The sequence below is a fragment of the Mus musculus genome, chromosome Y (genome assembly GCF_000001635.26).
Source record: "Mus musculus strain C57BL/6J chromosome Y, GRCm38.p6 C57BL/6J".
NCBI lineage: Eukaryota > Metazoa > Chordata > Mammalia > Rodentia > Muridae > Mus > Mus musculus.
Window position 1 is genome coordinate 22,812,169 of NC_000087.7, and position 72,089 is coordinate 22,884,257.

The 72,089-nt window shown below is 37.6% G+C and overlaps 1 protein-coding gene across 2 annotated transcripts; it reads right to left on the reverse strand.

The window, feature by feature from the left end:
* Positions 1–23,113: 23,113 nt before the first annotated feature.
* Positions 23,114–47,666, reverse strand: Gm21366 (predicted gene, 21366). 2 transcript variants are annotated; one of them, XM_030251599.1, is made up of 9 exons: positions 47,549–47,666; positions 42,152–42,218; positions 41,474–41,508; positions 34,386–34,452; positions 33,772–33,806; positions 26,506–26,623; positions 25,636–25,735; positions 23,503–23,601; positions 23,114–23,143 (listed from the first exon to the last, which is right to left on the reverse strand). In XM_030251599.1, the coding sequence occupies exons 1-9, from the start codon at positions 47,664–47,666 to the stop codon at positions 23,114–23,116; spliced, it is 669 nt and encodes a 222-aa protein (XP_030107459.1). The 2 variants fall into 2 exon arrangements, with proteins under 2 accessions (XP_030107459.1, XP_030107460.1); XM_030251600.1 differs by lacking the exons at positions 33,772–33,806; positions 34,386–34,452.
* Between the last annotated feature and the right edge of the window lie 24,423 nt (positions 47,667–72,089).

A 72,089-nucleotide genomic window follows, 5' to 3' on the forward strand; every position in this document is an offset into this window, starting at 1 on the left:
GATTCTACCATGTTGACTAGTTCCCTCGCTTCTGTTGGAAAGATGCTGAATGTTCTAGAAACCCCGGGAATCGTCAGCAAAAAATCCAAAGTTTCCTGGACAGGTATAGAATATTCTGGAACTGCTTGTTTACATCTCACAGTTGTTGGAGTACCTGATGTAATTAGTGGAAATTTCTGAGCACATGGTACAGAAGACAAAGGTTTCACAGTCACTTGGGAAGATAACAATGTTTTTTTTGTTGTTGTTTGTTTGTTTTGTTTTGTTTTTGTTTTTTGTTTGTTTGTTTTTCTTTCTTTTTTTTTTTTTTTTTTTAGTTTTCCTGGTGGATGAAGAATTTTTTTCAGATGGAGATGTTTCTGACTTCCTAGGTTCAGATTTGGGAGGTCACATAACCTCTGTAGAAGGCAGAGGATTTGTAGTCCCATGGAAAGATGGCAAGGTATCTAGAGATTCTACCATGTGTGACAAGTACCATAGCTTCTTTTGGAAAGGTGCTGAATGCTCTTAGAATTCCTGAGATAGAAGTAAAAATCCCTCCTTCACCGGGACAGGAACAGAATCTTCTAGAGGCCCTTAGTTACATCTGACATTTGTTAAAGTTCCCGTCATTGTGCATGGAGGTTTCTGAGCATGTCTTGCATTTGATGAAGGTTTCACATTCCCTTTGGAAGATAACAATGTTTTCTTAGTCCCCTGGTTAGATGGAGAAGATGTAAGAACCTCTGTATCAAATGGTAGATGTCACACGGTATCTTACAAAAATAGAGAACGTGTAGAAGACTTCCCAAAAAAAAAAAAAAAACTGAAAATTTTCTCAGGTCCTGGTTCAGATGGTGAATTTTTTAGGGCCTAGTTTCAGATTTGGGTAGTCCCATAGCCCCTCTAAGAGACAAAGAATGTTTCTCAGTTCCTTGAGTAGATGGAAATATTTGAGCCTTCCCATGAGCATGTTGAGTAGATCCTAAAGCCCTTGTATTACTTTGTGATGGTTCTACAGTCCCCCGTGGTGATATAGACTGTCACAGAATGTCTTATTCTGATTTGTATTTTGTACCTTTCCTTGTGGGATGATATAAAGACTCTAGTGTTCCTTGTGCCAGTGATGACATTTCAAAATTTCTTTGCAAATGGAAATACCCTAGTGTAGATATTAAAGAATGCAGAGTCTGTTTATAAGGTATGTAAGTGGGCAACATGCTCTTGGGTAGACAAGAAAGTTTCCACAGTCCCTTGGTCATTTGTTGAACATTTCAAGGTATTTTGGATAGAGATGTTGTGGGACTCACCTGAGGAATAGTTGTAGCTTTTGATGTTTTTTTTTGTTTGTTTGTTTTTTTTTTTCAGCAGGACATGATGCAAGTATTACCTTTTAACAGAATTTCTGAAGTGTCCTATTTCAGAAGGATCAACAACCTGGTTTTTTTGTTTGTTTGTTTGTTTGTTTTTGTTTTTGTTTTTTTGTTTTTTGTTTTTTTTTTAATTCGTAGAAACTGGATGCCTGTGGATCACTTTGGTAGAGGGCAAATGTCTACTGCTTTCAACCAGACAAGACAAGGAAAATAAACACTCTAGGGTAGATGGAAATAATTGTAAAGCACCCTGTTCAGATATGATAGACATATGACCTTTTGCACAGATGGTGAAGGTCTAAATTTCCTTGTGTATATGTACAAGTCTTGACAATAGCTTCAGAATTAGGAGAAGGCCCTAGAGATACCTGCGTAGATGTGGCCTCTCTTAGAGCTTCATGGACATGTGTAAAAGGTCTAAGAGCCTCATGGGCATTTAGTGAAATTTTTAGACCTCCTTGTGTAACAGTGGAAGTTCCAAGAAAATTTTCTTCAGCTAGAGAATTGGATAACAACTTCTGTGTAGATATTTCAGGTGTCATAGACTACTTGATGGGCAAACAGGTTCCAAGGGCCCTTTGGAAGATGAAGTAAAATCCAGAGCTTTTTTAGGCATTTGGAATATATTATGGAGACTTATGCAGGCATGGAGAAGGACCAACAGCCCTTGTGCAGGTGGATAAGAATGTGTATTTGGAGAAGAGGGCTGATCCTCTTGAGAGATAGAGAAGTTCTCATAGTCTCCTGTGAAGTTTGGGGAGATCATATGAATTCTTGTGCACAGGTAGAATACATGGAATTCCCTTCTTTGGGCTGTACAGGATGCTACAGACTCTTGTGCGTGCAAATCACATCCGATAGCACCATGTTCACATAGGATTGGATCCAGACCCTTCTTTACAGATGGAATCTGTCCTAGAACATCTTTTGAAGATGTATCATATCCATGAGCCATTTCTAAAGATGGGACTGTGGCTAGAACTCTCTTCTGTAGATTTATCCTGTCCTACAGTCCCTTTATGTGATAGAGTAGTATGCAGAGAGTCCTGTACAGGTTTTGGAAATCCTAGAAACTTGGACATATATGGGGAATTCTTCACAGCCTCTAGTGTGCCCAGTGGCAGCTGAGAGGGTGATATCCTCTTAGTTGTGTATTCTACGACAAATATTGAAATTGTTTAGCTCACTGGAAGTGTTTTGGAATAATCTCTCAGGTGTTTGGGGCCTGCTGACAAATCAAGAGGGCTCTTTTGGCTGATAAGAGATATCTGAATAATTCTTGATCAGATCAGGACTTTCTGAAGACCCATTGTTTGGACAGAGCATCTTTCAGTCTTCTACTAGAATGACAATGTTTGTGTCACATTTCATAGCAGGAGAATGATATAATCTTCCTTTCTGTGGTAGAGAAAACTTAAGAACTGTCTTTGAATCCGTTCCATAGAGGGGGATAATCTTCTTGGCCTCCTGACAGAATGAGAATTTATCATAACCCCTGGGGAAGTTGCCTATGGTTCTAGTTCACTTTGTGCAGAAGTAAAGTAGAGTCCCTTTGGAGGACTTAAGTGATTCTACCACATCTTGAGTATGTGTGGAACACTCAAGTGCAATTCCATGAATGGCAAAGTACTTGAGCTCCTTGTGGAATTTTTTTCTCTCTGCTTGGGCAGGTATGAGCTGTGTGAGGCTCACTTAGGAAGTTGTGCATTTAATTCCCTTTTACTGTAAGAAATGACATGAGCCCATTTTATAATGATAAATGACTTTGAAATCCCTCTTAGTTTAATGGGGAAGTTTTGAAACCCCCTTGTTCAGCAGGGTCCGCTCTCAAACTCATTTTACTAAAAGCAGATTGCATATGGCACTTTGGGGGAGAAAGGGAACATCTTTGGCTGTCATTTTGAGAGGACTTAGCTCTCTGCCCCGCCTTGGCATCTGTCAAACATGTTGAATTCTCCTGGGAAGAGGAGGTGGGACTTGATGCATTAGGGACTAATAAGACATCACTGACATTACCGTTAGGCGAAGAAGGTTTGGAGCCCTCTTTGTCTGATGGGGCCTGTTGCTTGACAAGAGAGTTCTTCTCCAAAATGCTTTGGAGGAGAATTGGAAAGAATACAGTTATGTAGGGTCGGGAACAAACTTTTGAACTCCTTCTGGAAGAGGAGGCATTTATGAATTTCTTTTAAGCACACGTGGGAAGTCTATGGGATGCCTGGGCAGATGTGCAATGTCCCATAGAGTCTTGGAAACTTTGCGTTAGTTCTCAAAACTTTTTGGTGCATAAGGACCTGCCCTGAGAATTTGAAGATCCCAGATCTCCTTGGTTAGATTGGGAAGGGTGTAGGGAACCTTGAATGTGTGGGTAAATTACCTGTCCATGTTGTCCAGCAGACGATGGCCCAGGCAGTGTGCTATCTTCTTTGAATTTGTGACTGGTATCTCCAGCCCTGTGTTTGGAAGATGCTGCAGGAACTCTGGCACCCGACTGGTCAAAATCCCTAGGTTCTTCAAACCCAGTGGACATAGGCTGGCTTCTTTTCACCTATCTATGCATGGACACAGCAGATGAGGCCACTCATTTTCTGGTGGAAGGTGGTAAAACAGATTGTCTGGTACCCTGCTCAGTGGGTTACTCATGAACTCAGGAAACATCAGAGAAAGTGTAACTGATCTTTTTTTTTTGTTGTTGTTCTCTTTTAGCTCCTTCAGAGGGCCCAGGGTCGTGTAAATGGCTAAACGCTTTATAAGAGCTTTGGGTTTCTGTAGCTCGTCTGCAACATGAGCATCAGATTTTTTTGAATGTGTGGTCTTCATAGGGCTTTAGGCATCTGAACTTGTGCCGTTTCTGTATAAGGAGCCCTGGAGGCACAAAGTCCTTCGGGTCTCTGCTGGTCAAATGCTTCCCCTGTTGGCTTAAGATGTTAAATACAGCTGGGGGTCAGTGAAGTGGGCCCCAGGCTATTCCCCGATTGGGGTAGGGTATCACCTTTCTTTGGGCGACACTGAAGGCAGTACCAGGCTCTAGAAGCAGGGAAACCTGTGGTCTGTGGTCATAGGGTCAAGTCTGTGCTGAGGCTCGCTGCCATCTCTCCACATGTCTTGCCATTTAATCATTAAGAAAATTGTTCAAGAAACATGAAATGGGCGACTGACCCTTAAAGGGGCAAGGAATGGACTTGCCAATGGTGACTTGCAGAAAGAAACAATGAAGCAGCATCCTTTAAGAGTGATGCTCTCTCCTGAAAATTTTGGACATATCGTAAGGCAAATCGCACAGAATATAAGTAACAGTGGCCTCAGGAATCAAGCAAATTTTGAGAACGGCTGTCCTCATGCCTTCTCGGGCCTGTCCCGAGCCTAGATAATGGCTACCCTCTTGCCTGCACAGGCCAATCTGGAACCTGTAGATTGGTTGTCCTTGTTCTTGCACTGGCCAATCCTAGGCTGCCTCACTTTGCAGTTCTGCTTCAGGTAGCACGGCAATCGTCCAAAGTTTCTGAATGAGGAAGGACCCCGAGGACTCTCTTCTTTAGGGTTCAGAGTGCTACCTGGTCTGGTGCCCACTCTAAGGGGTCATGACAAGGAATTGTTGAAGTCAGAGCATGATATGAAATAATGGACATGTTCTTAGGAGGCTGTGATCTCAAGTCCATTTTAAACCAGGATAGATCCCTATAACCTGTGGTAGTCAGTGAGATTTTCAGTGACGTCAGTTTCCATCTCATAAATGAATGGGTAAGTTTTATACATACAATTCCTCCTCAGAGGCTATGGGGATAGACAAACACTGGCATACTTGCTAGGGAAAGAACTGGTGATAGTATTTGAATAGAGCAAAGAATGCATGGAATTGATATCACAGATATTATTCTGTATTTTAAAAACGAACTCTCCTAGATAAATTTGTGACAACTGTGAGTCTAACTGGATGCTGAAAGACATCTCTGAATGACTAATACTTACTGAAATATTACTGTGCAATTAACATGTTATTGTTCAGAGAATAAGGGCAAAACAGTAATCTATTTATAGTACAGATGCAAGTTTTATTTCCAATATTTTAACTGTTTTTGACTAGATTCAGAACACAGACAAAGTTGGACTCCTGAATGTAGCACTAGTGGCCTTAAAGAATTGTTTTGTCTGTCACAGTTAGCAAGTTGGGTTCTTATTCATTTTCATATTTGGATTGCTTGTTGAAGGTCATATAAATCTCCTGAAGCACAACAGGATAATGGCTCACATCAGTGGCAACACATGGAAAATTCAGTTTATGTCCAATGATGCAGCTGGAATATAGTTGCACAGGATTGTTTATTAAACACTTAGTCAAGCTGATTCTTTGAAAGGTCATGTTTTATAGAAATTGGTACACTGAGAAAGTGTAAAATTGAGGCTATAAGTGAAGATCCTACTTTACTGACACAGAAACTTGTTTTGCGTGTTTTGTACACTTTGCCAGTTTTCTAAGAGCAGTTTTTGATCTTGCTGGATGAAAGGTGTTTATTTGGCTCCTCTCTTTGATTTTTGTGAAGGATTTCTGTTTCCCTTTGGCTATGCAGCAATAAAGGCTTGCATCATTCAGAAACTCAGGGACACTTTCTATCAACCAGTTATTTCCTTGTGCCATTGCCTCAGTGCTATGCCATAAGTTCTTTCTTCTTGGAATTCTTGAATGCTTTACCACCCCCTCTCTTTTTTTTTAACTCCAACTTATCTCAGGAGTTTATATTTAAAAGCTATTTGCTGTCAGAATATCCACTCTTCTCCTACAATCTGGGGTAACTTGTATTCCTGGCTAATTCTGTATTAACTATTCTTATCTGAATTTCTAGTTGGTCTTTTGCTATCTCTGAAAACATTGAATTTAAGTAACAGAACAATCCTGCTAGGCATGAAGAACTTGCTGCATGGTAAAATGGGTAGGAAATTATATGTATCGATTCAGATAATATACACCTTTTGAGAATTAGCTGTGCAATCTTAATGTCAGAACAAAATAGCTTTCTGGATTTAAGTTACTGTTACTATGTTTCTTTCAGATAATCTATAAAGGCAAAATGAGTAGTGGTTTATAAATGGAGAAATGCTTGTTTTAAGCATGGTGATATTGAAAAGAAAGTTCAATTTTTCACTTTGAAATTAAATCTATGAAGGTGATTACTTGACTTATGTTTTGAAAAGTTTTCTGTGAATTTTTCTAAATATTGGATATGTTTTTAAACATATCATTATTAATAACAGCATTATAATGTTGTTCAAATAAAATGACTTTTATTCATTGTAAATGTAATAATGAAAATAACTGAATAGGTTTGTAGCATTTAACACAGTAATTAATATTCTTTAATAAAGCTTTTAAAATCTATTCCTTTTCTTAAATTTATTCTCTTACATGAACAAACAACTGAATGACCAGGAAAGACATAAGACCAAGTCTTTTTGTAAACTAAATTAATATCTTTTGACATTTGGCATGTTAAAAGCTTGACACTGGAAGTCAGTCAAACAAAATGTTGGTTTGGATATTTAATAGGGCCTTGGTGTACTTTCTTTTTCATGACTGGAGCTGTATTGATGACACCATTGTGCTTTTATGCTATTTCTCCTAGCAGAGTTTTGTGGGAACAGTAAGACACTCTTGTTTGTCCTGTCTTAATGTTTTCTTACAATTTATCTTCTTATGACTCCTCCTCATCCCTTCTCTCTTTCTCTCAGTCTCTGTCTTTCTGTTTTTCTGTGTCTCTGTCTATCTTTCTCTGTCTCTCTGTCTCTGTCTCTGTCTCTGTCTCTGTCTCTCTCTCTCTCTCTTTCTCTCTCTCTCTCTCTCTCTCTGTGTGTGTGTGTGTGTGTGTGTGTGTGTGTGTGTGAGTGTTTGTGTGTGTGTAGAGTGGATGAGGGAGAATGGAGGTGGATCTTAATGGCATGTATATATAATGTTTTTTCATGTATGAAGCTGTACATATATGTAAGTGTATATGTTCATGTGTGTGCATGTGCATGTACAGACCACATGTTAAAGCTGTGTAATTTGATGACTTTCACTCTGTTTACTGAGCAGGGTTTGGGTTGTATAGCAAGGCAGCTTGACCCAGGATTTCCAGTCTTCCTCTGCTCAGAGTATAGGTGAGCAGACACACTCACTCACCACTGGGTACTGGGTTATCTGAACTCTTTTCCTCACATTTGTGTGGCAAGCACAATATCCCCTTAACTATTTCCCAGCTCCTATTATTTTTAAAAAAATGTTATTAGGAATTGGCTTTTACTTCCTTTATTTCTTTCTCAGCAAGTTCATTGATGGCATATATAAATATGTTGATTTTTTAATGTGACTTTGTATCACTCCAATTTGCTGAAACTGTTTGTATATAAGTTTTCTGTTGAAACTATTAAGGACAGGATTGCATTTTCTACAAATGGGGATCAATTGACTACTTCCTCTCCCATATGTATCCATGGTGGTATGTAAACATGGGCAGCACTGTGTAAATTAGTACACTGGTTTTCAAAACTAGACTTATGAGATAGTCTAGCTGTCGCACACCAAGACAAATACTTAAAGATCCCACGTCCTACATCTGATATATGTTCAATGCATGTTTATTGCAATATTCACAATAGCTAGGAAATGGAACCGTTTCTTTTCCATTATGAACTTAATAGATGAAATGTGGTATATAGGGCCGGTGAGATGGCTCAGTGGTTGAGCGCTCTGACTGCTTTTCTGAAGGTCCAGATTTCAAATCCCAGTAACTACTAGGTGGCTCACAACCATCCATAATGAGATCTAATGCCTTCTCCTGGGGTACCTGAATAGAGCTGGAGTGTATATATATATATATATATATATATATATATATATATATATATATGATATAATTTTAGTCAACTGAAAGGTAGCTTGCCACAGACAAACCTCACTTGGGTCCTTGCTCCATGGGCATATCTTGGATTCTGAGTAAAGGTGGGCAAGGATTTAACAAGAAGAGAGGCTGAGAAACAGACAAGACACAAAGGAGTGTGGATCTGAATGTAATTTGTCTCAAAGGGAGCAATAGTCTTATAAGTGACTTTTACACAAAATAGAGGAATGCCTACAAAGGACTGGCAGGGACCAATTGGGATAAAATTCAATGTTAAAAACTGGGATCAAAAGTAGCCTTCCCTAAGGTTTGCTTAATCTTAGAAGTCATAGGCAATGGTTTTGTGCCCTTGCAATAGTTCCTCTTCTAGTCTATCATATAATACCTCGGGCCCCTAGGTCATTGCAAATTCCTGTGTATGTTTGAAGCTCAAATATCTATAGTTCTAATTATCTATTCTGGTTTCTTCTTATAACACAACCTTTCTTATTCCTAGATAATAGTAAATTCTTGCATATGGTAGTAGTTTGCCCTGAGAATTCTAACTCTGTGGAACAGATAGTAATGCCTGATTTCTTTCATTATCTCTCTTACAGTACTATAGGTAAATCTGAATGTCACTGAATAGGCAGCATCCTTGGTGAATTCAAAGACCATAGTTTGCTCAAGGAATGCCTAGGACAGGAATTCCTAGGTGAGGTATCTAACTTAGCAATATGTCAAAAGCAATCCTTAGAGGCACTTACAAAAAAGCTATATTAAGGGAAAGCACACAGATCCATTTACCGACTAAAGCAAGGACATTGGAACATTCATTATACAGGTTACCATGAATACAGGAGACTAAGTTTCCGTGAAGTTTTCGCCTCGGGACCATGTCTAGGCTTTTCGGCCTGTCAGGTGGGTCACTACTGGTGTGTTTGTAGCAGTAGCTGAAATCAAGGCATTTGGAGGAAAATGGATGGAAGGAGAGTCTTTTGTTAGGTGAGTTAACACAGATTTGGAATAAGGTAATTAACATAGTTTTGCTCTCATACGGGTTTGAGGCCATTTTTATATAATTTCGTGCATGTGTGAGGTTGAGTGATAGTATTCTCTTGCAGAAAGAGAGAAAACCTAATATATTACTTATCATAATGAACATAAAGGGGAGTTAGCAATTGCTGTATTATTGCTGTGATCAACCACTATTACCAAGGCAACTAGTAGAAGGAAAGCTTTTTTTGTCTTATCATTCCAGAGGGATAAGACTTTATCATGATGCCACAACTCTTCCCTGCAGCAAAGCTGGTGCTCCAGAACTCCTCCCACATACAGAGATATCTTGACTACTAGGAGGTCTGTCATAGCCAAGCTCACAGATGAGATACCGCTTGCCACAATACTGTGCCTACCTGGGACCTCAAGGGGCCCAGTGAAAGCAAACCATATCTGTCTTGCCCTGGTAGAGATACATTTTCCTTCTGGCCGAAAACTCGGCCTGGGCCAGAGCCACTGCTCCAGATCCAGTCCCACAACCATCGACAACTTTGATTCCTGGAAGCTCCACCACAACCAGTTCACAATCAGCTCGTTGGAGGAACAGGATCCAGTCAGAAACAATAAGGCCAGTAAAAATCTGAGATAAACAAATGGTGAGAGGCAAATATAAAAATTGCAAAAGACCCAAAAAACACTGAAAGTTTAAAAAAATCAAGAAAACCAAAAAAAGAAAAAAAATATATATATATACATATATACATATATATATATATATATATATATATGTATATGTATATGTATATGTATATGTATATGTATATGTATATATATATATATATGACACTAAAGCCCTAACAAAATATACCAAATTTCTAAAAAATAAAATAAAATAAACAATGACAAACAAACAAACAAAACAAAAGCCTTAAAAAATAGAAATTAAAAAAAAAATCCTAAAATCCTTTAAAAGCCCTAAAAGACCCTAATACCCTAAAATACTTTAAAATTCAAAAGAAATCAAGAAACATCCATCCCTCTCCAAATATAGACCTCAAGAAAACCCTAAAATCCCAAAAAATCCAGAAATATTTTTAAATCATAAAAAACTAAAACCCTACATAAAATCCCTGTCATTCAAGCCCCCCATCCTAAAAACTCTAAAATACTTAAAACTCCCTAAAAGACTCCTAAAATCTTAAAAAAGAAAACCCTAAAACACTTTAGAATCTTTAACCAAACACTAAAAGAGACCTAAAAAGCTTTTAAAATAACCTAAAATACTTTATATTTATCTATCTACCTATCTACCTTTCTACCTATCATCTACCTACCTACCTACCTAACTACCTACCTACCTACCTATCTTATCTATGTATCTTATCTTATCTTATCTATCTATATCTATCTATCTATCTATCTGTCTGTCTATCTATCTATCTATCTATCTATCTATCTATCTATCTATCTATCTATCTATCTATCTACCTATCTACCTACCTACCTATCTATCTATCTATATACTTTTTACGGTTTTTCAAGACAGTGTTTCTCTGTGTAATTCTGCCTGTCCTGGAAATCACTTTTTAGACAAGGCTGGCCTTGAAATCAGAAATCTGCTTGCCTCTGCCTGCCATATGCTGGGATTAAAGCCATTGGACATCACAGAAAGGAGACCTGAAAATACTTAAACAAACAAACAAAACAAAAAATAAAACAAAAATACAAAACAAAACAAAACAAAACAAAACAAACAAACAAACAAAAAAACAGGAACTCTAAAAAGACCATTAAAAATTCTAAAAACACTTTAAAAATGCCCTAAAATTCCCCAAAATCTCAAGAACCCTAAAAAGACCTTAAAAATTGTAAAAGCAAAAAAAAAAAAACAAAAAAAAAAACAAAAAAACAAAACAAACAACAACAACAACAACAACAAAAACAACAACAACAACAACAACATGTCTTTAAAAAGTTGCCTGAAACACTGAGGAAACCCTAAAATTATTTTTTATATGAAAGAACCTTAAAAAAAAATCCTAAAAGACATAATTAAAACTTTACAAACCCTAAAGAAAAATCTAAAATTCTAAAGAGAACTCAAGAAGTCTTACTAAAAAAACAAATGAAACAAAGAAACAAAATATAAAACAAACTAATGAAAAAAAAAAAACCTAAAACTCTAAAATAACCTTAAAAAAAATAGAACCCCAAAAAAGACACTAAAAACCGCAATGCCCAAAAACCCTGTGTACTGTGGCATGAGAATAGGCACACACGAATATATTAAATGAACAAATGAATTTGAATAAATAAATACAAATATTTTGACTTTAGGCCATGTTTCTGCTATAAGCATTAAAGTTGGCAAAATCAGAGCTGGCAAGAAGGCTCAGCAAGTCAAATTTCTTTTTTTGCTCCCTGGCATCTGGATTTCAAGGACTGAATCCATATGGGAGAAAGGGAGAATTTCACTGAGTTATTCTTATACACAATAAACAAGCAAAAATAATCAATCTGTAATAATTAAGGCCAAATGTTGGCTATTGCATTAACTGTGGTGGAATTAGAACTGGTTATGCTATAAATGTTGCTGAATTCCAAATTGGTTGATGAATGAGTTTTACTGGGATTCCTTACAGGAATAAGTGTGAGGGGTTACTTACAGGAGCAGAAATGACTCAGGGACAGCTGCACCACCAAACCCACCCCACTATGGTCCACAAAAACGGGAACCTGGAGAATAGAGCAGACAGCTCAACAGGTTGGAGAGAATCCTTTCAATGTAGCTCAGTGGATCTAAACCTCTTCCAGGCAAGGTAGCTCCAGCTCCCTCTTGTTTCTGCTTCTTTCAGACAACTAGTCTCAACTTCACCAAGACTCTGTAAGACCCCCAAAGCTGGGCCTCCACTCAAGTCCCAGGATGAGCTGCCCAGCACCCCAAAGACTCAAGAGAAAACCACACCTAATGCAAACTGCAAGAGGTTTTATTATCAGGTAGCTGAGGAGGAACTCCTTCTGCCATGCAGGGCAGGGGAGTTTGACCCTGAGCAGTAACATTACAGGACTTTAACAGCTAGCTGAGGAATTGGAAGAAGTTGGAAGGAGAGTTGGCTATAGGTGGAGGTATAGTGGGGGAGTAGTCTGCACCTCCTCTCTATATCCATATCTTTGTAGGTCTTCCTACAATTATCGCATCTCTGGCTGTAAGGCACAGAAACAAAAAGCCTTTTGCTGGCAATAGAATACAAAGAGCTTCTTTCTGATGTTTATTTAGAGATCAAGGGAAAAAAAAAAGGTTGGGAAATGTCCAGGGGCTCTTCCTTCCAGGGATAAATGCTATAAGACAGGGTCTCACATACCCTACTCCTTCTAGTAAATAGTTCTAATATTAGAACTAGGAAAATTAAACCTCTGGCCCAGCTGTCAAATAAAGCCAACATGAGGTCACATCTTCAGAATTTGTTACATTGAGAGCCCCAGAAGCGCTTTAATGAGACTAAAGAGTTTCTCACCAGAGGTGGGATGGAGGGAGGAGGTTCAGTTCCTGAGCCAAGGCCAGTTAGTGCAAGCAGGGCTGGGTCAGTGGGCCTCGGTGGGGCCAATAGGAGGAGCCAGACACAGGCTGGAGGAGCAGCAGCAGAGCTTGTCACAAGCACCAGTTAGGGTCCTTTTCGTCTGGGTTTATGGTTGTTAGAAAGGTGGTGTCAGGCCAGGATAGGATGCTCTATTTGAAATTGATGTGGTCCCATTGTGGTTCCTGGTACCTATGTATTGTTTGTTTGTTTGTTTGTGTGTGTGTGTCTGTGTGTGTGTCTGTGTGTCTGTGTGTCTTTGTTTGATTTTTTTCAGCAATTCCCAGGAATCATTTTTGATCAGTTATAGGGCCTTCAAGTGAGCTGGCAGGGGTTGGGAAAAAGGAACACCAGGTCAAACATTCTCCCTGCTTCATTAGGTCTCCCATGGAGGAGTTCAAAGGGTGTAAGTATAAATTTCCCTGGGAACAAGGCGAAGGTTAGGAGTGTTGTCCAAACTTTTCTGCTGGTCTCTAAAGCCAATCTAGTTAAGGTTTACTTTAATGTTCTCTTTATCTGCTCTACCTGTCCTGAAATCTGGGGTCTATAAGCAATTGTCTTATCTGAGCAACGAAGGAGGGGATGTTGTCTGATGAAATTACCTTAGGGATGTCAAATATTGGGAAAATTTCCTCTAATATCTTCTTTACCATGACATTGGTGGTCTCCTTCTTAGTGTGGAAGGCTTCCATTCACCCTGAAAAAGTGTCTAAAAAAAACTAATAAATATTTATTACTGTACTTGGCTGGATTAACGTTAGTAAAATTTATTGCCCAGTATGCCCCTAGCAGGTCACCTCTTAGCTGCTTTCCCGGGGCGAAGCCTGAATTTTAACTGTTAGCAGCAGAGTATTCTCGGAAGACTGACAAGGGAATAAAACACCCAGTTCTAAGAGCCTTTTGAGGTGAGGTCTGATGCCCTTGAAGGCCTCTTTGTTCATGGGGTATTATCATATCCCAATAGGAGTCGCACCAGCTTTGAGCATCACAACGATGGGGGCACCCTTTTTGTCATTTTTATACCTGCAGTCTCTGGCCAGGCTTGAGGATATCTCTCTAACCAGTTCCCTTCTAGAACTTTTCTCTAACAGGTTTGAGGCTCACTTTATCTATATTAGTTTTCTGATTTTCAAGCTAAAATTATAGAGATGGTGGAATCCAAGAGACTGAAGTTCCTTCTGAAAAGAAACTTATGTGGGCTTTTATTTTGATAGTAAGTCTCTCCCCAACAATGGGGTGGAGCATTCAGGAATGATGAGAAAGTAATGAGTTACTTGGCTTCTTCTTAAATCAACTTTATTATCAGTGGTCCAAGAGTATGGATTCTGACAAGTAGCCACTATTACTACAGTTTTCTTGTTCTTCAATTTCCCCAGTGGCTCTTTCAGGACTAAAAATTCTGCTCTGGTATCAACAAGGAAATATGTGGTGGTCGCCTCCACAGTTAGGATTACCCTAGGCTCGGGGAGGGGGGCCTGAGGCCCATCTGCCCTAGGCATTGTCATCTGGGTTAAGGACCTTGGGAGGACTGATATCTATTTTTTTTGGGGGGGGGCAGTCTTTTGCCCAGTGTCCATTTTTTTTTTATTGGTCCTTATCTAGAGGTGGTTGCGAAGGTCCTCTGGAGTTTTGACATCTTCTTGGTGCTGTGTTACCCAGGTACACTGTCTGCCTACATCCTCCTCCCTTTCTATAATATTCCTTATCACCTGGAATTATGTCTAAAATCCTAGTTAAATTTCTTACAGCCTTCTATCTCGTATAATTTATCTTTTTTCAGACTCTCTCTTTACTCTTTCTCTTTTTTCTTCTCCAGTCTCTCTCTTATAGTACACTTTCTCTGTCTCCTTAACCAGATCTTTCAAAGATAATATTTGCAGACTCTATAGACACTGTAACCTTTTAATGTCAGAAGCAGACTGGCCAATGAAAGCCATGTCCATCTCTGCCTGCTGGCCCTCTGATGTAGGGTCAAAGTGAGTGTAAGGCCTGTATGGTTCTAAGAGGTGCTCAAAAAAAACACTGCTGGGTGCTACTTTTCCTCTTGTAGGATCCCTCTTACCTTGGCCAAATTAGTGGGGCACCTGCCAGCTCCTTTCAGCCCTGTTACTAGAGCCCAGAGGAAAACTGTCAACTGCCCCCTACTGTGAGGACTTTCAGGGTCCCAGTCAGGACTTGTCAGAGGCAAGCCTGCATCTATTTCATTCAGAAGATGTGACAGCCATTCATTGACCCCTAGCATGTTCTTTCTGGCCTCCAGCAGTATCTTTTTTTTCTCCTCTGTGGTGAAAAGAATGCTCAAATTCTGTTGACAGTTATCCCTAGTGGGCTGATGAGAGAACATGAGAGATTACATTAGATGAGTATGGCTAGAGGGATTTCCAGAAAAGGGGGCATGATATGCCTTCAAATTATAGGATCAGTAGAGGAAAATGGCCAGTACTAAAGGGACTGCAGTTGTCTGGGTTCTGATGGAGGAGGGCCGTAAGTATATAAAGGCAGCACTGTGCAGTCTGTTTCCTCTAGGTTCCGAGCTCAACAGCCTCAGGTTCCAGCTGCTGGTCCCACCCCCACATCTCCAGCGGCACCTCAGACATGTTGAGAGGTCTGGGAGGGGACGAGTTGGGGATATGGTGGTAGGGTGTTATGCCATTGTGGAGGTTCTTCTAACTCTGGATATATCTTTGTGGGAGCCAGGGTTGCAGTTCAGACTCCACTATTTTTATCTCAGTTTTTTTTTTCTCTGAGTGGCAGAGAGTTAGGTCTCAGGAGTCTGGCTTTTTCCACTGAACTCAAGGTTTCAACAAGGATGGGGGGGATCCTTGGCTAAATTTTTTTAGATGAGATTCTATGGCACTTGATTTGGTTGAGACCCTGGTCCCCTCTGCCTAAACAACATTTTTAAAGGCAGAAATCACAATCAAATCAAGAGTGTCCTCTGGTGTTAAACCAACACCAAAAGCGTGCCATTCCCTAGAGCAGAAAGTTCTTCAAAATCTCTTTCTGACATCTACAGACAGGTTGTGAATCCTAGTCTTAATTTCAGTCCAAATCACAAGACTGATACGAGGGGAGTGCTAAGAGTCTGTCTCATTGTCAGAGTCACATTCAGGGAGACAAACAAGATATACACACAATAAATTACGATAACTGCAACCAGTACCCAATCAGACAGCCGAGTAAGCACACTCTTAACTTTGCACCCAGTAACAGAAACAGATGACTGAGTGAGCACACTCTCACTTGGCACCCAGTAACAGAAATGGATTGCTGAGTGAGCACCTTTCAATTGGCACACAGTAACAGAAACAGATGGTTGAGTGAGCACCACTCAATTAGCACCTAGTAACAGAAACAGACGGGTGAGTGAGCACAGTCTCAATTGGCTCCCCGATGGGAAATACCCAGGCATCCCTGGAGCTCCCTCAGACCTTCTGGGATGTCTCCCAGGTTGGCAGGCAGTTACTCCTGACACGTCTGTCAGTAACACTCCCCTCCATCCCAGACAGGGAATTTGTTGCTCTCATGTGCACAGGCTACTGTAAACTAAGAATACAAAATTCAAAAAAAGCCTGCAGACAAAGACATAGACAAAGACATAGACAAAGGCAGGATCTTACCTCTCAGCGGGGATTTCTGAGAACTGGGGTAGGCCACAAATCTCAGCAAATGAGCACCCACATGTAAGACCACCAAAAGCTGGGCCTCCACTCAAGTCCTAGGATGAGCTGGCCAGCACCCCAAAGACTCAAGAGAAACCCCCCCCTGATGCCAAATTCAAGAGTTTTTACTAAATCTAGCTGAGGACAAACTCCTTCTGCCTTGCAGGGCAGAGGAGTTTGACCCTGAGCAGTAAGAACAGGGGGTTTTAACAGCTAGATGAAGAATTGGGAGGAGTTGGGAGGAGAGTTCGGAGGAGATGGGGAGAGTTGGGAGGAGTTGGGAGTAAACTTGGCTATGGGTGGGGAGTAGTCTGCATATCCTCTCTATCTCCATATCCCTATAGGTCTTCCTACAATTATCACATCTCTGGCTGTAAGGCACAGAAACAAAAAGGCTTTTTGCTGGCTATAGAGAACAAAGAGCTTCTTTCTGAATGTATTTTAGAGATTAGGGAAAACAAGGTTGGGGATTGTCCAGGGTTTTACCTTCCAGGGAGAAATGCTCTAAGCCTTGGCCTCATATTTCTCTTTTGTACCTCATCTTTCTGCATATGAGAGGGACTCTCAGCTTTTATTCCTTTCTCTGGCAGGGAGAAGCCTACTGACTTTTGTCAGTTTGAGGGACTCCTTGAAGCTCTTTGAAGGTGTTTGCCTTCCTGCTTAAAGAGCTTCCTGGATTTCTTTTGAGTTGTTTATCTCTCTGCTTAAGGAGCTTCCTGTAGGGTGGAAGGTTTCAATCCTCTGAGGATACTATTATACAAATGTATATTAAGGGCTTTTGGAGTTATAGTAGTAATAAATTCAATGTTTCTTGTATTGTACAGTTAATAATTTTATGTCACAAAATAATATTATACTAATAATTATTTAAACTGTGTCTTATACTGCTAATATGGTTTCACATATACATGGGAGTTTGGTAGCCTCAGGACTCTGTCCAGGTAGCTGGATCATGTTAATGAATTTTACACTCAGATTGCCATTCATTTTATTTTTAGTTGCCAATTTCAAGGGCACACCATTTACTTTGCGACTACCAGTACTTTAGATTTTTTTTTTTTATTTTCATGACAGGGTTTCTGTGTATACCCCCAGCTGTCCTGAAACACACTTTGAACAGCAGCCTGGCCTCGAACTCAAAAATCTGCCTGCCTCTGCCTCCAAAGTGCTGGGATTAAAGTCGAGTGCCACCACCACCTGGCTAGTACTTTAGATTTCTAAATGGTCCCCTCTGGTAAGTTGGAACAGGAAGAAAATTGTACAGCTAGTCCCCAAAACACACAATCCTGATTAGGTGAGAAAAAGTATAATCGAGGCTGTGTACCCAACATATCCAGTATAGCCCACAAAGGGCATGGTACCTGATACCTGCATTGACATTTTTTTTCGGTCCTGTCAGAGATTAGAGAAACTAGACAAGGAATAGATGTTTTGTTCAAAGTGGTTTGGGAATCCACACCATTGAATTTCCCAAGTGACTGCATTAAAGAATGTTTGGCCCAGGCATGTGGGGCTTCCAGCTGAAGTTTAAATCACCCTTCCATTAGGTAGGTCAGTTTTCCCCAACAACTTAAGTATTAGTTCAATTTTGGTTTTGGTTTTGTCCAGGATCTCATTATGTAGGTCAGAGTAATCTGGAACACACTGTGTAAACCAGGCTAGCCTCAAAATCACAGAGGATTCTGACTCTGGAGTGCTTAGGTTTAAACACATGTGCTATTACCACTCCTAGTCCCAATAATTGAAGTTTTAGTGAGTCAAGATTTGTAGCAGGACCGGGGAACCTTGTCTCATACAAAGGATTACAGGAATCCAGTTCTTTTTTTTTTTTTTTTATCTATCCAGGCCATAGTTCTTCCATGTTAGTTTTTTCACATGCATGGCCAAAATACACCCTTAGCTACTGGACTCTAGTGTCTACCAGGATGCCGCACATGCACACTGTAGTGAAGTCTGCTTGGCAGTCCAAGAGCCCTGGAAGCACTCATGAGTCAAAGAGTTTCAAAATGAACTCAACTCCTGGAGCTTTGGCATTCTCATAACCCACATATTCATACCCTATCCCCTTGTTAGTCTGGTGTACAGATCCATGTGCTCTCTTTTAGTAATATCTTATTATAAGTGCCTTTTAAGATTGATTTCTGACATAGCTAAGCCTTTGCCAGTGTTCCAATGTCCTAGAAAGTCCTTGAGCTGACCATGGGTTTGGAATTCAATGTTGCCTATTCAGTGACATTCAGAATTGCCTTTGGTATTACACTATCACTTAGAATAAAAGCCAAATCACTCCCACATACAGGAATTTACAATGGTTTAGGCAGTAGATCTGGCTGTGGTTTTAGGGTAATGAGATGGTTAGCTAGAGCCAAACTCCCTAATTAGAAATATGACTTGGGTGTGAAAGCCATTGCCCTAGGAGTGTAAGACCTCACACCTGGCTTCTAAGACTTTAGGTGACCTTAGATAGGGCTGACTTTGTCTCAGTTGTTTTATTGACCAGTTCCTGCCTGTCTTTGTGTTTACATTCCTCTGTTTTGTGTAAGAGCCATTAAGCACCCAGTAACCTCATTTGTACTTTGCCAATGTGTCACCTAACTTCCCTATTTTCTTGTGTATAAAAAGTTTGATGCTCAATTTGACAAATGACATTCAGATAGTACACAATCTCACGTGTTCATCTTTCTGTCATTCGCAGACTCTTTGCCCATCTCGGACTAGTGACTCTTTCCATGCAGAAAGAGGGACCCAGAGGGTCTGTGGCAACAGGACCAAAAACAGATTTCTTGCTATGGGAGCAATGAGAAATGGGCTAATTTTTATTTCCTCATGAAAAGAATGGAAGATCTGGATGTCACTTAATGCATGATAGAAACTCTCTTGACATTTAACACAGACCCTGTGATCGTGCCCTTTCCAATCTGCCAGCCAGTATTCTGTCAGGGGTTTCTTAAGTTAGTGATATTGAAATTAGAATGTTTCCAGGTCCCTAGTTGACAGTCTGATGCAGAAGGCTCCATTTGAAGGAGCACCATTTTTGCACTTGTAGTGCCAGGTTGTTCATAAGATGTGCTTCCAGTAGGAAATGTAAAAATGGGCTTTAGGGGTACATCTGGCCAGAGTTGAAGGATGTTCACATATATAGTTATCATTTAGCCTGTATGCCCACTCTGAGTGCTACCACTGACTCAATGAAGTTGATCAGCCATAATCTAGGTTTGCAGAGACATATAAAATTATTGACACTGGTTGTCCTAGGTTAGAGAATAGTAACTTTTGGATCATTTGTCCCTGTCCTAAGGGATGGCTCTGGTCGTCTTGTCATTCCACTGTTGGGGAAAACTGCATATCAAAAAATAATGTCTCCCATGTTGGTAGATGGAGTATGTGATTTTTTTTTATACTTGAAAAGTGGATGTGACAAATGAAGCTGGGTCCAAGTAAATCCTTATCCCAAATGAGTCAGACAAATACAGTAGATAACAGAATTAGCAGGCTGGGCCCACAAAGCAGGGGAAGATCAGTCCAAGCAAGTAGTTAAAAAAAAAAAATCTGTTCATGCTGTAGGCAGCCAGCACCTAAAAGATGGTGCTGGTCTCCGGTACACCATCGCAGTAAACAACACCACTGAGCAGGTGCTAGACCAAATCTGGCACCAACCCCTCCTGAGTGGGTGCATGCAAATTAACATGTCTGCAGACTGACCAACCCTAGCAGGACGCATAGCCCTCCCCAGTGCTGGGGTGTATTTAAGCAGTCCTCCCTGGGTTCCTGGGGTTCCTGTAGCATTGAGGCATTCCTGCTCTTAAGCTGTTGAAAAGAATTCAACTGTGTTGAATTCTCTTTACCAGGAAGAGGTAGGCGAAACATCACCCCAGCAATTGTGTTCCTCTTTTCTTGCCTTTGGGAGGGCCTCAGCAAACCTAGCCCTTTCTGAGCTTCCTAAAACTTGGAAGTTTTATTTGCTTCTGAGTTGTAGGATCCTCCATCCTCCTTATAGGAAAAAATGTATGAGAATTTTGCTTCCTATAAAAACTCAGCAATGTTATATGTGTAGTTTTTTTTTATTTTGTTTTGTTTTAATCTCATGTCTGTCCCCAGCTGCAGATAGTTTTTGTTTGAAATTCTAGTGATTCTTGAGAGTGAATAAATGAAAGAGCACCTGAGAGGACCTAGGGCAGATGCTGCTCCTGCTGCACCTGCTTTTGTTATCACAGGATTAAATGAGCAATGCTCTTGTCAATGGAGCAAGTTTGTGGATTTATTTGTGTCAAAGGGCACTGATGGACATACATTGTTGCAAGGAGAAAAACAAGTGCATAATTTAGCATTCTTAGTGATTAGGTAAGGTTAGGTTATCTGAATTTATCTGAAGGCCAAGCCAAATGAAATGTTGTTTTGATTCCTTTTTGGGAATACAAAAATCCATGTCTCAAACTAATATTTATAGATTTTGTCAGTTGATTTTAATGTGTTAGTGTTATGAAATATTACATGGCAAGGGAATACATTTGCTGGACCCATGCATGTTGTGACCTTCAGAAATTACACCACGGAACAGACCTGGTATAAAGGGAATGATTGGGAGAGGGTAGAGGAATGAGGAAATGGGGGAGGTATAGAGGCATAGAGGCAGAAACAAAACCATTAGGTCAGAAAAATGTGGGGCAAAGAACAGATAGAGGGCTAGCTGAAAACAAAGAGAGAGACAGAGCTATAGAAACAAGAACAATGGGAACAGAGAGGTTGGGCCTAGAACAGAGAGAGGGGGCTAATCAGTCCTTTTATCCTGCCTTGAAGTTAGCAGTTTAGTTTCTTTCAAGAAAGAAATATACTTTCTATGAATTTTGTAAGTTAACAGGAAATATTTTCATCTCTGAGAGCAATGTTAATTTTAAAGTGTTTATAGGAAATTTTTGTGGGACTACTTTCTTAAGAACAATATAAGCCAGGTATGTTGTCACATACCTGTAATAATACCTACATGGAATGCTGAGATCACCTGGAACCTAAACATTCTAGAACTTCTTGGACAATACACAACATACTATGTGCCTATTTCAAAAATGAAATGAAGTGAAATAAAATCAACCCAATGTACCTTCTTTATTTGTATCTCTTACCTTTGGAAACTAATAAGATAATGAATCAAAAAATAAATAAATTTCAATTATCTGTATGAATGAAAACAATTTTAAATGTTAAGAAGGTTAAAAAAATCACTACAGTGATGGGGAGGAAAGAGCCTGGGTGGGAAATGGGACAAGAAGGTGAACATGATCAGGTATTATGTGTGTGGGGAACATAACTGAAGTGCTGAGGAAAAGCAAAAAGAATGGAAACAGGCAACTTTTTGAGGTAGGAGGTGAGAAAACCCTCGGTTATATCAGAGACCTGGGAGGTGAGAGACCCTAAGGACTCAAAGGGAGGGACCTTAGAAGAAATGCCCTACAGTGGGGAGAGGGAACTTGTAGAGTCCTCCTCCAGTGGAGGGACAGGACATCAAGTGGAAAGATTGAGTTACCATCCCACAGTAAAAAGCTCTAACCCAGAATTGTTCCTGTCTGAAAGAACTGCAAGGAAAAAACATGGAGAAAAGCCTAAAGAAAAGGAGATCCAGTGACAAGACCAAATTGTGATAAAGCTCAAGGAGAGGCATCAAGGCCTGACACTATTACTGATGCTATTCTGTGCTCACAAAAAATGGGCTTATCATGACTGCTCTCTGAAAGACCAAACCAGCAGGTGAAAGAGTCAGATGCTCAAATTTATATGCAACAAATAGACAGAAGCTGGGAACCCCTGTGGATGAATTGGGGAAAAGCTGGAAGAAGCTGAGGAAGAGGTCTACCCGGTAGGAGGACCAACAATCTCAAATAACCTGGACCTCCCAGGATGTCTCAGACACTGAGCCAGCAACCAGGCTTCATACACCAGATGATATAAAGCCACCAACACATATACAGAAAAGGACTGCCAGGTCTGGACTCAGTCAGATGAGGTCCATCTAATCCTCAAGGGACTTCAGGCCCCAGGGAGCAGGGAGGTCTGGTGGAGAGGGGACAGGATGGTGGGGACATACTCTTGGAGATGGGGATTGTGGGCTTGGGGCCCTGGGAGCATGGGGGCATATAGGCAGGAGATATGGGGTGTGGAACAGTAAGAGGGGGAACTAGGAGAAGAATAAAATCTCGACTTTAAAAAAAGTATAAGAATAAATTTTAAATAATTCAACTATATTAGTGTGTGGAATTTCAGTCCACGGGACTATATACCATTCACATATTCATTTAGATTTCCTTTGGAAGTTAATATAAAGATGCACTTACACTTAAACAAGAAAATGATTAAAGATATTTAAAAATAAAGAAGTTCTATTTTAACTCTAAAGGTATAACTGCTAGTTAACTTTGTAATCACATCACTGGGATTAACTTCCTTCTCAGAATCATCAGAATAACAAGGATTAAAGAAACTTTAAAACTCTGTTTCATAGGAAACAAAAAAGTTAGAGATTTTTTTATTTGTTTTATATATATACCAGCAAGTGAAAATTTTTCATGCTTCATTTTTCTGAAGATGGGAAAGTAGAAGAGTACTTCAGATTATTCTCCATGATGGCTCTTTCAAACATAGACATTTTTTTTTCTCAGTTCACCATCTACACCAAAAAGCATATCTTAGTTCTTGGTCCCCAAGTTCATCAAAACCTAAAACAGAAAAGTACCTCTTATTAAATAAATTCCCAAGGATACAAATATGAAAGATTCTGTGCAGATGATGTATAGGGTAAAGGTTAAGGTCAGGATTAGGATTAGGGTTAGTGTTAGGGTTATGTTTAATAAAGCAGGATAATTATAGTGTTATTAAAGTATGAGGTACATCTGAGGTCAAATTCCCATTTTATCATTTCATATCTTTAATAATTCATACAAAGCCATTAGGATTTTATGGATAATAGCAGTCATTTCAGTAAGAAATAATTCAAAATAATAAGTAGTTAAAACTTTATGATTATTAAAACATATTTAGATTCCTAAGGTCATTTTATGGACCATGTGCAACATACCTCCATGGACTTCTCATGCATTTCTTTAACTGCTTCCAGGGTCTGGTTCTGACTACATTTGGACAGTTTCAATGCTTGTTGTTCTTTTTGACAACTATTCTACAAATGTAAAAGGAAAACATTAGTATAACAATTCTGTTTATTTTTGTTGTTACTGCCATGCAACATGCATGGTAGTCTAACAATAAAACACTAAATGTATATCTAATACTAAAACATTTATGTGAGCAAAAATAATTCTATATGAAAGTTAAAAGGAATAGTTTTCCAACTGATTTAAAATTTTAACAACTATTTTGACTAAATATATATATATATTTACAATAATATGAAATAACATTATGCTACCAATTGTGGGGTAGGAATTTTTTTTAATGTGAAAGAGTTTTTCATAATGCACAGACTGGCCTTAGCCTCCCAAGTTCTTATGTTTATAGGCATGCACCATGTATACATGAACTCGGTAAAATCCTAGTCTTGGAAGCTTAGATTGGTTTTCTCTAGATTCCAATCTCAAGCAACACATAGAAGTAGTAACATAAAGTTCTCATTGTATTCTTTAGGGTTGCGCACAACCATGATAATTTGCATTTAAAAAAAAATTAAGACAAGCCCTTTACACCTTTTCACCTTGGGCTACTACAATCCTGTTTTGCCCTTTATTCACTGTGATCAATTTTTTACCTCACATTTGCACTCAAATCATCATAATTAAGTAAAATTACCTCTAATTTGCAATGCTTATCTTTAAAAAAAGTGCACCTGCATACATTTGGAGACAAAGGGTTAATATTGGGTGTCATCTTTGATTTCACAGTACTGTTTCAGAGACAGAATCTCACTAAACCTAGAGCTCACCATTTATGCTACACCTGGTGGCTACAAAGATCTGGAGATCTTCTTTTCTCTGAACTAAATCTGAGATTGGTTGTTTTAAAATGCTCACAACCACACCAACTTTTTTTTGTTGTTGTGGTGGTGGTTTGTTTTTAGTGTTGCTAGTTTGTTGTTGTTTATTTTGTTGTTGTTGGTGGTGGTGTGGGCATTCATCCCAATGCAGGGAATATAAGCTAGGGTCTCCATGCCTACACGGGAGAAAGATTACCAATTAAACCATCTTCCAGCCCTGTAAATCAATCTTATTGGGCCCACATGCAGCATATGACACATTTAGGGATCTTTTCTTCTTTAAAACTTTCCTTCACTCATGGTAGTTTTCTTTCTACCAGTGGTTCTCTTCCTTTACTGGCTCCCTCTCACCAGCTGCCATATGCAGAATTACAAATTTTGAAGTACCCTGCTGTTCTGTCTTTAGACTCCTTATTTACAGGGATGATCACTTTCCCTTGAAATGTCATCCAGAGTCCAATGTTTAAAAACTGTCTTCAATTGGAGTATTTATTATTTATCTTTAGTTCCTATCTCTTTCCAGAACTGACTCATAATGGCAGGTTCCTCAATGCCTTCTGAGGCAAGAATGAATTTGCTGTTCCTTTCAAATTGAATACTTTCCAAACTATTAACCAGTAAATAAAATAAAATAGTTAATATGATTATCGTTGTCTCAGATCTTACTTGGAAACCAGGTGATGACTCTACAGGTAGAGTAATGGAGACGTGATCTAAAATTGTTTGCTGATATTCTTCCACAGGAAAATTCTTCCAGGGCTGTTGAGATTGTTTGTTTCCATCCTCTGTTGTTACTAAATCTTTACTAAATTTAGGACTGTAAGAACTGATTTACCAAATTGAGTTGGTTTTTTAATATAAACAACAGAGTCCAGGTGAAACCAATAAATAAGCTTTCTCTCTTCTTTGAACTCTGATATATTGTGGTTTTTTTGTTTTTTTTTTTGTTTTTTTTTTTTTTGTAGTCACTGGTAATCATCTCTTGATCTTTCTGCAAATGTCTGCCTCTTGAAAATTTATGATCTGGTATACCATAAAATGCCTAGTCGTTTTCATTGATATAGTATGCAATCAATAGTTTATATCTCAGTAAGACTAGAACAGAAGCAAGGATAGATAGATAATGGAACTTAATTTAGTTTCATATGCTCAACTCAAGGCTAGTTGTTCCATTCCTACTTAGTAATACTAGGTTAAATATTAAGTTTTTTTTATGGTACCAACCACTGATTTTTCTTTTTCTTCATTGAATTTCTGTACATCCATATCAGACTTCTGAAATGTAGTTATATACTGCTCACAAAATTTGTTGTTGATGTTCTTCCTGTAAAGCACAGTAACAAAAGCAGGCACATTTCATACCAATATGAAAATGAACACTCAGAACAAATTCAATTGAACATTTCATACTATAAAAAGAAAAATAGCAGTATAAAATATCTAATGGGAAATCATTATAGATTTTTCTGCTAACATATTATCAGAGAGGTTTTCATTTACGTTTTAGCTTTTCAAAATTAAAGAAATATAAACACACACAACACACACGTAACACACACACACACACACACACACACACACACACATATATATATATATATATATATATATACATGTACAAAATTTAATTATATTTCAATGTGGTTTTTTTTCATTATTTTCTACCAAATATAAGTTCTAATTTATTTTTCATACATTGCCTTAGTAAAGACAGTGCAAAACATGTCAACTAAAATATACAAATTGTCTGCATATGTAATTGTAGTTGTTCCTTTTGAATATTGTTAAACATAATAATCCATAAATTACATTCCTAAGACCATGTGCAAGACTTCTGTATTTCCACAATGAATGTAAATTAAAATTTAAATCTCATTAACATTGACTTAAAGCAGAAAATAAAATTTTCATAGATTTCTATGAATTAGATTTAGTTTGCTTGAAGGCATGATGTTATAGGGTTAACTGTTTAGACAAAATCAAAGCCACACATTTTTACTAAAGAATCAGACATGATATAATTTTTTTTAAACTTCAGCCACATATAATTTTTAAAATGATACACATTTGACCCTACAAATATAACAACTCTACCTCTCTCGTTCGTTCGTTTTGCAAAATCTTTCTAATTTCTGGTTGCTGCCTTTGAAAGATTCTTTGACATAAGTTTCCATCCATTTTCTCTTTATGTGAAGCGTCTTATAAATGTCATCTATATTAAAAATAAAGAGTCATTTTGAAGAAAAATTAGATGATTCCATGTATTCAAGTAAAAATAGATATAGATAAATTTCATTCAATAATGCTATGGAAACTTAAAATTAAATGATAGATATCACAAACATGCTTCATACTTTAGAATACTTAGGGTTTGGTATGTTCAGATGAAGGATGTTCAACCTGTAAAGTCTACAGAAATGTTCCACAACATAGAAAAAAACAGTCCATGTATTTTGGATAAGAAATATCTAATCTTATCTGAATTTTAATTTCTGTAAGGAAAATAATTTTGAGCTTCAAGAACAGTTTTCAAAAGAACAAATGCACAAAACAAAGGATCAAAAGTATACTTAATTCTTCATAAGGAAACACTTTTAATAAAGGCTAATTCTTTTCCAAATCTAAAAAAGATGATGCAACTGAAAGAACAAACTTGACTGTGGAACTGTTAGACCCATTGTTTAAAATATTCAATTAAAATAAGAGGGCAACCGGTCATATTGGTTCCCATGTTAATCCTAGTATTCTGGAGGAAAAGGCAGAGAGATATTTGTGTGTTCCAGGTTAACCTGGTCAACATACTGAGTTCCAGGACAGACAGAGCTACAAATGAGACCCTGTCAGAATCAAACCTGCGTTTGATTCCTAGCACCTACATAATGTGCACAAATATCTCCAACTCCAGTTCCAGGGGATGTGATGCCCTGTTCTAAATTCTGCATGCCCCAGGTACATATGTATATGACTCACAGACATACTTATAGGCAAAATACCTATATAAATAAAAATAGATAAAAATGTTAAAATCTATGTTTAAAACAATGATCTCCAAGTTTTTTTTTAATCAAAATAAAATTATTTCTAAAGTGAATTGGTAATTATATTTCAGAACATATCCTTTAAAAAAACACTTGAAGAAAATTATGGTAGGAACTTTTGATCAGTAACTGCTGCAGTTCATGAAAATTGTAATGCTTCAGAAAATGTTTAGTACCTTTCTAGCATGCACAGTTAGCTTTCAGTAACTAGGATGAAGCTATATTTCGGTGTACATGTTTAATATTCTCACCATACATAGTACTAGACAAAATCAGATTATTAAATGATTATTCTGCCTCCTCTAAATAGAGCAAATCCTTCAGTTGAAAAAAAATAATTTGGTAAAATGGGTAACTTGAAAGAAGCAAAATATTATTTTTTAAAAATATAATATTGTTTCATGGGGGTAGAGATATGGCTCAGCAGTTAAGAGTACTTCCTGTTCTTTGCAAAGGACATAGGTTTGGTGTCTAGTACTCATATGGTGGCTCACAACTATCTGACTCCAGTTCCAGGTATCTGAAATAATCAACTGATATCTGAACAACAGGTACACATATGGTGCACATATATAACTGTAAGCAAAACACTAATACACATAAATAAGTCCAAAAATAGGTATTAGGAGCATTGTTTAGTAAGCCATGTAAAGATGTTTTTATTTGTGTGTATGATCCTAGTATTGGAAGCTTAAGCAGGAGATTTCCAGTGTAAAGACTGCATAGGTTAAATAGGAAAATGCAGGCCAGCCTGAACTACATAATGACACCATATCTCAAAGACAAGTTACTGTCTTCTGAGAAAGCTCACTTAGCATTCAGTTACATATAATTTAAAACAGATACTTTAGAATCTGAGTATCATTCTCTCATTTTTTAGTAAGTTGTCTTCCACTTACAGTTACATAATTCATTTCATAAAAAGAAAAAGAAAAACAATGAAGGGATTGGAGAGATGATTCAGCAGTTAAGAGCACTGGTTCCCTTCCAGCTTTCTGAGATTGGAGTACCAAAACCCACAAGGTGGCTCACTACCTATAACTTCAGTTTCAGGGGATTCAAGGCCTTCATCTGGCTTCCTCAGGTACAAGACACACTAGTTGTGCACATACACACGTGAAAGAAAGAAAAAAAAACAATAACCATAACATAAAATTTAAAAATAAGTTATAAGGGTTACATTAAAGAATTCAGTTTTGCACTGTGCCATATAAAGAAGGAAGCACAGAAGACTCCTAGAAAAGAAACTGACTTAATATAAAATTAGCACTGGATCAATGAAAATATGTTTCATGTACAGAATTTTGTATACATATCACTTAGCTATGAGTACATGGAACTGTGAAATTGTTTACATCTATTTTTTTTCATTTTAAAATTCCTTCAAAGCTGTTACAAAAAAGCCTCAGTAGTCAAGAGGGCCTACTGTGAAAAGAGGAGGTTCACAAAGTACTTTTTTTTTGTTTTTTAAGGTAAGTAATGTTACTTCATGCTTATCAAAGGATAATTCATCAAAGATGAACTCACAATTCTGAATATCTATGCTCCAAATACAAGGGCAACCAAATTCATAAAGAAATTTTACTAGAACTCAAAGTACATATTGTACCCCATATAATAATAGTGAGAAACTTCAACACCCCACTCTGAGCAACGCAGAGGTCCTGGAAAAAAGAAATGAAAAAGAGACACTGTGAAACTAATGAGAAGTTATGAAACAATCGGATTCATCAGATACATATATATGTATCTGTCACACACACACAGACACACACATCCAAACATGCACACATATATTGAAGCAAATTCACACACAGTTCTCACTAGATGAAGAGAAATTATTTGAAAAAAAATCAACAAACCTTCATGATAATAGTCTTGGATAGATTAAGAATTTTAAGCACATACCTAAATATAGAAGCAAACCAGAAGCCAACATCAAATTAAATGGAAAGAAACTTGATGCAATCCCACTAAAATAAGACAAGACAGGACTAGACAAGGCTTCTTACTCTTTCCCTACCAATTCACTATAGTACTACAAGTTCTAGACAGAGCAACTAGAAAACAAAAATTGGTCAAAGGAATAAAAATTGGAAAGGAATAAATCAAAATATCACTATTAGCAGATAATAAAATAGTATACTTAAGTGACCACAAAAATTCCATCAGAGAACCCATAAACCTGAAAAACAACTTCAGCAAAGTGGCTAGATATACAATTAACTCAAACAAAACAGTACCTTTCTTCTACTCAAAAGATAAACAGGATGAAAGGCAATTATGGAAACAACACCTTTCAAAAGTCACAAATTATAGTTCCTTGATGTGACTCAAACCAAGCAGGTGAAAGATTTCTATGACAAGAACTTCAAGTCTCTGAAGAAAGAAACTGAAAAATCTCAGAAGATGGAAAGGTCTCCCATGGTCATAGATTAAGTTAGTAAAAATGGCTGTCTTCCCAAAAGCAATCTACAGATTCCATGCACTCTCCATCAAAATTTAAACTCAATTCTTCGTAGAGACAGAAAGAGCAATATGCAAAACCATTCGGAATATCAAAACTCCAGAATATCCCAAAACTATTCTCAACAATAAAAGAACTTCAGGGGGAATCATCCCTGACCTTAAGCTGTATTATGCAGAAATAGTGATAAAAAATGTATGGTAATGGTACAGAGACAATGCCTTCATGAAATGGAGAGATCTAAAATATATCATCCTGTGTGATCTCAAAGGAAAAAAAACATGGTATGCACTCACTGATAAGTGGATATTATCCTAAAAGCTCAGAATACCCAAAATGTAATTCACAGACCACATGAAGCTGAAGAAGAAGGAAGACAAAAGTGTAGGTGTTTCAGTCCTTCTTAGAATGGGGAACATAATATTCCTGATAGGAAATGTGGAGATCAGGGCAGAGACTTAAGGAATGACCATCCAGATTCTGTCCAACCTTTGGATCCATCCCATATACAGAAACCAGGCACAGTCACTATTGTGGATACCAACAAGTGCTTGCTGATAGGAGCATAATATGCCTGTCTCCTGAGAGGCTCTGCCAGGGCTTGGCAAGAACAGAGGCTGATGCTCACAGCCAACAATCAGACTGATCATGGGGTCCCCAGGGGAGCAGTTAGAGGAAGAACTGAAGGAGCTGAAGGGGTTTGCAACCTTACAGGAAGAACAACAATATGAACCGAGCAGACAGACCAGAGCACTCAGGGACTAAGCCACCAAACAAAGAGGGGCACCCATGACTCTAGCAGCATATAGAGCAGAGGATGGTATTGTCAGACATCAGTGGGAGGAGAGGTCCTTGGTCCTGTGAAAGCTCCATGCCCCAGTGTAGGCAAATGCCAGGGTAGGGAGGTGGAGTATGTGGGTGAGGGAACAGGCTCATAGAAACAAAGCAAGTGTCAAATGGAATAGGGATTTCCTGGGATTAAACCAGGAAATGGCTGATATTTGAAATGTAAATAAATACACACACACTCACACACACACACACACACACACACACACACACAGATGGCTTTAACTGTGTCTTCAGGTGGGTTTACATCTAATCACAGGATGATCTAAATTTTTCCCATTCCTGCTAGTTTTTTGATAAATTAGAGTAAATGTGTCTGCATCTCAATCTCCAAATAAAATCATAGTTGCTCTTATCACAACCAAGCTCCTCAACCTTTTTCATCACAATACAAATCTAAGACAAATCTTAAATATAAAATTCTTCCTGGCTGGACAAATATTTTACTGCTACAGCAAGAAGCTCTGGTTTCAATCTTCAGGAATGAAAAATAAAAACCCCCAAAATTTAGATATAAAAAATAAAGAAGGCATGATTCCTCGGGCCCCATTACATTTCTGAGGCTGAGGACTTCAGGTACAAGGCCAGTCCAGGCTGCAATTGAGGTTTCAGACAATCCTGAGATATAGAGCTAGAGGTTACTTTCCTAAACCAAAACAACAAATAAATAAAGACAGCCTGGTCTGAATTATGTCTGAATTCCCAGCACTTCTGAGGCTGAGAGAAGCCTCTAGTATTTGAGGCAGTTTGGAACCTATTATTTCGGCAATGTGGCATTTTCACAACACGTTAAAATGTAGACTGGTCTTCAGTTTCTTTTTAATAAATTCCTGGTGGGAAGCAGTTGCACAGAAGAGGGTTTTGTCTGTTTCATCCACTAAGTGAAGTCCAGTTTACTCACACCTCACATCCCCAGTCCCCAAGAATACTTTCAGGGTCTCCATTTCCTTGGCCTTCCTGATTTCTGCTAGGAGCTAGTCTGTTCAAACTCTTGCACTTACAGTGAAGTTCTCAGTTTTTCTCAGCAGAGGCCTAAGTGGGAAAGGTCGATTGTGAACCTGGAAGTAGCAACTTCCTGAGTCCAGTGAGGGTCACCTAATCTCATTACTCCTGAAGAAACACCTCCAAATCTCCACATTCATCCCCACCCAGACCCCTAGCTGAACCAGGATTAACCAACAGACAATTGACTACCTCCACTGAGACTTCATCCTACCATGATTCCTCAAGAATTTTGCTTCCTCAAGAACTCTTTGTAGCCACCATACTGGGTAACAGGGTTTGAACAGCAGGAAAATAATCTCAGCCAAGCCCATTGCTGATTGGCTGTGTTTGCACATGAGTACTAAGGGTAAGAGAGGCTCTTTCAGTCATCTGTGATTAAAGCTTCAAAAAGCGGGTAGTATTTTAACTTCCACTACTACCCAGAGGCTTTCCATTTTCTAAGTTTGCAATACTAACTTGAAAGTTAAAATAAAATGAACTCCAAAGACGACTCTCCTACTTTGTTTCAGATGAAGGGACTGTTCTGTGTAACTCTAAATTGTTTTTTTTTTTGTTTGTTTGTTTGTTTTGTTTTTTTGTTTCTTTTTTTTTTTTGGTTTTTTTTTAAACTAAAGTGTTTTTGCATGTTTGTATTTATATAACATGTATGACTAGTTCCCCTAGAAACTAGAATAGGATGCCAAAATCCCTGGATCTAGAATTAAAAATGATTTTGAGAATTATGTGGGTTCTAGGAACTAAACCTTGGTTCTGTACAAAAGCAACAAGTGTTCTTAATTTCTAAGCCATCTTTCCATTCCTATCCTGTGTGTGTTTTAAGGTGTGCTGGACCATTTCTCACGATAGATGTTTAATTTTACTATATAATGGAGAGTATAAAAAATGACTTTGTTAATGTTGTCTATTTCCAGAAACAGAAAAACAAACAAACAAACAAACAAAACAGCAACAAAAAAACCATAATTTTAATGGATTGTGTAAATCATAAATAGTTTCAGGATAAAAATGGAGTGTATACATTTCAGTATATGGGTGCATAAGGAGGCCAGATATAGACATCTGTTTTATTCTCAATTATATTCCAAATTTCTTTTTCATTTTCAGTTTTTTTTTTCAAGTCAGGGTTTATCTGTATAGCTCTGGTTAACCAGGAACTCACCCTGTATACCAGGGTGGCATCAAAATCAAAAATCTCCCTGCCTCTGCCTCCCAACGTCTGGGATTAAGGCATGTGCCACCACTGACTGACCCAACTTAAAACTTGAGATAGGTTCTCTCTGAATATGCAGCTAACCAATGCCACTACCTCGGCTAGCCAGCAAGCTGTCTCCACCTACTCAGCACTGGTTGGCAGCCTGCATTTTAGAAGTGGATTCTAGGCCCCCACTTTTATTTTCAAGAAAAACATTTTACTAAAACAGCCATCTCTCTAGCCACTCTTCAAGGTTTGTTCTGTTGCTATAGACACTGCAATTTTTTGTTTGTTTGTTTTTTGTTTGTTTGGTTTCTTTTTCTATTTCTCTAATCATGCCTAAGTTTAGGCTCCTAAAATGCTTAGTGGTGGTTTTGCTTGTTTCCTTACAACAGCAAATTGGTTTTCTTGCTCACTTTACAATTTGCAGCTAATTTGGCACACTGGACGAACTGACATTTCATTTACTAGTCTTATTGCTGTGTTTTGTTTCTTTGGTGCTTTTTTTTTTTTTTTTTTTTAATTTGCTGGGTTTGTTTTTTTTTTTTTGCTGGTTTTTTGTTTTTGTTTTTGTTTTCACCACTGAAGATGAAATTTATAACTTTTAATGGTGCTTTACCACTGAGCTACATCTTTAGTTAATCTTTAGTTTTGAATGTTGGATGAGAAGTTATCTGTGTGTATTTTTTAACGAAAACTATAATTTCTGTGAAGCCTACAATTATCCCCCTATGCTATAGGTTCTATAGAGATCTGTTTCCCTCGTTTGGCCTCTTCAAGAAACAGGGAAATATTTCTAAAACACATACCTCCAGATTTATCCAACATACTGCCTACTTCATGTCTGTGAAGACAGAACAATAAAAAATTAAAGCAAGAAATATAGTAGACTGGTAGGCCATTTTTTTTTACCACACACAAAACTTTACACAGAACCTTCTTTAATTTTTTATAATAAATATATAATGTTTGGTTTGGAACAAATGTCATATGCATATAAAATATATGGTGGACTACCAACTTGAACTTGGATTATTTACTTTTAACAATTCATACGTTTACACCCCACAAGGAGTTTATTCATAACTCTCCCACAATTGCCAAGACCCTTTTTTCCCCCAGATAGTCCCCTACTTATTTTTATGATGTTTCTCCTTTTCTTTGAGTGTGTCAAAGATCACATGCAGGTGGTCCTATTGTATGAGTTCCTATGTGTTTGTGATCACAAAGTCTAAAGGATCCCAAGCTGGGCTTGAACTTAACATATATCAGCATCTGACATTGAAATGCTGATCTTCCTGAATCTAGTTTTCCAGTGAAGGTAACACAAACACTACTTTTGAAGTACTCTATTGAACTGGCAAAAAAAAAAAAAAGAAAGAAAAAAAAAAGAGAAAAAAAGAAAAAGAATTGAAAATATTACCCCATGTCTTCATCTCCTTTTACTTGAGGCGATATATTTTCATCTTTACCAATTGCTGGATTATTTACTGTATTGACAATAGAAAATGTAAACATTTGAAAGTATGCAATATTAGTAATAGTTAATAAAGTACTATCAATTTGAATTTCTTTGGAAAAACTGCCCATTTTGAGTTTTTGAAACAGATTTTAAAAATTAAGTAAAATTAAGTACATCCAGGAAATCTAGGACACAAGGAGAAGAAAAAACATAAGGATAACAGGTATAGATGAGAAGTAAGATTTCCAAATTATAGGGCCAGTGAATATCTTCAACAAAACTATAAAAGAAACCTTTCCTAACCTAATGAAAGAGATGTCCATGAACATACAAGAAGCATGCAGAACTCCAAATAGTTTGGACCAGAAAAACAACAACAAAAACAAAAATCCCTGCCATCATATATTAATCAAAGCACCAAATGAACAAAACAAAGAAAGAATATTAAAAGCAGTAAGGTAAAATGGTCAAGTAACATATACAGGAATTCCTATCAGAATTACACCTAACTTCTCCCCAGAGACTATGAAAGCCATAAGATACACGGTAGATATCATACAGACACTAAGAGAGCAGAAATAAGAGCCAAAGCTATAATATGCAGCAAAACTATTTTACCATAGATTGAGAAAACAAGGTATTCCGTGAAAAAACAATATTTACACAATATCTTTGAACAAACCAAACCCTTCAAGGGATAATAAAGGGAAAACTCCAATATAAGGAGGGAAATCATGCTAGCAAAAGCAAGATATTAATCTTGAAGTAAACCTAAAAGAAGATAGCTACATGAACAAAATTCCAACAAAAATAACAGGAAGAAACAAAGACTTTGCCTTAGTATCTCTTAATATCACCATATTCTATTCACCAATTAGAAAGAAATAGACAAACAGACTGGATGTGTAAGCAAGACCCAGCATACCAGAAACAAACCTCAGGGACAAAGACAGACATTTCCTCACAGTAAAAGGCTGGAAAACAATTTTCTAAGCAAATGTTCCAAAGAAACAAATTTGGAGTAGCCATTCTAATATCAAATAAATTTGACTTTCAACCCAATGTTATCAAAAAAGACAAGGAGTGACACTTCATATTCATCAAAGTTAAAATTTACCAAGATGAATTTTCAATTCTAAACATTTATAGTCCAAATGCAATGGCATCCATATTCATATAAGAAACTTTAGTACAGCTCAAAATGCACATTGCACCACACACAATAATAGCAGAAGACTTCAACAACCCTCCTCATCAATGGAAAGATCCTGGAAAGAAAAATTAAAAAAAGACACAGTTAAACTAACAGAAGTTATGAAACAAATACATTAGTTGATATCTATAGAACATTTTATTCTAGAACAAAAATTGTCCATTCTGCTAAGCACCTCATGACGCCTTCTCCAAAATTAACAATATAATCAGTCACAAAACATGCCTCAACAGATATAAAAATATCCAAATAATCTCATACATCCTATCTAATCACCAAGGACTAAGGCTGATCTGAAATAATAATATAAATAATTGAAAACCCATGTACACGTAGAAGGTGAACAAAAATCCAGTCAGTGATAAATCAGGTAGGGAAGAAATAAAAAAAAAAAAATAAATGTAAGACTTTTTAGAGTTTAAAAAAAATGAAGTTACTACATACCGAAAGTTGTGGAACACAACTAAAGCAGTGTTAAAGGGAATCTCATAGCTCTGAATGCCTCTAAATAGAAACTGGAGAGAAGATACAGTAGTAGGTTGACAGCACACCTAAAACCCCTTGAATAACAGGAAGGAAATTCACCCAAGAGGAGTTGAAGGCAGGAACTAATCACACTCAGGGCTGAAATCAAACAAGTGGAAACAAAGGAACTATAACATAAAATCAAACAAACTAGGAGCTGGACCTTTGAGAAAGTCAACAAGATAGATAAAACATAAGCCAGACTAATTACAGGGCACAGGGAATATATCAACATTAACAAAACCAGTAATGAAAAGGGAGACATAACAACAGATACTTAGTAAATCCAAAAAAATCATCAGATCCTACTATATAAGCCTGTAACTTAGCAAAAGTGGAAAATCTGGATGAATTGGACAATTATCTAGACAGATGTCAGGTACTAAATTTCAATCAGGTTGAGATAAACCCTGTAAACTCTCCCATAATCCCCAAAGAAATAGAAGCAGTCATTAAGAGCTCCCCCCTCAAAAAAAAAAAAAAAAAAGCCCCGTATCTGATGGGTTTAGTACAGATTTCTATCAGGCTTTCAATGAAACACCAATACCAACAATCTTCAATCTATTATGCAAAAACAAAAGAAAATGAACACTACTTAATTTGTTCTATGAAGCCACATTTACTCTTATACCCAAACCATACAAAAACCCAATGAAGACAGGATACTTCAGACCAATTTAACTTATAAATATTGATGCAAAAGTACTCAATAACATCCTGTTAAACACAATCCAAGAACACATCAAAATGATCATCCTTCATGATCAAGCGGCTTCATCCCAGGGATACAGGAATGGTTCAATATATGGGAATCCATCAATGTAATCCAATATGTAAAGAATCTCAAGGAAAAAAACACAGTATTATCTCATTAGACGCTGAGGAATCATTTAAAAAAAATCAACACACCTTCATGATGAAGTCTTGGATAGATTCAGAAAGCAAGGCCCATAACTAAACATAGTAGCAAACCAGGATCCAACATCAAAATAAATGGAGAGAAACTCGATGCAATCCCACTAATATATGACAAGGCTTCCCACTCTCTCCCTACCTATTCACTATAGTACTGGAAGTTCTAGCCAGATTAAATAGACAACAAAAAGAGGTCAAAAAGTTAAAAATTGGAAAACAACAAATGAAAATATCACTATTAATAGGTAATAAGATAGTATATTTAGTGACCCCAAAAAAATCCTCTAAAGAACCCTTAAGCCTGAGAAACAACTTTAGCAAAGTGATTGGATATACAATTAACTCAAATAGATCAGTAGCCTTCCTCTACTCAAAGGATAAACAGGCTGAAAAGGAAGTTATGGAAGCAACACTCTTCACAATAGTCTCATATTTTAATAACTTGGTGTGACACGAAAAAAGCAAGTCAAAGTTCTGTAGGACAAGAACTTCATGTCTCTGAAGATAGAATTGAAATTCTCAGAAGATGGAAAGATCTCCCATGGCCATAGATTGGTGTCCCAAATAATTTAGTAAAAATGTCTATCTTGCCATAAGTAAGCTCTGATTCCATGCCCTCTCCATCAATATTCAAACTTAATTCTTTATAAAGATAGAAAGAGCAATATGCAAAATCATTTGGAATAACGAAAATCCAGGATATTGTAAAACTATTCACAACAATAAAAGAACTTCAGGGGGAATCATCCCTGACCTCAAGCTGTATTATAGAGAAATAGTGATAAAAATGTATAGTGACCATAAAGAAAAAATGACTTCAGGAAGTTCACACGCAAACGGATATGTCTAAAGTATATCATCCTGTATGAGGTAACACAATCCCAAAGGAAAAAATATGGTATGCACTCACTGATAAGTGGATATTATCCTAAAAGTTCAGAATACCCAAAATGTAATTCACAGACCACATAAACCTTAAGAAGGAAGAAAAAAGTGTGCATGTTTCCGTCCTTCTCAGAATGGGGAACAAAATACTACTGGGAGGAAATATGGAGACAAAGTGCAGGGCAGAGACTGAAGGAACGACCATTCAGAATCTGCCCCACCTGTGGATCCATCCCGTATATAAACACCAGACCCTGTCACTATTGTGGATACCAACAAATGATTGCTGAAAGGAGCCTAATAAGGCTGTGTCCTTAGGGGCTCTGCCAGAGTTTGGCAAAAACAGAGGCTCATGCTCACAGCCAACAATCAGACTGATTATGGGGTCCACAGTGGAGGAGTTAGAGGAAGGACTGAAGGAGCTGAAGGGGTTTGTAATCTTACAGGAAGAACAATAATATGAACCAAGCAGACCGCCCCCCTCCCCCCAGAGCACTCAGGGACGAAGCCAGCAAACAAAGAGGGGGACCATGGCTCCAGCTAAATACATAGCAGAGGATGTCCTTGTCAAACATCAGTGAGAGGAGAGGTCCTTGGTCATGTGAAGTTTGGTGTCCCAGTGTAGGCAAATACCAGAGCAGGGACATGGGTGTTCGTGGGTGGGGGAACATGCTCATAGAAGCAGAGGGAGGGTGGAATGGTAAAGGGAATTTCTGGGGTGAAACCAGGAAATGACTAATATTTGAAATGTAAACACACACACACACACACACACACACACACACACACACACACACACACACACACACACCTAATATGATGGCTTTAACTGTGACTTCAAGTGGGTTTATATGCAATCACAGGATGATCTAAATTTTGGTCCCATTGTTGCTAGGGTTTTGATAAATTAGAGTAAATGTGTTTGCATCTCAATCTCCAAATGAAATCATGGTTGCTTTTATCATAACCAAGCTCCTCAATTTTTTTCATCATAATACAAATCTAAAGCAGATCTAAAATATAAAGTTTTTCTGGCTGGACAAATATTTTACTGCTACAGCAAGAAGCTCTGGTTTCAATCTTCAACAAGGAAAAAAGGAATAAAAAACAAACAAACAAACAAACAAACAAAAATTTAAATATAAAAAATAAAGAACACATATTTCCTCAGGCCCAGGTACATTTGTAAGGCTGGGGACTTCAGTTTCAAGGCCAGTCAAAGCTGCAGGTGAGGTTTCAGACAATCCTGAGATATAGAGTTAGAGCTTACTGTCCTAAACCAAAACAACAAATAAATAACAACAACCTGGCCTGAATTATGTCTGAAGTCCCAGCACTTCTGAGGCTGAGAGGAGCCTCTGTATTTTGAGGCAATTGGAGCCTATACATAGAAATTTCGGGAATCTGCCATTTTAACAACAGGTAGAGGTAAATGAAGACTGGTTTTCAGTTCGTTTTTAATGAATTCCTGGCAGGCAGCAGCAGCTAAAAGAAGGTTTTAGTCTGTTGGCTCCACTAACTGACTTCCAATTTACTCACTCCTCACCTCCCCAAGCCCCAAGAAGACTTCCAGGGTCTCCAATTCCCTGGCCTTCCTGCTTTCTGTTAGAAAATAATTCTGTTCAAACCCCTGCCCTTAGCGAAGTTCTCTGTTTTTCTCAGCAGAGACCTAAGTGGGAAAAGTTGATTGTGAGCCTGGAAGCAGTACCTTCCTGAGTCCAGTGAGGGTCACCTCCTCTCCTTACTCCTAAAGTAACACCTCCACCCCTCCACCTTCTTCCCCACACAGGCCCCCAGCTCAAACAGTATTAATCATCTTTCAACAGACAATTGACTACCTCTACTGAGACTTCTCCCTACCATGCTTCCACAAGAACTCGGCTTGATGACTACCACAAAGCATACTGGGTAACAGGGTTTGGATAGCGGGAAAACAATCTCAGCCAAGGCCCTTGCTGATTGGCAGTGTTTGCACATGTGTACTAAGGGTGAGAAAGGCTCAATCAGTCGTCTGTCATTGAAGAGCAAAAAGGAGGTAGTATTTTAGCTGCCACTACTACCCAGAGGCTTTCCATTTTCCAAGTTTACAATACTAACTTGAAAGCTAAAATAAAACGGACCCCAAACAAGACTCTCCTACTTTGTTTCAGATGAAGGTGCTGTTGTTTGTAATTTTCAATTGTTTTATTTATTTAAGTAATTTGTTTTTGCATGTTTGTGTTTATAAACATGCATGTGTGGTGCACATAGAAACTAGAAGAGAATTCCAAAACCCATGGATATAGAATTAAAAATGGTTTTGAGCCATTGTGTGGGTCCTAGGAACTAAAACTTGGTTCTGTCCAAGAACAACAAGTGCTCTTAATTTCTAAGCCATCTTTCCATCCCTGTCCTTTGTGTCTTTTAAGGTGTGCTGATCATTTTTCTTGAAAGATGTTTATTTGTACTATACAGTGGAGATTACAAAATTATAACACTTTCTTAATATTGACAATTTGCTCATAGAGAAAAAACAAAAAGACAAAAACCATCATTTTAATGGATTGTGTAAATCAGATAAAGAGTATTGTAAAAAACTGATGCATATACATTCCAGTATAAGTATGCATAAGAGGGCGACAAATAGACATTTGCTGCATTCTCAATCACATTCCAACTTCCTTTTTTTTTTTTTTTTTTTTTTTTTTTTCAAGGCAGGGTTGTAGTCCTGGACCTCACCCTGGTTACCAACTGCTGGGATTATGGCATGAACCACCTCTGACTGCCCAAATTTAAAACATGAGACAGGTTCTCTCTGAATCTGCAGCTCACCAATGCCACTAGCCTGGCTAGCCAGCAAGCTGTCTCCAACTACTTTTCACTGGGTCGCAGCCTGCATTTTTAAAGCCGATTTAAGACCCCCTCCTTAATTTATATACTTTCAAATAAAGCACATTACCAAAACAGCCATCTCTCTAGCCCCTCTGAGAGGTTTGTTCTCTTGTGGTAGCCACTGTATATTTTTTTTTTCTTCTCTAATCATGCCTAAGTTTAGGCTCCTAAAATGCTTATTGCTGGTTTTGCTTGTTTCCTTACAAGAGCAAACTGGGTTTCTTGCTCATTTTACAATTTGCAGTTAATTTGGCAAACTGGACAACCTAACATTTCATTTGCAAGACTTATAACTGTGTTTTGCTTGTTTGGTAGGATTTTTGTTAATTTGGTGCATTTGTTGGTTTGTTTGGGGTTTTTATTGTTATTGTTTTGTTTTGTTTCTTTGTTTGTTTTTGTTTGTTTATTTTTGCCACTGAAGATGAAACTCATCACTTTTAAATGGTGATTTACCACTGAGCTACATCTTCAGCTAATCTTGCATTCTGAATGTTTGCTGAGAAGTTATCTCATATGTGTTTTAAAGGAAACTACAATTACTGTGAACCCAAAATTATCCCCTTTTGCTATACAGTCTAGAAATCTGATGCCCTCTTCTGACCTCTTTAAAAAACAGGCAAATACCTCCAAAAACACATACCTTCAGATTTATCCAACATACTGTCTACTTCATCTCTGTGAAGAAAGGAAAATAAAAAAATTAATGCAAGAAATATAGTGGACTGGTAGGCATTTTTCTTACCCACACAAAACTTTAAAAAGAACTTTCTTTTAATTATTTATAATAAATATATAATGTTTGGTTAAGAACAAATGTCATATATATATATATATATATATATATATATATATATATATATATATATATGTATATATGTATATGTATGTGTATATATATGTATGTATGTATGTATATATATATATGTATGTATATATTACATGGTGGAGTATCAAAGTGATCTTGTATCCTTTACTTTTACCAATTCATACATTTACACCCACAGTAGTTTATTCATTACTCTCCCACTCTTGCTGAGACCCTTCTTCTTGCCAGATGGTCCCCCTCTTATTTTCATGATTTTTCTCCTTTTCTTTGTGTGTATATCTTGGAAGATTTCAGGCAGGTGGTCATATTATACTAGTTGCTATGTGTTTGTTATCACAAGGTCTGAAGGACCTCAAGCTGGGCTTGAACTCAACATATAGCAGTGTCTGATTTGTATTGCTATCTTCCTGAATCTACTTCTCCAGTGAAGGTAATACAAACACTACTTATGAAGTAATCTATTGAGCTGGCAAAAAATATTGAAAATGTTACCCCATATCTTCATCTGCTTCTGCTTGAGGCGATATATTCTCATTTTTATCAAATGCTGGGCTCTTTACTGTATTAACAATAGAAAACAGAAACATTTGAAAGGATTCTATATAAGTAATAGTTAATAAAGTACTATCGATTTGAATTTATCTGGAAAAACTCTCCATGTAAATTTTTGGAAGAGATTTTAGAAAGGAAATATTTACACCGAGAAAATCCAGGACACAAGGAGATGACAAAACTTAAGGATAATAGGTATCAATGACAAGTAAGTTTTTCAAATTTAGGGACAGTGAATATATTCAACAAAATTATAGAAGAAAACTTCCCTAACCTAAAGAAAGAGTTGCCTATGAATATACAAGTAGCCTACAAAACTCCAAATAGTTTGGACCACAAGAGAAATTTCTTCCATCATATAGAAATCAAAACTCCAAATGCATAATAAAAAAAAAGAAAAGAAAAAGAAGAATATTAAAAGCACTAAGGGAAAATGGTCAAGTGACTTATAAAGGAAATCCTATCAAAACTATACCTAACTTATCCCCAGAGATTATGAAAGCCATAATATCCAGGGCAGATGTCATACAGACCCTAAGGGAAAAGAAATGCCAGACAAGGCTACTAGACGCATCAAAAATTTTTACAATAGATTGAGAAAACAAGGTATTCTGTGAAAAAAAACCGATATCTACACAATATGCTCGAACAAATCCAGCCCATCAAGTGGGTAATAATGGGAAAACTCCAATATAAGGAGGGAAATTACACTCTAGAAAAACCAAGAAATTGATCTTGAAGCAAACCTAAAAGAAGAAAGCTACATGAATCACATTCCAACTCTAACAACAAAAATAACAGGAAGCAACAACTACATTTCCTTAATATCTCATAATATCAGCGGACACAATTCACCAATAAAAAGACATAGAATAACAGACAGGATGTGTAAGCAAGACCAAGCATACTAGAAACAAATCTCAGGGACAAATACAGATATTACCTTAGAGTAAAAGGCTGGAAAACAATTATCCAAGGAAATGTTACAAAGAAACAAGTTGGAGTAGCCATTCTAATATCAAATAAATTCGACTTTCAACCCAAAGTTATCAAAAAAAAAAGAGGAGGGACACTTCATATTCATCAATGTTAAAATATGCCAAAATGAATTCCCAATTCTGAACATTTATACGCCAAATGCAATGTCATCCACACTCATAAAAGAAACTTTAGTAAAGCTCAAAAACACACATGAATAGAGCATTAAAAGAAACCTTGACTAAATTGGTTTTAGAGACCTGCAGAAAAGATTATGCAGCTCTTTTTCCCTTCACCTTGTTCTGAGTATGGAACACCACAGGGAAATTTAAACTTACACCATTCAAACTCCTCAACTGGGGACCCCCCCCCCCTTTAACAGAAGCAGGTGGAATGTTTGACCCTCATGTTTCTTTTTCAGAACTCCCACTAGCTCACTTGAAGGACCTACAACTGGTCAGAAAAGATGCCTTGGAAATGTTGAAACACAATAAAAAACTTAAACAAAAACAAAAAAACAAAAAACATACGAACCAGAAACCATCTTGGTGCCACATAAATTTCAAACAGGAGTACCTGTCCTGGTCTGGTGCCACCATTCTGGCAAACTTGAACTCAGATCAAAAGGACTTTCCCTGATGATTCTCACAAGCCCTGCTGCCACACCTCCAGCATGTGCCCAGTTCTGGCATCCAGCCTGCCATGGCCCACTGGCCTGGCACTGCTCACACACAGTGGGCACTGCACAGGAACCTCCCTCCCTCCCTCCTCCCAATGGCAAGAGGCTCTTTTGTCTCATTCAATGGGCTTCTGAGGTTCTCAATCTTACATATCCTAAAGCTGTGACCTCATGTTGGCTTTGTTTGGCAGCTGGGCCAGAGGTTTAATTTTCTAACTTATAAGATCAGAACTATGTACTAGAAGGAGTGGGAAATGTGAGACCACAACTTAGAGCGTTTCTCCCTGGAAGGTAAAGCACCTGGACATTCTCCAAGATTGTTTTCCCTGATTTATAAAAATACAGCCAGAAAGAGACTCTATGTTCTCTACAGCCACCAAAAATCCTTTTGGTTTCTGAGCCTTACAGCTAGAGATTCAAAATTGGAGTTTTGACAAGGACATCTGGGCAGAGAAGAACACTCCTCCCATCTCTTCCCAACTCCTCCAAACTCTCCTCCCAACTCATCCCAATTCCTCAGCTAGCTAATAAAAACCTTCTTCTGTCACATCTCAGAGTCATACGCCCCTGCCCTGCACAGTGGAAGGAGTTTGTCCTTAGCTAGCTGATAATAAAAACTCTTGCAGTTTGCATCAGGTGTCGATTTCTCTCAAGTCATTGGGGTGCTGGCCAGCTCATCCCGGGACTTTACTGGACTTGAGAGGAGGTCCATCTTCGGGGTCTTACACATGGAGACCTAATACCAAAACTCTTCAAACTAATATGCAAAATCAAAAGAGAAGGAACACTATTTAATTTGTTCTATGAAGTCAGATTACAATTATATTCAAACCATACAAAAACACAATGAAGAAAGGAAACTTCAGACCATTTTCCCTTATGAATTTCGAAGCAAAAATACTCAATAAAATCACTGCAAACCAAATAAAAGAATACATCAAAACGATCATCCATCATGGTCAAGTAGACTTCATCCCTGTAATGCAGGGATGGTTTAATATATGGAAATTTGTCAACTTAATCCACTATAGAAACAAACTCAAAGACGAAAACAACATGATCACCTCATTAGATGCTGAGAAAGCATTTGACAAAACACAACACCCATTCATAATAAAAGTCCAGGAAAGGTCAGGAATTCAAGGCCCATATCTAAACATAAAAAAAAAAATACAATAGACAGCAAACGAGTAGGAAACATTAAACTAAATGAAACAATCTCATTAAAATCAGGGACTAGACAAGGCTGCCCCCTTTCTTCATACCTATTGAATATAGTAGTTGAAGTCCTAACCAGAGCAATTAGACAACAAAAGGAAAACAAATGAATACAAATTGGAAAGGAAGAAGTCAAAATATCACTATTTCCAGAATATATGATAGCATGTATCAGTGACCCAAAAATGCACCAGAGAAATCGTAACCATATATATGACTTCAGTGCAGTAGGTGAATATAAAATTAACTCAAACATATCAGTGGCCTTTCTCTACTCAAAGGAAAAAGAGGATGAGAAAGAAATTTGGGAAAACTCACCCTTCACAATACTCACAAATAATATAAAATAGCTTGGTGTGACTCTAACTTAGAAAGTGAAAGATATATATGATAAAAACTTCATGTCTCTGAAGAAAGAAATGAAACAAGATCTCAGAACATGGAAAGAACTCCCATGCTCATGGATTGGAAGGATTAATATAGTAAAAATGTGTGTTCTGCCAAAAGTAGTTTATAGATTCAATATAATCCCCATCAAAATTTCAACTCAATTCTTTACTGAGTTAGAAAGGGCAATTTACAAATTCTCCTGGAATTTGAAAAAAACAAACAAGCAACAACAACAACAACAACAAAAAACCAACAACAACAACAACAACAAAAAACAAAAACCTGGTATAGGAAAAACTATTCCCAACAATAAAAGAACCTCTTGTGGAATCACCATGCCTGACCTCAAAGTGCACTACAAAGCAATTGTGATAAACACTACATGGTACAGGTATAGTGGTACACAGGTAGATAAATGAAATAGAACTGAAGTCAGAGAAATAAACCTTTAGTCACTTGATCTTTGACAAAGGATCTAAAACCATCTAGTGGAAAGGAGACAGCATTTTCAACAAATGGTGTTGGTTCAATTGGCAGTTAGCATGTAGGAGAATGTAAATTGATCTATTCTCATCCCCTGTGCAATGCTCAAGTCTAAGTCGATCAAGGAACTGCACATAAAACCAGAGACACTGAAACTTATAGAGGAGAAAGTGGGGAATAGCCTGGAATACATGGGCAAAGGGGGGATATTCTTGAAAAAAAATACTACCAATGTCTTGTGCTATAAGATTAAAAATGGACAAATGGGACCTCATAAAACTGATAAGGTTATACCCAGAAGTTCAAACTTGTAATAAGGAAACATGCTTCACTTTGTCCATAGCAGCCTTTTGTATAATAACAAGAAGCTGAAATGAACCCAGATGACTCTCTTTAGAGGAATGTATATAGAAAATATGGCACATTTACTAAATGAATTACTACACAGCTATTAAAAACAATGAATTCATGAAATTTTTATACAAATGGATGGATCTGGATGATATCTTCCTAAGAGATTTAACCCAATCACAAAAAACACACATGATATTCACACATTGATGAGTGGATATTATCCCTGAAGCTCAGAATAACCAAGGTAAAATGTGCAAAACCCATGAAACTGAAGAAGGAAGACCAAAGTGTGGATATGCCGTTCCTTCTTAGAATGGGGAACCAAATAATCATGGAGGGAGTTACAGAGACAAAGATTGGAGCTGAGAATAAAAGAATACAGAGACTGCCTCACTTGGGGATCCATCCCATATACAACCACCAAATCTACTGAAGATGCCAACAAGGGATTGGGTGCAGGAGAATGATATAGTTGTCTCCTGAGAGGATCTGCTAATGCCTGACAAATAAAAAAGTGGATGTTCACAGACATCTTTTGGACTTAGCACAGGGTCCCCAATTATGGAGCTGGAGAAAATACCTAAGGAGCTTAAGGAGTTTGCAGGCCCCTAGAAGAAAAAACAACATGAACTAACAAGTACCCCACAATTCCATGGGATTAAACCACCAATCAATGAAAACAAATAATGGGATATATGATTCCAGCTTCTTATGTAGCAGAGGATGGACTAGTCAGGCATCAATGGGAGGAGAGACACTTGTTCCTGTAAAGATCCTATGCCCCAGTATGGGGGAATACCTGGGTTAGGAATTGGTAGATGATGTGTTGGGGAGATGGGGGAGAGGGGAGAGGACAGGAGATTTTTTGGAGTGGAAACTAGAAACGGGGATAATATTTGAAATGTAAATAAGGAAAAGTTATAATAGAAAAAGAAAGGAAATAATTTATTTGCAAGTTTTATGAAATAAATTCATGTTTGGCAAACATATTATACGAACAATGTTCATGTGTTTTCTTGAGGTGAAATCAAGAAAGTTCTTCTCTCTCAACATATGCTGATATAGTTCCAAGAGTAGGTTTATGTGCTGCAAAACCTTGTATATAGGAATAGAGAGATATAGGTAAAATTAGAAATGAAGTATATGTAAACTCTTAACAAAGACTTCTTCCATTTCAGGTGACTAGGTAAAGTCTAATGAACTGCAGGACACAATTAATACTGGAAATGCAATACCTTCCGAAAGAGCCTCCTCTGAAACTTTTATGTCATCGTCCTCATCATCAAAGTCCAAAAGTAATAAGTAACCTTCCTTTGGTATCACCTTCAATTTCTTAAGAGCCATTCTTCTCATAAGAACTCAGTAGTCTTCTTAGTTTAAAAAAAAAAACAATAAAAATAAAAAGGAAAAAAAAGAACTTAGTTACCTGATTAAAAATTATCATTTAAATAATTAAAAATAACAAAAAATCAAATAATTATTTTAGCTCAATGAAAGATCATTTCTTTTTTTACTTAACATGTATATTTTTAATCAATTGCCTTTATCAGAGAGTTCTGTGTACATATTCAATATGGTGATGCATATATATATACACTTACCCGTACCATTTCCTCCGTGTATCCCATTTATCATGTCCCTCTCCCTCACAACTTGTTTTAAAAACTTCTTTAACTCACTTCTTTAAAAACCTCCTTTAGAACCTAAATTATTAGTCTGCCATTTCTCAGTTTAAAGAGAGACAAAAACTGGCCAACCTTCAACATATGAGTCCTCCCCTCCTCCCAAAAAACGATGAGCAACATCCTTTAACCTTTGAGGTATCTGAATTTTGGTCCTATCTCCCACAGAATATTTTTAAACAAAACATCAGCAATTCTGTTTACCAGTTTATCTCAGTCTAACGTAAACTCACAGTTCTATCCAGAAAGATAAAGAACATGGTAACTGTATATTCATATCAAAAAGATCCACCACTAAGTCTACAAAAAAACATGAACTACCACCACCACCCACACAGAAAGACCTTATATTGGAGAAATTAGGGATTTGGGGAGGCCGAGGATTTCAAACATCTGAAGATTGTAAGTTCAAGGCCAGGCCAAGCCGGGCCAGCTGAAACTACAAAGATAGATCCCATCCTACAGAAACTAAACTGAGAGAAAAAGCTGAACTTGGTGGTGCAAGTCTTTAATCCCAATACATGGGAGACTGAGACAGAAAGATCTGTGGTCAGAATCCATCCCCAATGACTTATGAATCTCTTACAATTATCTCCTCTTCTTCTTTTCATTCATCTTCCTATGCCATTCTACTGTCTGCAATGTTCATACAGTCTATACCAAAGGAACACACCATAGAGAAGACAATGAGGAGGGAGGAATCCTCAGTGTGTTTCTAAGGGATCCTGAATATCACACAGGACAATCGCCAAGGCATCTCACCAATGGCTCCCTGTTCCCTGACCCACAGTCCTGCAGCTGGTTCTCTGATCCTATCCCCAGGCCCCAAGCTTTTCTCTTCCAAGGGTTCCCAATTCTCTATGGCCCTGACCTGTTCGATCCTCTTCCATGAATATGGTCCTCCACCTTCCATTCACCCTCAGATTCCACAGAAAATGGCGATCAGGAGGCTTTTCCTCACATAGTGGCCTCTTGGGCCTGAGATTCCCCACCCTGTCACACCTCGATTAACTGTCCAACAACCCTGATCAGGGCAGACTATCACTTACAGCTCATCTAAGAGGAGAACACCTTCCAAACCGCACCCTTCTGTGCTTAGCTCCTCAATGGCAAAAAAAAAAAAAAAAAAAAAAAAAAAAAAAAAAAAAAACCGTTGTCAGGGGCCACACCCAGACAGAAGCCTCAGAGGATCCTTTGTGATGCCAGCTGGAGCAAATAGGTCTCACCAAAGGACTGTGCTGATTGGCTGAATACACCCTGCGCATGCGTTCACGGAATACCAAGTACTTTGAAGGGAGATTTTAGAAGGTGGGAGTAATCTACTGGCTTTAAGACAAATGATTTCCAGTTTGTTGGTTGACAAGTGCTTACAAACTTGAAAATCCAGAACAAATATGTAACATATGAAATACAGCAAATGGCTCTACTTAATTTCAGCTGTAGAGGCTCTTGTAAGCATTTTTGGTTTTTTATTTATTTATGTGCATAAACATTTAATAATGTGGACTTCTGCATGTACACACGCACACCAGAATAGTCTATGCTGCCCTAAGAGTTCAGAAGGGAACATGCAGATTTCCTACAACCCCTGGTACTCTCCTTTCTCTACTTTCCTAGTCCTCAGCTTGATAGAAGAGTGTGCTAGGCAGTGCAGGCCCTCTCTCTCTCACTTATGTGCTTGGCCACTCAGGCCCACTCTCTCACTTAGGAGTTAGGCTGGGCAGGTCCTCTCTCTCTCTCTCTCTCTCTCTCTCTCTCTCTCTCTCTCTCTCTCTCTCTCTCTCTCTCTCTCTCTCTCTCTCTTAGGTGCTAGGCTTCACATGTCCTCTCTCTCTCTTATGTGCTAGACTGCCCAGGGCCCTTCTCTCTCTTATGTGCTAGGCTTCCCAGGACCTCCCTCTCACTTAGATGTTAGTCCTTGCAGGCCCTCTTTTTCACTTATGTGCTAGGCTGGGCAGGGCCTCTCTCTCACTTATATGCTGGGCTGCCCAGGTCCCCTCTCTCACTTATGTGCTAGGCTGAGCAGCCCCTCTCTCTCACTTATGCCTCTGTTGCCTACAGACGCTGAAAGAGAGCACTGTTTCTCTGAAACTGTGATTGTGCATATGTTATGAGCCACAATGTGGGTGCTTTGTGCCTGGTCCTCTGCATAGAATAGGTGCTTTTATTATTATTATTATTATTATTATTATTATTATTATTATTATTATTATTATTAAATTTCAAGACAGGGTTTTTCAGTGTAGCACTGTCTGTCCTGGAACTTACACCAGGCTGATTTTGAACTCAAAAATCCTTGTCCTCTGCCTCCCAAGTGCTGTGATTGAAGGCATGAACCACCACTGCCTAACCAAAAGTTGCCCTTAACAGCTAGTTTTTCCATTTTTTCAACTAGTCTAGTGTGTATTTCATGTACCCAAGAGCATTCCGCCCATTAACTTGCAGTGTTTTCCTACTTGTGCATTAGATTTCCAAGGCTGGTTTGGTGGAAAGAAATGAAAGGAAGTAGTTAGTCACTTTAATAATAATAATAATAATAATAATAATAATAATAATAATAATAGAAACATTTTAATGTGTTTAAGTCTATCATTTTTAAAATGTATGAGTCCTCTTTTTATGGGTTCACCTTCATGAAAGAAGGGGTCATCAGATCACTTTATATATGGTAGTAAGCCACCATGTTGTTGCTGGGAATTGAACTCAGGAACTGTAAAATAATAGCCGGTTCTCATAACTGCTGAGCAATCCCACCAGTTCTAGAAATATATTTTGATTTAATTTTTATTGCATTATGATAAGAAAATATACATAATTTCAATTTATCTGAATTTGTTAACATCTAAAAACATATTTTGAGTAAACAGACTTACATCACATTCTTCTTTTTATTTTGTACCCCAACTCCTCCAGCTGATGCCCACTCAAAACCTATCAACCTTCCATTTTTTATCATGTTCCTTAATATTTATAAAATATTGTAACAATAAAAATGAATATTAAAAATGTTGTTTGATAGAAACAACAATCAATTTATATATTTGTCTGCAGCAATACTGAAAATTCTTTTTTCTCATAAATTTTAAATAACTGCAAATATATTAACTGTATGATATATTAAAATAATATATCACTATTAGTTTTTTTGGTGAACATAAATAGTCTTTTGGTTTGTTTGTTGTTTGTTTGTTTGTTTGTTTGTTGTGTTTTTAGGAGATCTTAAAATTCTTGACTTACAGATTATGCTAACAGGACCCTGAAGTTGTCTTGTGTGAGGATAGTCCAGTGACTGGCAAATACAGAAGTGGATGCTCACAATCATCTATTGGATGGAACACAGGACTCCCAATGGAGGAGCTAGAGAAAGTACCCAAGGAACTGAGATGGTTTGAAACCCTAAATAAGAACAACAATATTAACTAACCAGTACCTCCAGAGCTCATGTCTCTAGTTGAATGTGTAGCAGGAGATGGCCTGGTAGGCCATCTGTGGGGAGAGAGGCCTATGGTTTTGTGAAGGTTATATGCCTCAGCTCAGGGTACTGCTAGGGAATGTAGGTGGGAGTAGGTATGTTGGGGATCAAGGAGAGGTAAGGGGGGAGGCGGGAGGGGACTTTTGGAATGTAAACGAAGAAAGTATATAATAATTGTAAAATTAAAAAAAAAATCTTGGCTTACTGTGATACAAAAAAAAAGAAAAGAAAAAAAGAAGAACAATTTATGGACACTGGATTTCATTGTAATAAGGCTGTACTTGAATGTCCCTCACATCACCAAAGTATTTTACCTCCATAGTACTAAGGGTAGAGTTGTTATATCTGCTGTGGCAAGGAATGAACTGTAGGCATGATTTTTGGATACTAATTTCCTGCTATGTTCAAAGCTATTTGATTTGAGTGATTGTTGTCATTCTCAGGCCACATGTAACAGGGTACATTCACTTATGGAATGGGTGTTTATTAAGATGGTCTATCCATGAAGTCATTGATCAACTGTTTCAATGAAGAATTGTTCTGCTTGGAGAGTGTCACAGAAGTTAGTTGATGATAGAATTCAGTTTTATTGGATGTGATGTTTTTTCAAAAGCATTCACCTTAGAATAATAGTAACTTATAAAGTCCTCTTCAGAATTTATACAATAATAATAAATATCAAGCAAAGCCTTTAGTCTCACTCTTTGCTGTTCTCTTATAAGCCACCTCCCAAATTAATTGTCTACATTTATTTTGGTTTATAAAGAGTTTTGAAAAATTTAAGCTGTTCTGAAAACCATAGTATAGTGTAAAAATATCAAATAAACAATCCTACTAATACAGAGGCTGAGATAGGGGAACCATGTTTTCAAGACCATTATGTGGCACACAGCAATACAGTGTTATGTATAAACAAGAAGAAAGACTATATGGATTATACAATATTGGACTTATTAATCCTATTTACCAAATTAGGAACAACATAATGAAAAACGGACAATTTCTAATTCCTCATATTTTTGAATTTCATTCAATTAGGTTATGATGGTAATATTAATTTTCATATTAATAGATATTAAGGTAAAGTGATTGTTACTTTCTATTAGTTTTATTCTTAGAGGTGGAAGCATGTTTTTGTGGATTTGTTGTAAGATTACTTTCTTTTTTCTTCTATGGTGTAGTTTCACTCCTTGTGTTGTTGTATTCCACCTATTTTTCTTTGTAGGGCTGGATTTAAGGAAAGATTATGTGTAAAATTGGCTTTGTCGTTGTATATATTGTTTTCTCCATCTATGGTGATTGAGAGTTTTGTTAGGTATAGGAGCCTAGGCTGGCATTCATGTTCTCTAGAGGTGGAATAGATGCTGGGATTAATATCTTTTTTTATGAAAATACATCCATGAGTTGAGAGAGGAGGACTTCCACTGGCCTTTGTACCCTAGTGCCATGTTCTAGGTGCTGCTAGTGAATGGGGAAATAAGTGACACCCCAGTGACAACAGAAACCACCTCTTTCAGAATCCAACCTAAGAATGTCAGGCAGAGTTTATTTTGGCTGACTCATGGTAAACAGATCTTATATAGAGAGGGTGGGACTCATGTATCACTTCAGAAAATGCTTTTAAGTTTAGTCTTATATATTTTACAGAGAAGGAAAAGAGAGAAATAACTTCATGAAGGATAACACCCAAGAAAGCAAATGATCAAGGCATCTTTATAGCAACACACAAATCTGCCCAACAGTAGTGTTTACTAGTGGTTTGTTGGTGTTAAAAAGCCATGGAGGCTACTGGACCATAGAGGGGCTGGAGAAAGTCAGATTGCTTTTTGTTATTGTTTTATTTTATTTTAACATTTCCCTTTTGAATTCAGGCAGTCTCATTTTAGATTTTTCCTGCTGCTAAGACCACTAGTGTTCTCTGGTACATTCAACCTTACTGATCTCCAGGCGACTAAACTTGTCAGGATCAGAGTGGAAACTGGATATTTTACAACCAATTATCTGGTCCACTTGCCTACCTCTGGTTATCCCAGTTTCTCCACCTAAATTCGATACTGATAATTTCCTCAGTATGCAGCCTGCCATGATTCACAGACAGGTACAACAACTGCTTCTGACTCAGTATTAAATTCAAGTCCTTTCTCTTCTTCAGGAATGTTAATATTTGACGATATACAAATGCATTTATCTGAGGTAGAATGGGCTATGCTAACCCATGGAAGAAGACACTCTACAGTGTTGTAATGCTGGCCATCTACAAGCTAACCACCTGACTAGTTTAACTGGTTAACTATAACTCCTTTCCTTTGTGTATACATTGTGTAACCTGGACTGTAACAGTGAAAAATATACTCTGGGAGATATTGCCTTTTGGATTATAATTGATTTAGATTGCTTCTTCACTGTTGAATCAGGAACTGCTACAGAAAAATAAAATATTTTCTATGTTATTTTTTGTTTTGGGGTTGTTTGTTTTCTTTGTTTTTTTAACATACAATTTCTCTGCATAACCCTGGCTGTCCTCAAGATCAATCTGTACAGCAGGTTTACCACAAACTCACCTGCCTTTGTGTCCCAAGTTCTGGGTTGAAAACACACACCACCACCATCCAGCTCAGCGTGAAAGTTCTTAATTTTAGTGAGGATCAATTATTTCTCTTAGAATGAATATTTCTTCCATGAAATCTAGCACTCTTAACTCTATTAATCATACATATACTCCAATTTTCCTAAATTTTTTTGTTCTTACCTGCCCTTGTGAATTATTTTACATACAGTATGAAGTTGAGATTGAGTGTGAGGCTGACTCTTTTACCTATTATGTGTCACTGCTCTCGGGTGAAACAAAACATACAGCACAAATTATATATATGCATAATTTTATAAAACTATGGTGTATATATTATATATAATTTATTTTATATGTAATATATTTTATCATTTATAATATTTTGTTATATAATATACTTTAAATGTAGTTTAAATATACTTTAAAGTGAATTACAGGGTGTGATCCAACAATAGCTGTCTACCAACTGATATTCTAAGAACCTCATAGTTATTCAGTCAATGAGGTGGATTGTCTCAGGTAGTCTCCAGTGTATTATGGAATACTGAAAATGGCCTGTATTGACAGTGAAGAAATGGGCTTCCCAATGAGGGCAAACAGGCAAAGAAAACAAACTTTCTTCTTCCATGTCTTTCATATAGGTTGCAGAACATTTATATAAGTGTGTGCCAGGTTTAAAGTGACTTTTCCCACTTGAAAGATTCAGATTCAAAATGGATCTTGCCATTTCAAATTACTAAGAAAAAAATCCATTAATGTCTTGCCCAGTCATTTGGATTTTAGTTAATTTTTGATGCAGTAAAGTTCAAACCCAAGAACACTCATCACATTGTCCAATTTGCTCCCCATCATTTATTGACATTTATAGCCTTCCTTCATTGAATTGCTTGTGTGTTTTGTTAAAAGTTACTTGGCAATTTGTATACATATGTCCAGACTGAGCTGATTGACTTTTTGTTGTTATTATTTAACTCTTAAACAATTATAGATAAGCCCTCATATCTATTATACAATATTTTTCTATTTTATTCATTCTTGTTATTCTTTGCATTGTGAAGAAAGAGATGGCTCAATTCTTAAACAGTACATGTTAAACTTCCCGTTCTGTTTATAGCACCAAATATAGTTTAACAAAAAAACTGTCTAATGTCAGGCAGTGTGGGAACAGGTCTTCAATCCCAGCATTTGGGGGGTGGGGGCATAGGCAGGCGAATTTCTGAGTTTGAGGCCACCTTGGTCTACAGAGTGAGTTTTTGGAAAGCCAGGGGTAAACAAACAAACTTTTTTAGAAAACAAAACAAAACAAAACAAAACAAAACAAAAGAACAAAAAAAAAACAAGAATAAAAACCTACTTGTGTCTCTAAGTCTTCTGGTCTCTTTGGATTCTGAATACATATCACACACACACACACACACACACACATGCACCCTCACACACAGAAAAACACCGTTCAGATTTTAAAATACATTATCTGACTCACTAAGAAATAAAACTACATCTGTGTTCCTGTTGCCAGAAAACCTTTAATCATAATACAAATTTAGTTGAACATGAATGATTTTATACAGGAGAGAATCCTGTTTAACTGTATTGAATGTGGGAGACCATTCCTTCAAAAATGTCACCTCATTAAGCACCAGGTGACCCACATTGCTGACCATCCCTATACATGTAACCTGTGTGAGAAAATGTTTAACAGATGATCAAGGCTTCTCAGACACCAGAATGTACTTAGTCAGAAAACTCAGACAGAATGGCCAAGCTAAGGAAAATTAGCATATTGCAGGGACAGAATGTAAAGAAGGTTTAAAATCTAGAAAATTTGGGAGAGTTATGTTTCATATCATAAAAAAAGATACAATAGAATTCTACGTTGTTTCCCACTGTCTTTCATTATCTGTGTTATCCACACATTTTTTTTTGTATTAGTAATAAAAGAAATGAGTATTTGTTTGACATTTGTATCCATACCTATGTTTTTGTTAGACATCTGTGTCCATAGCAATGTTTTCTTAGACACTATCCTCTGGTTTCAGGTACCATGGACTATGATTTAATTCTTCACTTTTCTCAGAAGAGATGTAAAATGCTATTATGGCCCTTGAAGTCAGAAAGAATTAATATTCATGGCATAGTTTCAGTGGCTATAATGTTGACCGTCATAGAATACCAAAACAAAGATTCAGGTAAATTTATGAACAAGATGATAAGACTGTGTCTTCCTTCAGTGTAAGCATGGTAGTTGTCACCTCAGTTTCTCCCTTGACATTGTCTATTTTCAAGAAGCTTGGGGAACACAAGAAGACCTGAAAGCCAGCACAAACCTAAGAAAGTTGTAAGCATTTGAAGTCCACTTACAGATCTCACTGTCCATACTAGTTATCCATCTCTGTGGAAGTAAAAGAGAGCAGTAAAGTGACTTTGATTATTTTGGCTTTTATTACACACACTGGAATTTTTAAATGATTGCATACCACTCCTGTGCCTAAAGGGATGTACAATTTGTGATTTCTTATTTTTAAATGAGTATAGCAGTTTTCTCTATAGAAAAGTTTGAGCATTAATTTATTGATAAGGTCAGTGCATGGGAGCTTCTGTACCCTCTCCAACATGGTATGCATCTGATACTCGAGGGTCTCATCCACTAGTAGTCTGGCAGAGAAACACATGTGGTTTATACATTTGGTCCCAATTAGAAGCAGGGTAGATTGAATCCCAGGTTTATGTAGAAATAACAACTGCTTGGTCAGGAGGATACTTCTTAAGATGGCCGTGTAGTCAGAGAAGTGAATCCTGGCTTGTGAGCTCATGAAAGACAAATTATATTTTGCTAGCTACTTTAAGCAACATAGTAGGTTCACACACCAAGACACACAGACACAGACACAAACACCAATACGAATTCACTGTAGGATCTCAGATAATAAAATTCTCCTTAATAATAATTGTTGAGATGAGTTTTCTCTAACACCAGAAAATAATCTGTCCTGGAGCTGATTTTTTAAATTAGTTAATCAATCAACATTCCAAACCTAGTATTCCTTCTCTTCTCTGCTCCCTGACTTCTCCTCCACTCCTGCTACCCCAATCCACTCTTCCTCAATTTTTCTTCAGAAAAGAGATCTTCCATGATAACTTCTAGTTTTGGCTATTGTAGTTGCACATCCACTCATATTGATGATAGACAAGGCCTGGCAGAATTTCATTCCATTGGCTATGGAAATAGAGCTAAGTGGAAGACAGGCTATATGAACAAATCTTAACAAAAATTTACTCTCATTAACCATAAAGTCTTTTTTATTTCTCTTTTTATTTATTAGGTATTTTCCTCGTTTACATTTCCAATGCTATCCCAAAAGTTGCCTATACCATCCCCCCACTCCCCTACCCACCCACTCCCCCTTTTTGGCCCTGGCGTCCCCCTGTACTGGAGCATATAAAGTTTGCAAGTCCAAAGGGCCTCTCTTTCCTGTGATGGCTCACTAGGCCATCTTTTGATACATATGCAGCTAGAGACAAGAGCTCTGGGGTACTGATTAGTTCATATTGTTGTTCCACCTATAGGGTTGCAGTTCCCTTTAGCCCCTTGGGTACTTTCTCTAGCTCCTGCATTGGGGGCCGTTTGACCCATTCCAATAGGTAGCTGTGAGCATCCACTTCTGTGTTTGCTAGGCCTCGGCATAGTCTCACAAGAGACAGCTATATCTGGATCCTTTCAGCAAAATCTTGCTAGTGTATGCAATGGTGTCAGCGTTTGGAAGCTAATTATGGGATGTATCCCTGGATATGGCAATCACTAGGTGCTCCATCTTTCCGTCACAGCTCCAAATTTTGTCTCTGTAACTCCTTCCATGGGTGTTTTGTTAACTATATTACAAGTACAGCTTTACATTTTTCTCTTTAATATTTTTACATTTTCTACATCTTCCAAGCCTGGTGGACAAAGTGCTCTTTTAGTCAAATTGTATTAATTCATACCAATATTGTCCAGGGAAGTTTCTTGGTAAGCCCTTTAGAGCATCAGTTTCTTGCTTTCAGCTGTTCCTTCATCATGAGGAATAAAGTATAAACACAGTACATAGCCACAGTTTCTGTCATCGATGAGGACTTGGTCTGTGAAAGATACTATGCAGATTCTTAGCCTCTGAACTTGGCAATGGTTTACAGATGCTGATGTGAGCAAAATGAGGAACTAAAGGACAACTTTGTTAGGTCTCAGGTCTTCTTGTGCACACTGTTAACAGATAATAATATGGGGAATGAGATCTAGTTTTTTAGTGCAGAGTCATTTGCCCCTGGTCAATATTAAAAGTTTTAAACATTTCTTGAATATCATTTACTGAAATTGAATAAATTTTAAATTTAAATTATGTAATTATAACAAAAAGAAAAACAACAGCAATTAATTAATAATAATTATAATAATAATAATAATAGTAAACAATAATACAGTGAGACTGATGAGCCTTCAGTGACAGGACTTGAGTGTCTATGATAGAATTTGAGTCAGGCATTGTGTACTCACACATTAATTATGAGGATCTTGCTTAATTTTGTGTACATAGAACTGGATTATCACATGGATCTTTTCCCCCTCTTATATTCTGAGCATGTGAAGAAAAGTGATGTTTCTCTTTCTTATACAATTAAACAGATTCCATAAAAGCTTATCTTCTCCCACTTCTAAATAAGCATTTTCGTTTAATTTATTGCCATGTTGTATGCTTTAACTGTTTGGTAGTTGTCTGTTAATTTTTGCTTTATCTTACATATAAAGCAAGTTTGATAAAAATTTGGTACGGAATTTTATGCATTTTATAATTGTAAAAATATTATTTTCACTCAACTCAAAGTGCTCTGTGGTTATAAATTGGCCTCTCAGTTAGTAATACACAACACAAATTCAATTCCACTTAACCCTTCTGAAAATGAACTTGCATGGTATTGTCTGATTTGAAGCTAATAAATCTATTTAACTAAACCAGAGACATTTGTGTTAGGAAGGAAACTACTACTGTCTGTAGTTTAGAAAATGGAAAATTTACTTCTACAGTAAAAGAAAGAAAGGAGGGCCTGCCTTCAGCAATTGTGGGAAGTCTGTGTTGCATGTGCATTTTTCAGTTCAGCAGCATCTAGGGCACTCAGAATACAAAGAGATTTCTTCATATGTGGTGAGAAAAAACAAATCTACAGGAATCCCAGGCAAGTGCTTCAAGCGAAGTCTTAGTCGTGCGAAAGTAGATGTAAAACCTCCCTTCTGCATGGGAGGTTTGTAGGAAACAAACAAGCTCCAAATCCTATAAATGTAGTCTCTCTGAAACTTCCAGTAGGAGGTCTGCTTGTTTTTATATGATTTTATACATTTTAATGTACTTACATTATAGGTACATGTGTTTGATAAAGTACATATGTGTGTAACTGTGCACAAACCACTGCACATGTGTAGAGATTGCAGGACAGTGTGGAAGAGACAATCCTCTTCTTCTACCATGTATATTATTTCAGAGATGAAGTTCAGGTATGCGGTCTTGAGTGGCTAGTAACCTTACTTGAGTGGCTAGTGGGCCACCTCATACATTCCTTGAGCTTTAATTCTTTACATCCTCTGAAGATTGTCTGTTCATTCATCATGTCAAAACCCACAGAGACTATGAAGGTGGTCATGCTGCAAACCAGCATGAGTATAGAAAATGAAGCAACCAAGTTTAAATGAGCCATTGATATTTCTTATCATCCTATCACTCCCATAGGTCGAAGTGGTTAAAACTCTCACCCAAGGCCTTCTACTATCAGTTGCATTGAACTAAAAGTGTCTGTAGCAGTATCTGTATGCACAGCGCCTGCAAGGTCTGAGATAGAAAGAGCCCAAGCAATGAGAGGGAAGGGCGTGCATGCCACTATCTTTATCTCAGAAGTTATTTCTAGTTTGTAGCTTGGAAAGGAAAACATTCAAATTTCCACTAGGGTATCACTGGGTATGCAAACCATGCTTAAATCTAAGTCTCTAGTTCAGCATTGCCTGGCAAATGAAAATCAAACTGAATAATAATCTTGGAGGTCCTTTATATAATAAGGTATTGGCAGGGTTCTTTAAAGAATACCTTAAGGGTCCTTTGTTTATATATTATGGTTTGCAGTCTTTTTTGTTTTTATGGGATTTCTGAGTGTTTGTGAACATATATGTCTCTGTGTCTACATGTATATTTCTTGTGCTTTTTCTTTGCCTCTTTTTCATTATGTTTGCTTTGTTCTGTTCTGGTTCATTTGTTTATTTTGTATCTTATTCTTCATTATTATTGTCATTAGTATCATTAATAGTATCATTATTATTTAGATGCCTGTTGGTATTTTAATAAAGGGAGAAAGAAAAAGTGTGAATTTGGGTGGGTCGAGAAGTGGAGAGGTTGTAGAAGGATTTGGGGGGACAGTAATCTGAATCTATTGAATGAAAAACTGTATTTTCAATGAAAAGTGTCTTCCCAGAAATTTTGATCTTACTATTAGTACAAAGGAATCAAAAACTTATTTTTTAAAGAATCATATTGTATACAGAGGAAAAAAAATGAGAGCTTTTCCAACTGAGAAATGTTTCATTTTGCAAGTATGGTAAGGACCCTAGAGGTAATAATCAAGAACACAGAGCACAACACAAAGCAGAAAAAAGTACATAGCACACACAAATATACAGGCAGGAATCAAATTAGTCAATTTATTGACCTTTTTAATGGAGCACAAATCCTCATCCATTCTCCATTCGGACAAAACAGATTTGCTGTTGTCTCCAATGACTTTGAGTAGGAATTCATCCAGTAACCTTTCTCATCTATTTCATTAGAGCTGACTCATCCCTGCCAAGATTCCAGGACAGGAAAAATAGACTCCATCATCCACTTGGGTATGTGTGTTTCCAAGTTCCTTCATATATATTCTTCCTTATGCTTGGTGAACCCCTACATTAAATTATTTTTTCCTACCTCATAACTATAATTTCCTACTGTTATAAATCCTAACATACATACCTGACATAAAGATAGTCTTAGACAACTCCAGATGATCACATGATTAGACAACTAAAATAGATCACATCTATCCTAGTACAGTTCTGGAAGGCAGAAAGTGTAAAAATCAAGGAGCTGGCTAGTCTTACTAGTATTTCCTGGCACTGTGAATGGCAACCTATAAGTTCTAAGTCCTTGTGACACTTTCATGGGAGTTGTCTAGGACTATCTTTATGTCAGGTATTTATGTTAGGATTTATAACAGTAGGAAATTACAGTTATGAAGTAGGAAAAAAATAATTCTATGTAAGGGCTCACCAAGCATGAGGAAGAATATATATGAAGGAACTGTAGCATTAGAAAGGTTGAGAACCACTCTCTGGATGCTTGAAAACAGAAAGCATAATGGAGTCATAGGCTGGTCTTGGCATCAGTCTGATATCTGCTTCAGACTAATATCTTGCCTCCTTTTGTTTCTTGTGACCATGAGGGGAATAACCTAGATAGTATAGTCAAAGGACCAATCTGAGGACATGTTCAGAATCCATTTTGTGAAAATATGTGCTGTTGTATCATTTGGACAGGGCTGTCTTTGGAACCAGTGCATGCACATGAGTGCTTTGGTGCTTTGCTCTTTCTTTCTTTCTTTCTTTCTTTCTTTCTTTCTTTCTTTCTTTCTTTCTTTCTTTCTTTCTTTCTTTCTTTCTTTCTTTCTTATTTTTTTTTGAGGCAGGTTTTCTCTGTGTAGGCTTGGCTGTTGTAGAACTCATTCTGAAAACCTGGTTGGCCTTGAACTCATAAATTTGCCTGCCTCTGCCTACCAAGTCCAGGGAATAAAGGCTTGCAACACCACACCCAGCTTCTTTGATTTTTTTTATTCTGCTATTAACTTATTGTTCCCAAGGTTTTTTATTTTATTATTTTATTTTATTAGATATTTTCTATATTTACATTTTAAATGTTATCCCATTTCAAGTTTTCCCCTCTAAAAACCCAATAACATGTCCCTCCTCCCCCTACTGACCAACCTAAGCACTCCTGCTTCCCTGTCATGCCATTCCCTTACACTGAGGTATAGAGTCTCTCAGGACCAGGATCCCCTCCTCTCACTGTGTCCAACTAGGCCATCATTTGCTACATATTCGGTGGCAGCGATGGGCCCCTCACTTTGCATTATTTGGTTGGTCTTTTTTTTTTTAATTACATATATTTTAACTTACATTTCAAATGTTGTATTCTTTCCCAGTTTCCCACTCCTCCAGAAACCCCCTATCACATCCCCTGTCCCCCTGCTTCAATGAGGGTGTTCCTTCACCTGTGCACCCTCTCCCACCTCACAGTGTGGTGGCTAACAAGTTTATATCTCTGTATCCTTATCATTCAACACCATATTGGGGATCCTGCAGCTTATAGGGAAAAGATGTCCAGATTCTGAGAACTGCAGGGTACCATCCAATACATCAATCTCAAGCCACATGTGGGTACATCTTCCTAAAAAACGTGTCGTCCTGTTAATAGCTTTCAGTTGGATCTTTAAGTACCTCAGCCAAGATTGAGGTGACTGCTCCCTGCATAATCACTGCCCACTTCATTTTGGGGAGCATCTGTGCCAGGAAGTCAGGGTAGATATCCACATAGTTGATGCGGATTTCAGTGGCCTGCAGGCACAGATGGAAGTCATGCATGTCCAAGCCTTACACATTTGAGCTTAGGAGATAGTATGTGAGCAGTTTCATGTTGTCATTTTGGATTTCTGCATAGGACATATTGTCTTTCATTAATTTTGGGATTTATTTACATTTTAAATGATAGCTCCTTTCCCATTTTCCATTCAACAAATCCCCAACCCATCCACCATCTCCTCCCTTTCCTTTGAAAAAAGGCTTAGTTTGTATTATATTTCTATATTGCACTCCATCACTGAGTGAAATCAAGACAGGACACATGTAGGAGTATAGGCAGGGTACATGGAGAAAGGCTGCTTATTGGATTGCTTTCTCAGCACAGTTTTCTCAGCTTTTTTTCTTACAAAATTTAAAAGCTTTTTTTTAACTTTTATTTTAATAACATACCCACAAACACACACACGCACACACACCCACACACACACACACACACACACAAGACATAAGATCACTAAAGAACAAGCGAAATGATTGTAAAGCAATGTCCTAAATGTATTTCATTATCTCCAGTGCCACATTTATAAGTCAATTCTAGAGGCCTTATGTCTAATCATATTTGGCAAATGGATATAACCCATTATGCAGAATTTGGAAAACTAAAATATGAACATGTTTGTATCGATACTTGTTCAGGATTTCTTTTTGCTTTTTTCTGCTTCTCTGCATAAAGGAAAGGTTTCTAAAAACGTAATTGATCATTGCCCACAAGCATTTAATGCAATAGGATTGCCTAAACATATCAAAACAGATAATGGGCCATCCTATTCTAGTAAAAATTTTATTTCATTCTTTAAGGAATTTGGAATCAAACATAAAACTTGAATTCATTATAAGCCCATGGCAAACGGAATAGTTCAATGTGCTCATCAGACCTTAAAGAATTGGCCTTTTATGACAAAACAGTGGCAGTTATATCCCCCAAGGTCACCAAAGGCGCATCTTGCCTTTACTTTATTTGATCTAAATTTTTTGCAAACTGATATTAAAGGTCAGTCTGCAGCAGATCACCACTGGCATCCAGTTACTTCTAATTCTTATGCATTGATAAAATGAAAGGACACACTAACTAAGGAATGTAAGGGTCCAGATCCGATTCGAATCTGGGGAAGGGGCTCGGTTTGCATTTTTTCATAAGAACATGGAGCACAGAGGCTGCCCAAGAGATTAATTTGTTAGCTGAACACAGATCCTGAATCTTCTTATAAGTATCACTCTGAGAACTAAAATTCCTCTTTTGCATAGAATTTAGTTGGGGACTCAGCCTCCCAGAAAAGCTGTTTTCTTGCTACTCTCAGAGCTTTGCAATTTGCAACTGAATAAAGTATCTGGACTTCCCCAAAAGAAGCTTTGCATTGCTACTTTCTCATTGTCTGGGTCTCTTTTTCTTAAGCAGGTCAATCAACATCCTCCAATCAGACTGCAGGGGGAGTGCATCCCTGCAAACAAAGGCTTAAGGTGGCAACTGCTATTTTCATTCTAAAGACATTCTACCATGCATTTTGGCTTTAGGTCTGATTTGAAAAATAGGTTTATTAGAAGGGCTAGGAAGGCAGATATTTCAAATATTAGAAGAGATTGGTTTTTATTCTGATAGATGGTCTTAGTCCCTTTGCTGGTCTCTGGTTCTCCATCCTTGCTGTTATTGCAAGCTCCCCTAATTTCCTCAGGCTGTGGGAATAACAGAGATGAGGAGGATGACCTCCAGCTCCTAATATAGCCTAAAAGCCACAAATTGTGATGTTACCAGTGGTATAATTCTTGTTGAGGCCTTGCTAAATCTGCTGTTGGCAATACTCCTTTAGGAGATGCACAGTACTGAGAACTGTGCATACTGATTCGTGATGATATGAATACAGTATGGGTACAGCTTCGGTGCAGATATTTACTGTATAATATCATGGGTATTCAGTGTTCTTTGTCTAATATCCACGTAGCAGTGAGTGCATACCATGTGTGTTCTTGTCTTAGGGAGAGATGTTCCACATGTATCTGTTAAATCCATTTGGTCCATGACTTCTATAAGTTTCACAGTGTCTCTGAGTTGAATGGTAGGGATATAAAGTAGGGAAAGAATTTGTTCAACCCATATTACATGAAAAAAATTAAATTAATATATACTTTTTTTAATCCAAAAAGCATGCCTATAGACCCATCTAATGTAGGGAGATCCTATTTGATGTTTCCTCTTCGTAGGTGACTCTAGATTTTCACAAGTTGGCATAAGATTACTAGCACACTCAGATTAACATAAACGCATTTTCAGTCATGTCTAAAACCATCACACCAATCGACCGAGATATTCTCTGTACATTCCATGGGCTAAATGTCAGAAACATGTGTGTTTTACAGTGTGTCTCAGCTTTAAAGTGTAAATCCTGAAAGGAGGGCCATGGTCAACCTTCCTACTTCCTGCTTCTAGGCCACTATTTGCTGCTCTGTGGCACTACAAAGGCTTCTTTGTTAATCAGGTACCACTGTGCCATAGATATCTTGAAGTGACAGAGTGTACAAGCATCCATGGGACCTAGATGCTGATGAGAACACTCTTACACCATCTCCTGCCTTCACAACATACTTATTAAGATGGTGAAATATTGGGAAAGTCATGGTAGAACAAATTCTTTAAAGCCCAGTGCTGTTCTCAACAGTCATCTCCTGATTTTCTATATGGACCTCATATGTTACACTTTGAAGTCAACCCACAATCTCATGTTTCTTGTGCAAGTCATTAGAGTGTCAATTAAATCTAGACTTTGGGAATATATCAATAAGTCTGCATTATCTTCATATTCCCTGCCCTTAATTATGGTAACCTTGCCAAGAATAGATGTCTCACCATTCTCACTGACAGTTTACCTGGTAAATAGATAGTTGAGAAAAAGACATTCTTCTAAGGCCCAAATAGCCTAGTTAATCAGTATATGAGAAGAAGGGCTGACATCACTCAGCACAAAAGCTAAAGAGAGTCTCTTGTTTTGTGGAGAACTGAGAGAACAGCAGGGACAGGGGCCTTAATGATAGTCAGTCCAGACCTGGAGGCTGGGTCTAACAGCATCCAAAGGAATACAGGCCAATTTCCTCCAGCTTCCTGGAGGAGCACTGTTTCTCTTCAAAATGTGACAGGGAACAGGGATGGCACCCACAAGGGGGAAGAATGCAGTGTGTTCTAGACTTATTTTGAGCCATCAGGGTAATGATCCTCCCACATTTCCCTTGCTATTACAAATGATCAACCTCAATAGGGGTCATGTAAGCTCTGCTGACACCAGAATCTCTAATTGCAAAACCCTTACAGGAAAGACCAGTTTTCCTCCACTCTAAGGATAAAAAGCAAGGATTGGGCTCATATGGCTAAGCATTTTCTGACTAGCTTTGAGAGAACAGCGTGGTCCAAGGCCCAGATTTCAGATTTGGTGATTACTGACAGTTTAAAAATAAGTACCTGTAACGTTTGCTCTGTGGTACTGAAAAATATTGTCCCCAAATGTATGAACACAAAACGGTGAGCATGTAGCCTAAGGAGCAACATTTCCCTGATTTAACACCAGGCACTTGGCATTCATTCTATACACAGAAATACCCCCCGAGTCTCCAGACCACCCTCCTCAACTGTACATTACAAGCATTACAAGTTTTTGTTATAGCCCATAAGATACAAGTCTTCAAGAAAACACAATCAGACACAAGGCAGAAACAAGAACTCATGTATTGATCAAATTGCATTATCAATAAAAAAATGTCAGCAATGGGTTGACATTGCTTAGTGTCTGCATAAAATTGGTATAAATGGACCTAAAAGTTCTGTAATAGTTCAGGAGTACAAGAAAATACAAGATTATAATTTCTTAGTAATAAAGAGAGAAACACTTTATGTTAAAGTATTCAAAACCCTGTCTAAGGTAGATTTGTCACTCAATGGTAGTATTTGATTTGTAACTTCAAAAGCTGACCCGTCCAGCAGGTCCAGTTATTCGAGGGTCTCGACAGGACTTTCTCCTAAGAAATAAATGGGGTGTAGAGAGAGATGAGGATATTGTGCGAACAAAGATATGGAAATGTTCTGAATTACATCAGGACCCCAATGTATTAGCCATGACCAAGGTTTAAATGCACAAGCAAAAGGGGAAGTGCCTTTCAGCAGGAGAAATGGGGCAGAAGCAATGCACCTCAGCAGGAGGGATGGGGCAGCAGGGTGGGGGGGGAGAGGAAGTACTTCTCAGCAGAAAGGAAGGGGCAGCGGAAATTTTTCTTTTGGCGAATACTGGTTGAAGCATGAACTTGGCGTTATCAGGGTACATCTTTAGGTCAGGACATCCAGCACTGACTTAGGGTTGGAACAATCTGTAGTTGTTCTCGGAGCAGTGAGTCTGTGGCCTGCTTTTAACCCTCTTTTCTTATCGGGGGGGGGGGAGAGACCCAATTCAGAGAGCAGGACAATAGCGTTGCAGTAATAGCTCCCAACAAAAAGCATAGATGCACTCCCCACCACCAGAAAATTAAAAAAAACAAAACAATACAAAACAAAACAAAAACAAACAAACAAACAAACAAACAAGCAAAAAAAGCAAAAGATACTCCAATGCACTGTATCTGCTTTGTTGTGAGTAAATCCACAAACATGAATGGATAGCAACACAGGAAGGAATTATGCACAGCAAGGCACATACACACACACACACACACACACACACACACACACACACACACACACACACACACACACACACACACAAAAGTAAAAAGAAACAGTCCAGTCAAGAAGCTATTGAAGAGAGTCCTTTAAAATTTATGATAAAGAAGATGAAGTGTATTTCTTCACAATTGATGATTTCTGGTGGAGGGCAAGGAAGATTCATTTTTAGAGCTTGTGTTTGATATTTTCTAGGTTCTTCTTTTTATACTCCAAAACACTAGATAGGACAGAAATAAAGGTAGAGAGAGGAATTAGAAAATCTCTGAATCTAATTTTTTTCGTAGTGCTTCTTCTTTAACTATGGATATGAAAAAACCACAACCAACTTGCGTAACCAACCACCAAACACCAGACAAAATGTACTAGCTTTGACACTCAATCTTGTGCAAAGTTAATGCAGCAGGAGTTTTTGACTAATGTATGTTGTATGTAAATATAGTATTCCACCAAACTTAGTAACTCTGTATTCCATACTTCCTGCATTCAGCTGTTCACTATTTTAATATTAGTCATACCTATTCCATGCTGTGCCATGTGTTTTGATGCAATTAAGTTTCATCTGGGGACCTCATATGAAATGCAAATATTGTGTGTAAATCTCCCTTAGTGTTACTTCATAAACATGTTTCATCTATGGAGTAACAGTATTAATGCTTTCTGTTTGAAGTACACTTTCAGTGTGCATAAGTAGATACTCCTCTTTAGTATTTTATGATACACTAAATATAACATATAGTGTATACTTAGAAGATGAATCCAGTAAAGGATTTTTAAAACGTTGTGTGAGGGCTTTGTGATTTAAAAAAAAAAAAGTGTTCTCAATAGTATTGGCTGAGATTCTGCAGTCTTGTGTGTGCTCTTTTCTAATGAATCATAATTAACGTTTATGCTGAGACTCGGGGAGGCAAGCTTATCAGTAGAAAGAAAGCCATTATCTTGGAATCTCTCCTTTTATAAGTACTCCTATAAGTATATAAATGTCTGGGTGGCCAATTAGACAGAATGATGTTACCCAGAGAGATGTAACCCAAATTCATAGGGCAACAATGTCTAGGTAACTGTCTGGCATTGAACAGTCACTCCACTGTTCTGAACAAACTGATTGTAACCAGTAGTTCAAGCACAGGCAGATAGCATAAGTGTAAGTATGCAAGCCTGTCTTGATTTCAATGTGATAAAGATCGGGGCCCAAAACTACAAAAGGAGGTAATGGGTTCTTTCTGTTTACAAGTCTCAGCTTGTAAATTGCATGATCTAGGAAAGTCAGGACAGAACTTGATTCAGAGCTGGTAAGTAGAGGCAGAAACTGAAGCAGAGATTATGGAAGAACTCTGGATTACTTTCCTCCAAGTCATAGGTATGCGAGGTCCTAGGGGATGCAAAACAGAAAAGAAAGAAAAAATAAGTACCAAACATATCACAATGGTTGACCTACATGCATACTTTAAAGTCTGCTCTTGATAATATTTGTATTCATTTGGAAATCAAGTTCTACATGGCAATTGGTAAACAGCATACTTTTCATTATTTCTATTGGATGGACATTTTTACCTGAAAGAGTGTATTTGTTGGATGTGAACATTCCTGGACTACATGGAGGTCCTAAGTTAGCTTGTATCAGATCCCCTGGAACAGGACTTACATGTGGCTGTGACACACAGGATGATCACTGGGAATTGAATCCCAGACCCTCTGCAAGAGCAGCCAATGATCTTATACTCTGAGTCATGTAAAGATCTCCACATTTCTGGAGAGAGAAGGAAGGTGTAGGAAGAGAACATTACTCAAAATGTCCAAATTCATCTAAGAATAAATTAATGCTTGCAAGGGTCTGTCAAGATACACAACAAAAACAAGAAAAAATTAGAAGGTGTGTAAAAATTGAAAAGAATGTTTGTTTCTGCTCTGTTGTGTGTTCTGACCAGGACTAAATGAACACACTAAATGAAGCTGCACTGAGAAGCATAAAGAAGGGAGGTACCACACTCTGACATGTACTAAGGTTGTTTCAACTGTATTTGTGTAATCCTTCAGGGGCTTCTTGTCAAAAATAAACCCCCTTTATCAAATCCCCAACAGTAAATTCTGTGTGTCTCAATTGGAGACTGGGCAGAAGATATGTGAGATGCACCAGGAATGATTAAACTTTATGTTCTCTTGCTCAGAAACCATTTTCAGGGATCCTATGAAATCCAAATGTCAGCTCCAGACTGCATAGTATCAGGTTTTTCTTGGCCAATTCAAAATTAGAGCCAATATCTAAAAAGATGACTTATCTGTTACACAAAGTTGCTGCTACCAAATAGGAGGTGGCTATGATTCCCAACACCAACACTGTGGATCTCTCTCTCTCTCTCTCTCTCTCTCTCTCTCTCTCTCTCTCTCTCTCTCTCTCTCTCTCTCTCTCTGTCTCACTCTGTTTCTGTCTGATTGTGTCTGTGTGTGTTTCTGTGTGTGTCTGTCTGTTTCTGTGAGTCTGAATGTGATTGAGTGTGTGTGTTATTATAATGTAGCCCATTCTTAAAATAAGAAAGGCACTTTCACTGTGTGTTTTTTTTTTCTTTCCATTTTGGCCAAATTGTATTGATTAGCACTGGCTGGCCTCAAATTGGCTATGTATGTATGGCTTTCTTAGAAGTCAAAAGAGATATGATATAAGACCCATAGTCCTCTGGTTAAAAGCAGGAATCACTGTGATACGCTTCCATTTTGTAATATTATAAGGTTTGAACTATATGAAGGTATGTAAGTAGTCTTCAAAATTAATTCCTAGGTGCCAGGGAATGGGGGCAAACACACATTTAATCCCAGGACTTATTATGCTGAGGCAGGAAAATCTCTAAATTCCTTGTCAGTCTCGTCTATAGAGCAAATTCCAGTTCAGCCAAAGATATTCCATGGAATGCAGCCTGGAAAAAAAAAAAACTTGAAATGAATAAACTTCATAGTTAAGTAATGAATAATTAAAAAAAACGCTGCGAAAGATGAGTGAAATATGCAATTATCTAGACATATACCAAATCCATAAGATAAACCATCTAAACAGCACCTTAACACCTTAAGAAATAGAAGCAATCATGATAATCTCCCACCAAAACAACCCTGGGACTAGATGGCTGTAGTGCAGAATTCTATCAGACCATCAAAGAAGAACTAATACCAATTCTCATGAAAGTGTTCCACAAATTAGAAACAGAAGGAACAATACAGAATTCATTCTATGAAGCCACAGTTACACTGCATATTCTCCTGTGGAGATGGAATGGTCACTGCCTAATGAGGAACTGGTCACTTCTTCCTTTCATACAGGACTTTGTTTGAGATTATTTTTTGCTTCTACCATGGTTAATATTACAAATAGATTTTAAATACAGTTTTAACATACATGAATTTTTGCTTTAGAAAATATCATGTATATTTAACAGGCTTTTAACAATCATAACTTATATTCACAACATAAAAGCAAAAGAAGTTACAACCTATTTAATCAATGAGAGAAAATTAGATACTATTCTAACCAAATTGAACCAGGAGGAAAATAAGAACTGTACTGAAAAACTGATTTTTAGTAATAAAAATAACAAAAATAATGATAATAATAATAATAATATTAATAATAATAATAATAATGAAATACATTAGAAATTTAAAAAATGAATACATATATTTTGCTAGTTTAAGTAAAAAATACTAATGAATAATAAGAAATATGTTCACCTGATTTCGAAATCCCAATCCTCTCATTCTATGAAAATTTTGGTTGGAATTTGAAAGATTAGCTTTGTGAATAGTTGTCCAGGATATTGACAGATGCCCTTAGGTTATGTTGCTTTCAGTTGTTATGGAGACAATGCCTCAATTACACTCCTTTCTGTGGCTTGCAATTCTAGGTCCTCAGTCTGCCACTGCCTCCACCTCCACCTCCATTTCCGCCCCTGCTCTACCTCTGCCTCCTCCTTCTTCCCCCTTTCCTTGTCCATGTCCCTGTCCCTGTCCCAGTCCCTCTCCATGTCCCTGTCTCTCTCCCTGTCCCTGTCCCTGTCCCTGTCCCTGTCCCTGTCCCTCTCCCTGTCCCTCTCCCTCTCCCTGTCCCTGTCCCTCTCCCTCTCCAGCTCCCTCTCCCTCTAGCCTCCCCACTAGCACACAGATAACCCTCAGATTAGTTCAGTTTTAGTACTGATCTACTCTAGAATTTTTTTCCCTCATGTCTACTTCCTTCCTAGCTTGTTGTAAAGCTATTTAATTCAATTTGAATCTTCCACATAATAAGAAATGTATTCAAAATTCATAGGCCAACTATTGCTAAGTAAGTGTCTGGTGTTCATCAACCACTCCACTCTTCTAAAGGAAGTGTTTTGTAATCAGAATTTTAAGCACAGGCAGATATCTTTAGTGTTAGTGTAAAATTCTGTCTTGTGTTCAATGTGATAAAGATCAGGACCAAAACTGTTGGAAACCAGGCCTTACCTAACTTGAACTGTGTTTCACCTGGGAGGCAAACAGAGGCTGAAAAGAGAGGGGAACTATATAGGTGAGAGAAAAATGGAGCCAAGACAATTTTCTGATCTAGGCTCAAATATTTAATAAAAGTTTTCACTTATAAAGGGGGAAACCCATTCTCTGCCATGCCAAGTTTCTTGCTTTCCTGATACCAAGTTGTCAGCACAGCCTTTT

Coding starts and splice junctions, on each gene's coding strand:
- Gm21366 (XM_030251599.1), bottom strand. CDS start 47,666: ATGAGAAGAATGGCTCTTAAGAAATTGAAGGTGATACCAAAGGAAGGT. Junction 42,219..47,548: donor AGAGGAGGCTCTTTCGGAAG/GTATTGCATTTC, acceptor TTGTTAATACAG/TAAAGAGCCCAGCATTTGAT. Junction 25,736..26,505: donor AAAACGAACGAACGAGAGAG/GTAGAGTTGTTA, acceptor TGTGCTTTACAG/GAAGAACATCAACAACAAAT.